Source organism: Hevea brasiliensis, chromosome 14, assembly GCF_030052815.1.
Source record: "Hevea brasiliensis isolate MT/VB/25A 57/8 chromosome 14, ASM3005281v1, whole genome shotgun sequence".
NCBI classification, from domain to species: domain Eukaryota; kingdom Viridiplantae; phylum Streptophyta; class Magnoliopsida; order Malpighiales; family Euphorbiaceae; genus Hevea; species Hevea brasiliensis.
This window is the reverse complement of record NC_079506.1, coordinates 58280113-58352201: the sequence shown is the minus strand read 5'-3', so window position 1 is coordinate 58352201 and position 72089 is coordinate 58280113. Positions and strand designations below refer to the sequence as shown.

At 30.1% G+C, this 72089-nt stretch overlaps 1 pseudogene; it reads left to right on the top strand.

The window, feature by feature from the left end:
* The first annotated feature begins 17882 nt into the window (after positions 1-17882).
* Positions 17883-25795, top strand: LOC131172960 (uncharacterized; annotated as a pseudogene).
* The last annotated feature ends 46294 nt before the right edge of the window (positions 25796-72089 follow it).

Genomic DNA, 72089 nt, shown 5'->3' with positions numbered 1-72089 from the left:
ACGGATTTGAAACCGAAATTTGAAACAGAAAAACATCGGTTTCAAAATTCTAAATTAGCAACAGTTTAGAAACCGATTAGAAACCGAAATCTAAAACTGACATATTTTTGTTTCTAATTTGAAGGCTCAAAATTAGTTCTATTGTATTAGGTCATATTAGAAACCAAATAACGTCGGTTTCTAATTCATTGAATTTAATTTAGAAACCGATTGAATTCGGTTTCCACAATGAATGTATTTTCTATTTATTTATTGTATATTTTATTTAATAAATTTTAAAGTTAATTTAGAAACCGATTTATTTCGGTTTCTATTTCTATTAGGTATATTTAGAAACCGATTTTGTCGGTTTCAAAATTAATATTATTTCTACTTTTTTATGAATTTTAATGTCAAAATAGAAACCGATTTTAATGTTGAGCATTTAAAATTAATATTATATTATATGCTTCAATACAGGAAATAATATATTAAATAAAAAAATAAAAATTTTCTACTAGTAATTTGAAACGGATTAAAAACGAATTTTTCCGTTTCTAATCAAATAACACAAGGATCGGTTTCAGAATTTAGAAACCGATTTGAAACGGAATTTCTGTTTCAAAAAAATTGAAACCAAAATATCCGTTTTTAAATTAAAACGGAATTTGAAACCGAATATATGTGGTTTCTAAATTTGAAACGGAATAGTGGTTTGAAAATAGCTTCAGAATTTGAAACGGACGCCATTTTCCGTTTCAAATTTATTTAGAAACTTGTGGATTTAAAACTGAATATTTCGGTTTCAAATCGGTTTCTAAATGTATTTAGAAACCGATTTTCACTGATTTGAAACCGAATATTCGGTTTCAAATCTCCTTTTTTCTTGTAGTTACAGCTCTCTTAAATCCAACCTGTGCCAGCGAAGAACTCAGCTCGGACTTCCACTTAATAACCAAATCGGGGTCTCAGCGAAGAACTCAAGCCGTGTCTACCCCGAAGGACCGGGTCCCAGTGAAGGTCTCAAGCCGTGTCTACCCGTCCTATCCATAGCCAACACCACATCACACGCACGCCAACGCACGCACACTGCTCCAAATTACCACAACAACATCCATGGCACTTTAACAGTTATGAATGCAACATAAATCGTGCCTAGAGTTTAACTACATAGATACATATTTATAAGTGATGTATGGGCATGCTTGAACATATAATAATATCGAAATTACAATTAAAATTAATATTTTACTCACAGACTTGACAGCGGTCACTGTGGCGGCTGGGCGGAGGAAGAAGGCTGTCCCGGCTCACCTGATAATTTATTACAATCATTTAATAAATTTGACTCAATACAAACTAAGAAAAGACCAAATACGTCCTAAGTCGTGTTGAAAATCCGGCAGAGTCTCCCTAATATCTAGGACTTACCCAACCTGCAAAAGGGCTCAAAACGCACTTCTATATTCACAAATCATACAATCACAACTCAATCACATCACACAGTCCCTCCTGGGCCCATCCAAACAGTCCTCAATCACAATATGTAAATTTACAGTTTAGTCCTTATAATTGATCATTTTTGCAAAAACTGCCCAAATAAGCTCTAAAAATTCTAAAACTTTTCCCCGCGGTCCTTAGCAATATTACTAGGCTATTGCAAAAAGAATCATAATTTTCTGAGTTACCACGAATATTTTATGGATTTTTAATCCCATTTAAGTACTAGAAAATTACGAAAAAGTAAGGTTCGGATTTACCTATGCCGATTCCAACTTCGGGGACGGGACGTTTGACAATGGTGGGGTAGCCAAAACCTCGATATAATTCGGAGACTTTTTCGGTAGCCGGTCTGTCTGGCCGGAAATTCACAAACCCGAACAACTGTCGAATTTCCGCGAATTGAAGATACCTACACGAAGCCCACAACACGGGGGTTAGTATATAAATTTTACAAAATTTTCTAAGCTCATTTAATGCTCGGAAAAACAGTGCGAAGTTCCGTGGGACCACCGAAAAATGGTATCGAAAAATTTTGAAGTTTATATTCCCGCGAAGCTCTCGACGAGTGGAGCGCTCTGGTACTCTCGGTTTTCTCATGGGGTTCACGATTTGCGAGAAATTTAGCCCAAAAGTCAAAATAGGCTAAAACTTCCAGGACAAAAATTGGACAAACCGCTTGATGGATTTTAGTGTTCTTTGTGTCTATGGAAAGCTCTCGAGATGTAGATGGGTTTAGACACAAGACCCAGCCCAATTGGTGGCCGGATCGGCCGAATTTCGGCCTGGAAGTCGAAGGGTTGTGTGCGCGCGTCGCGTCGCTTTGTCACGGCTGCCGCTCAGGTATCCAGCGGCCGCGAGTGGTGGGCTGGGAGGTGCGGCAGCCGGGTGGCGGGAGGCAGGTGGCCGGGTGGGAGGAGAGAGAAAATGGGAGAGAGAGAGAGAGAGAGGAAGGAGAACGCGCGCGGGAGAGGAGAAGAAGAAGAAAAGGAGCTGGCCCGATTCGGCCGGTCCGATCCGGTCCGGTTCGAGTCGGTCAGTTTGATTCAGGATACAAAATTTTGAATTTTTACTCTGCCTTGGGAACGAAAATGAGGCCCAAAAATTTCAAAAAAAATTCTAGAAAACTCAAAAAAATTTTTAGACTCCAAATATATTTTTAGTTTTGACACGTGGTCTTTAAATTAATTTTTAAAAATCATCAAAGTTTATATTTTCGAAAAATCGAACCCGATTTCTAAAATACGAAAAATTTCAAATAATTTCCTAAAATTCAAATAAAATAAAATATCAATATTTACCCAACAATAATAAATTTAAAAATTAAGGGTGTTACATTCTTCCCCCCTTACAGAAAATTCGTTCTCGAATTTTTACACAAGGCAGAATAAAGTACAGGATTACACATTGAATAGATAAGGGTACTTGCTGCGCATGTCCCGTTCTGACTCCCAGGTGCACTCTTCCACTGACTGGCTTCTCCACAAAACCTTAACCATAGGGATCTGTTTTGATCTTAGCTGTCTCACTTGGTAGTCCACTATGGCTACAGGTTATTCCTCAAATGTCAAGTTCTCTTTTAGCTCTATTACATCCGGTTGTAGCACATGGGAAGGATCAGGAATGTATTTCCTGAGCATGGAGATGTGAAACACAGGATGAACATGAGAAAGGTTGGGTGGTAGCTCCAACCGGTAGGCAACTGCTCTATCAGCAACCTCAAAAGGTCCAATATACCGAGGTGCCAACTTGCCCTTCTTTCCAAATCTCATGACTCCCTTCATCGGAGAAACCTTCAGGAATACGTAGTCACCTACTGCAAACTCCACATCCCTTCGTCTGGGGTCTACATAACTCTTCTGCCTACTGAAAGCTGTTTTCAATCGTTCCCTGATTAAAGGAACCATCTCTAAAGTGTACTGCACTAGGTCTACATCATGCACCTTCGCTTTTCCCATTTCAGTCCAACACAGAGGAGACCTACACTTTCTTCCATATAATGCCTCATAGGGTGCCATCCCTATGCTGGAGTGATAACTGTTGTTGTAGGCAAACTCCACCAAAGCTAGCTGATCATCCCATTGACCTCCAAAATCCAAAACACTCATGCGAAGCATGTTTTTCAGTGTTTGGATTGTCCTTTCGGACTGTCCGTCTGTCTGAGGGTGGAAAGCAGTACTAAAGTTCAACTGTGTGCCAAGTGCCTCCTGCAACTTCCTCCAAAACCGACAAGTGAACTGGGGCCCTCTGCCAGATATTATGGAAGCAGGAACTCCATGCAATCTGACTATTTCTCGAATGTAGAGTCGGGCGTACTGTGCCACAGAATATATAGTCTTCACAGGCAAGAAGTGAGCTGATTTAGTTAGGCAGTCTACAATTACCCATATCGAATCATATCCTCGCTTGGTACGAGGCAACCCAGTCACAAAATCCATAGTAATCATTTCCCACTTCCATTCTGGGATAAGGAGTTCTTGCAGCTTCCCTGACTGTCTCTGGTGTTCAAACTTCACCTTCTGACAAGTCAAGCACTTGGACACGAAGTCTGCTATGTCTCTCTTCATGCCATTCCACCAATAGCTATATTTCACATCATGGTACATCTTGGTGGAGCTTGGGTGGATATTGTACAGTGTATAGTGTGCCTCTTGCATGATTTCATTTCTGAGATTGTTCACATCGGGCACACATATCCTAGAACCTTGCATAAGGGCGCCATCATTGGCGAATCCAAACTCTCCACCTTCACCCTGCTGTACTCTTTCTATGATCTTCATCAATTGTTGGTCTCTGTGCTGGGAAACTCTAACTCTGTCTCGCAAGTCCGGCCTCACTGAAAAATGAGCCAACAATACCCCCTCATCTGAAAGATCTAGGATTAAACCTTGATCCATCAACTCATGTACTTCCTGAATCAACAGTCTCTTTTCCGCTGATATGCGTGCCAAGCTACCAGAAGATTTTCTACTCAAAGCATCTGCTACTACATTGGCCTTCCCAGGGTGGTACTGGATGGTGCAATCATAGTCCTTCAGAAGCTCCATCCATCTCCTCTATCTCAAGTTTAAATCTCTATGTTGGAAGATGTACTTCAAACTCTTGTGGTCAGTGTATATCTCGCACACTTCACCATACAGGTAGTGTCTCCAGATCTTTAGTGCAAAGACTACAGCCGCCATTTCTAAATCATGAGTGGGGTAGTTCTGCTCATGCCTCTTCAGCAGCATAAGCCACTACTTTTCCATTCTGCATCAAAACACACCCTAAGCCAACTCTGGAGGCGTCACAATACACGGTATATCCTTCACCGCTCATCGATAGTGTCAAAACAGGGGCGGTGGTTAGACACTCCTTAAGTGTCTGGAAACTCTTCTCACAGTCATCTGTCCAAATGAATGGAACATTCTTCCAAGTTAGCTTAGTTAGGGGAGCCGCTATCCTGGAAAAATCCTGCACAAAATGCCTATAGTAGCCAGCTAGACCCAGAAAACTTCGCACCTCAGTGACTGTTGTAGGCCTAAGCCAATCAGTTACAGCCTCAATTTTCTTAGGATCTACTTGAATGCCTTCACTAGAAACCACGTGTCCCAAGAATGAGATGCTTTCTAGCCAAAATTCACATTTTGAAAATTTGGCATATAGCTGGTGCTCCCTCAAAGTCTGCAACACCATCCTCAAGTGCCACACGTGTTCTTCCTCGGTCCGAGAGTATACCAAAATGTCATCTATGAATACGATGACAAAATGGTCCAGGAATGGCCTGAACACCCTGTTCATCAGGTCCATGAAGGCTGCTGGTGCATTAGTGAGTCCAAAAGACATCACCAAGAACTCATAATGACCATATCTTGTCCTGAATGCTGTTTTGGACACATCCTCATTCCTGATTCTCAACTGATGGTAGCCTGATCGCAAGTCTATCTTGGAAAAGAGTCTAGCCCCTTGGAGCTGATCAAACAGATCATCGATCCGAGGAAGTGGATACTTATTCTTCACAGTCACCTTGTTCAGCTGTCTGTAGTCAATACACAACCTCAATGACCCATCCTTCTTTCTCACAAATAGAACAGGAGCACCCCAGGGTGAAGTGCTCGGACGTATGAAACCCTTGTCCAAAAGCTCCTTTAGTTGCTCCTTTAACTCTTTCAATTCTGCTGGTGCCATCCTGTAAGGCGGCATTGATATGGGGTTTGTACCCAGCACAACATCAATGTAGAACTCTATTTCCCTTCCTGGTGGCAACCCTGGAAGCTCCTCAGGGAAGACATCCATGAATTCTCTGACAACAGGAACATTTTCCATGTTGACACCTTCTACAGATGTATCTCTCACCAATGCCAAATACCCTTGACATCCTTGCCTCAACATTTTTCTAGCACTAATTGCTGACACCAAATTATATGGAGCCACGCTCCTGTCACCATCAAAGCTAAACTCTTCCACACCAGGTATGTGGTAATACACCTTTTTGTTCCTGCAGTTTAAAGTGGCATAATGAGTTGCCAACCAATCCATTCCCAAGATTACATCGAAATCTATTACTGGTAGAGGAACCAAGTCTACTGGGAGGATCTTTCCATCCACTACTACTGGGCTACCTGGAAAAACTATGTCTACATCTATGTTGTCACTAAGCGGGGTAGCTACAGACAAAGGGCATTCTAAAGTTGTAGGGTTCCTACCCGATCTCATGGAAAAAACAGGGGAGACAAATGAGTGCGTAGGGGGATCTATTAAAACACGAGCCTCATAGGAACAGACCAGAAGAATATCTGCCACAACTGCATTGGAAGCCTGAGCATCCTGATGGGTCAGGGTAAAAACCTGAGCTTGACCCCTACCCTGGGTGGCAGAACCCTGATACTGACTTCTACCTCTTGATCTGCCTCCAAATCCACGTCCCCCTTGTCCTCGGCCCTGTTGGCCACTGAACTGACTGCCTACCATGCTGGAAGCACTAGGATACAACTGACGAGGAACATTTGTAATAGAACCCTGTGACCCCATCTGTGGCTCACTGAACACAGGGCATTCCCTAGCAAAGTGACCTGGTTTGCCACACTTGAAGCATACTCCTGAACCCATCATACAAGGTCCTGAATGTTCTCTTCCACACTGTGCACAAGGTGCCAAGGAGGATCCTGAACTGCACCAGGCTGCACTCAGAGCTATGACCCTTCTTTGGATTCGTACCACAGTGCAATCCTCGAGATTTGTGTCTAAAACCACTCCTCTTATTCCTGCTTCTTCCTCTGTAATTTGTTTGGCCACCACTATCCGTAGTACCCATGTGGGGAACACCTGAAGAACTCTCTGCTCTATTTTTCTTTGCCCTTCCGCTGTCATCCATAGCATAGCTAATCTCAATTTGTCTAGCTCGATCAACCACTACATCAAAAGACTGATCAGACATCATGGACAGGTTTGCATACCTCCTGTCCAGCCCCTTTAGGAATCTCTTCACCTTCATAGTTTCTACGAGCTCTGCTAGGGGCATACCGCTCAGTTCGAAGTGCAGAGCATATTCATCTACAGACCTGCCATTCTGTCTTAAGGCCTCAAAGGCCCACTGCTTTTGATCTCTGAAGCTCTCTGGTACAAACCGGTTGATGAACAGTTCCACAAACTGAGTCCACGACAAACCTTCCATTCGAGGTAATATGTAATCATTCATCCATTGTCTAGGCATAGGCCCCATGACATGCTGCATACACTCTATAAGTCTTCTATCAGTCAACTGCAATTCTGTTCCTGCCTGTATGTAGGAATCCAAAAACCGATATGCATCGTCTGACACATCATAAGTACCAGGCACCAACTTCTTGAAATTGATTATCTGTTTGTAAGGTTCCCCTCTTGGTGTGGTGGACTGCTGCTGCTGTGGAGGGTGGACCATATACTATGCTATTATATCGATGGTTCTCTGCAACCTAGCTAGAGTAGCTGCCATTGGGTCCATGGGACCCTGTGCCATAAATGACTAATCATGAACTGGTGGCAGCTGCTCTTCTACTTGAGCAGCTCTAGGCCTCCTACCCCTCCTCCTCGAGGCAGGTGCCTCATCCTGTGCTGACACCTCGTCAGGCACATCTGGTTCTGGTGCAGTGGCAGCTCTCCTGCTTCTATGCATTTTCCTGAAATTCAGCAGCATTAGCCCACAAAATTCAAAACAGCATGTTACACAGCTCTGTAGACTCATGTTTATACATAATTATATGAAGCAGAAACTAGAAGCAAAGATGACAATGCAAGACGAATGTGGACCCTATTTTTCGTATGTGACTTCTAGTAGACTCTTCCCAACACTTTTAGACAATTTTTCCCTATGAATCTGGAGCCTAAGCTCTGATACCACATTTGTCACGACCCAACCTATGGGCCGGACCGGCACTAGGACCTGGGCCAGCCTAAAGCCTCCGAGGCCCGTAGTAAGCCTAACTATTCCTTAACCCAAATCTAAGGCCCATTTGGGCCCAGTTTCAAGAATTCAACCGGATAGAGTCCGGCCATAAAATGGACCTTTCAACGGGGAGTTTTTGACTCACCCGACCTATAAACACAATATATAATCATTTGGGGAGCTCAGCTCACCCTCCACATACTCATAACAACATAAAATAAATGGGAGCTCTGCTCCCTCATTCAGTCCATCAACATGCATAGAATAATAAGTTTACAGGCCCAAAATAACAATTTATATTACAAACCCAAATCAAATAAATATTTTTAACACATGCGAAAATTCTAAGAGTTAACAGGTTTACACAAAAATAAATAAACGACTTGCGAGGGAGAAAAACAGGTTAACCTCAAAAATATCCTCCTGTGGCCTGGAAAAATATTGAACAGGAGTGAGCGTTCGACTCAGAGAGTAAAATATCAATTTTAACCATAATCTCTATAACTATCTAGAAATAATGCACCCTGTAGAGTGAAATGCAATATCAGCAATATTTTTCACATCATAACAACAAAAAGGTAATTTGGAGCACTGACACACCCAGTAATAGCAATCATAATATATGGGAGCTGATCCCCTATACAGCTCTCTTAAATCCAACCTGTGCCAGCGAAGAACTCAGCTCGGACTTCCACTTAATAACCAAATAGGGGTCCCAGCGAAGAACTCAAGCCGTGTCTACCCCGAAGGACCGGGTCCCAGCGAAGATCTCAAGCCGTGTTTACCCGTCCTATCCATAGCCAACACCACATCACACGCACGCCAACGCACGCACACTGCTCCAAATTACTACAACAACATCCATGGCACTTTAAAAGTTATGAATGCAACATAAATCGTGCCTAGAGTTTAACTACATAGATACATATTTATAAGTGATGCATGGGCATGCTTGAACATATAATAATATCGAAATTACAATTAAAATTAATATTTTACTTACAGACTTGACAGCGGTCACTGTGGCGGCTGGGCAGAGGAAGAAGGCTGTCCCGGCTCACCTGATAATTTTATTACAATCATTTAATAAATTTGACTCAATACAAACTAAAAAAAGACCAAATACGTCCTAAGTCGTGCCGAAAATCCGGCAGAGTCTCCCCTATACCTAGGACCTACCCAACCTGTAAAAGGGCTCAAAACGCACTTTTATATTCACAAATTATACACTCATAACTCAATCACATCACACAGCCCCTCCTGGGCCCATCCAAATAGTCCTCAATCACAATATGTAAATTTACAGTTTAATCCTTATAATTGATCATTTTTGCAAAAACTACCCAAATAAGCTCTAAAAATTCTAAAACTTTGCCCCGCGGTCCTTAGTAATATTACTAGGCTATTGCAAAAAGAATCATAATTTTCTGAGCTACCACGAATATTTTATGGATTTTTAATCCCATTTAAGTACTAGAAAATTACGAAAAAGTAAGGTTCGGGTTTACCTATGCCGATTCCGACTTAGGGGACGTGCTCGGGATGTCTGACAATGGTGGGGTAGCCAAAACCTCGATCCAATTCGGAGACTTTTTCGGTAGCCGGTCTATCTGGCAGGAAACAACTGTCGAATTTCCGCGAATTGAAGATACCTACACGAAGCCCACAACACGGGGGTTAGTACATAAATTTTACGGAATTTTCTAAGCTCATTTAATGCTCGGAAAAACACTGCGAAGTTTCGTGGGACCCACCGAAAAATAGTGTCGAAAAATTTTGAAGTTTATATTCCCGCAAAGCTCTCGACGAGTGGAGCATTTTGGTACTCTCGGTTTTCTCCTGGGGTTCACGGTTTGCTAGAAATCTGGCCCAAAAGTCAAAATGGGCTAAAACTTTCTGGACAAAAATTGGACAAACCACTGGATGGATTTTGGTGTTCTTGGTGTCTATGGAAAGCTCTCGAGATGTAGATAGGTTTAGACATAAGACCCGACCCAATCAGTAGTCGGATAGGCCGAATTTTGGCCAGGAAGTCGAAGGGTCGCGCGAGTCGGTTGGGAGGTGCGCCCAGGGTGGTGGGAGACGGCGAGGCGGTGGGAGGAGAGAGAAAACGAGAGAGAGAGAGAGAGAGAGAGAGAGAGAGAGAGAGAGAGAGAGGAAGGAGAACGCGCGCGGGAGAGGAGAAGAAGAAGAAAAGGAGCCGGCCCGATTCGGCTAGTCCGATCCGGTCCGGTTCGAGTCGGCCGGTTCAATTGAGGATATAAAATTTTGAATTTTTACTCTGCCTTGGGACCGAAAACGAGGCCCAAAAATTCCGAAAAAAATTCTAGAAAACTCAAAAAAATTTGTAGACTCCAAATATATTTTTAGTTTTGCCACGTGGTCTTTAAATTAATTTTTAAAAATCATCAAAGTTTATATTTTCGGAAAATCGAACATGATTTCTAAAATCCGAAAAATTTCAAATAATTTCCTAAAATTCAAATAAAATAAAATATCAATATTTACCCAAAAATAATAAATTTAAAAATTAGGGGTGTTACAAAGTACATTAAACAACTTAATGAATTTAATTACATACTATATTTAAATTAAGTTAAAAATGTTTTCTTAGAACATACCTGTAACACCCTAAATTTTTAAATTATTATTTTATATGTAAATTATAATATTTTATTTTATTAAATATTATGGAAATTAAATTGGAATTATTTGGATTTTTAAAATCGAGTTTGATTTTCTTGAGATAATAAATTTCATCGATTTTTAAAAATTAATTTAAAGACCATGTGGTAAAATTAAAAATATATTTGGACTCTACAAAATTTTCTGAATTTTTGATAATTTTTTTAGAATTTTTGGGCCTCGTTTTGGGTCTCAAGGTAGAGTAAAAATTTAATTTTGGATATCTTGAATTGAACTGGACTAAATTGGATCGATCGAATTGAACCGGCCTCCTTCTTTTTTTTCTTCCCCTCCCTTGTGCGTTTCGGCCGCCTCTCTTTCCCTCTCATTTTCTCTCTCCTCTCCCCTCCCCACCGCAGGCCACCATCTCCCCTCCCTTCCCTAGTCACCGGCGCCTCACTTGGAAGCCTCCCCATAGCTGACTGCCTTCTGGATCGCCAAAAAAATGTGCCCAAATCTCCCTTCACATGCAGTGCGATGCTTCATCTTTGTGGCCAAAATCCGTCCGATTCGGCCACCAATTGGACCGGGTCCAGTCTCAATCACCTTCTACACTTCAAGAGCTTTCCAAAGACACCAAGAACATGAATTTTCGTCGAACAGTTTGTCCGAATAGAGCTCGGGAAGTTTTAACCCATTTCAGCTTTTGGTTAAATTTCTCTCAAACCGGAAACCCCACAAAGATTCTGAGAATATCAGCGTGCTCTACTCAACGAGAGCTTTGCGATTATATAAATTTTAAAATTTTGACACTATGAATCTGGTGGGTCCCATGAACTTCGCAATATTTTTTTCAGCCTTTAATGAGCATATTTAATTAAATAAAAATTATATGCTAACTTCTGGTGTTGTGGGCTTTGCGTTGGTACTTTTGTTTCTTGAAAATTCTATCGATACCTTGGTTTATATTTTCAGATCGGACAAGCAGGCTGCCAGAATTATCTGAGAAGCAGACCAATATTACAGTCATCACCACAATTTTCAGATGCCCGGATGCGTTCGAAGTATTAGAATTGGTGTAAGTAAACTCATACTTTAAATTCTCTTATTTACCTAGAATCGGGTTTAAAATAAAAATCTATAAAATATTCGTAAGTGACTAAAAAATTTTAATACTTTTTGCAATAGCCTTATAGCATTGTTAAGGACCTCATAGCAAAATTTTAGAATTTTTAGAGCTAGTTTGAATGATTTCTGTAGAATATCAGTTTTAAGAACTATAATTGAATTTTTTGAGTATGTGAGTTTTGCCTGGTTTGGAGCGCCCAGGAGGGGCCATGTGATGTTGTTGAGGTGTGGGTTTGGGACTTGTGATTTTAGAAGTGTGATTTGAACCACTTTGCTGGTTAGGTAGGTCCTAGATACAGGAAAAACTCTGTCAGATTTTCGATATAAATTAGGACATCTTTTGTCTCTTTTAAAGTCTTATTTTAAAGTTAGTATTGATAAATTTATAATATAATTATTTAAGTGATCAGGGTCAGCCATTTCCTTTACTCAGCTACCACAGTAGCTTCTGGTTAATCTGTGAGTAGATATTGATTTTATTTATGATTTCAATATTATTTCAATATTATTCAAGGCATGCCCATGCATCACTTATAAGTATATGTATATAGCTATTAATAGGCATGCCTTGTGTTGCATTCTTACATTGATGAAATCGATGTGGGTGTTACCTTAAGATAATTTAGAGCTGTATGTGTGTGTCGGCATACGTATAGTGTGGTACTGGATATGAGTAGGATGTGCAGATTGGCTAGAGCTAGTCTTGCTGGGCCCAATCCTTTTTCTAATAAGTCGGGGTGAGTATGGCTTTAAGTTGATCTTGTTGACCCCCGCATTTGGATTATTAAGAGAAAGTCCGGCTCAAGTTGATCTCGCTGGCTAGCATTAGATTAAGAGAGCTGTATAGGGGATCAGCTCCCATATAGATACGTATATTGATGTGATAGATGGGTATGTAAGTGTTTTAAATTATTCTTTAAGCAAATATTGTTTGAATTTGTTTAGATGGGTTGGTATATATTGCATTTCTTCCTCAGGAATGCATTAGCCCTAGATAGTTATAGAAATTGTAATTAAAATCAGTATCTTACTCTATAAGTCGAACGCTCACTCCTATTCACCTTATTTTTTCCAGGTTACAGGAGGATCTCTTTCTTGTGATTAACCTGTTTCCTTTATGTAGATCTTTTAGTAATAAAATCAGAATTTCATAGTATTAATTCAAAATCTAGAACTTCGAATGTGTTAGAAGTAGTTTATTTGGCTTGGGATTGTAATAGTTTATTTATTTTGAAATTTTAAACCTATTATCTATGTATGTGTGGATATATAGGATGGGTATTTATCTTGGATAATGGAGCTGAACTCCCATTTGATTAAATTGCTATGTTTATGATTATGAGGGTGAGCTAAGCTCCCCAAATTGATATATTTTGTGATTACAGATCAGGTGCGCTAAAAACTCCCCTTTGGATAGTCTAATTTATAGTCGGACTTTATCTGTTTGTCTTCTTAAAATTGGACTACAGTAATGGACCTTAGGTTTGGGCTTGGAATAGTTAGGCTTACTATGGGCTTTTGGGATCTTATGCCAACCCAAGTCCTAATGCCAGTCCAGCCTATAATTTGGGTCATAACATAGTTGGCATCAGAGCTTAGGCTCCAAATTCTTGGAAAAGAGTATATTTGGGAATGTAAAATGTCACACCTTACCCCTCTGTAAGGTATAACATGTTTCTGTAAAATACCTAATGAACTACCGAACTTCACCTACCGATAACTCATTAAGTGCCCTACAAGGGATTTTAAAACAATTTTCTTATTTTTGATAAGTGGTGAGCATTTCTAATAAGTATTTTAAACATGTAATTAAGTTGAAAGCTAGTTGGAAATTTTGGCCCATTTTATTTTTCCGTAAATTTTATAAAAATTTTGACAGAGTTCTATCTGCATTTTGAGAAAATAGTTCTTCAAATACCTGTAAAAAGCACTTCTAAAAATTTTTCTCAACCACTACTTCAATTTCATACTCAATCTCAATCAATTTCTCAATACATTTATCAACTTTCAAATTTCAAATCCACTATCCAATGATCATCAAAATACTAGCAATCCATTTCATTCAGATTAAATAAAATAGTTCCATTCATATTTCATTAGAAACAAAACAATTTAGATATATCATTACAAAATTTACATTAATAGAATTTCAAACTACAATATATATTACAACTTTATATAAATTTTATACAAACTGCTCAAGACCCATTTTTACATGTCCATACATTTATGTGCAATATATACATCAAAAGAAATATTTACTGTTAGGGTATAAATTATACCCAAAGACTTCAAGCTGAATGATCCTCAATCTTCAGCAGCTCAGTCTGCTGCTCCTCTAGTCTCTAAATCTGCGATAGCAATAAAAGCTATCGCTGAGGACTAGGACTCAGTGGTGCACAACATACTAAAATAATCTTTATGCAAAACTTAAATCACATTTATTCAAAAATTTGGCTGAACATGAGAATTAAGTACAAATCATGCATTATGAGATGTTAAATGCAAACCAAATTCATTTCAAAGTATCAAAACACATTTCATAAAACCCACAATTAGATCATGCCATTCGAAACAAATAGAATCTCAATAGCCAGAGGCTGAAGAGAAATCACATCACAAGGCTAGCTAGCTCAAATATATGGATATCCATTCACATCCTCTTCTACTGGCACACCTCAACACTTCTCCAGAGAAGGAATCAAAATTCGAAACGAATTACCCCCACTAGTCGTGCTAGTGAGGTGTTCAAATATATGGTCATGACACTGTGGTTTCAAAACTTATCTTAACAATTTGCTAAACATTGTCATTTCAAATATACACAATAATTTTCACAATTTAAATCAAAACATCATAAATAAGGTCACAATAAACTTTCAACAATTCAAAGCAAAAAATAAAATGCATAATTCATTCACTTTATCAATGAATTTTAAAGCATAGTGATGTTGTACACAAACCTCAAACGAGTTACCTGTTGGCCTTGACTCGACTCATCGGGTTCTGTCCCGGTATTTTTTTCCACTGAAACACACAATTTCACAGTGTTTCAGTACCATAACTTGGCATAAATCCAAAAATAAATTTAGCCTTATTTTTACCTAGCTCTAACGTGCTAAACTCGACGTTCTCGAAATTTTGTGTTTCGGGTTACTATTCACTATACTATTCAAGTCAAATTATTGACTTTCTAAGGCTTAATAGGTATGGGAACTCCAACTTCACCCACATACCACATTTTGATCACCAAACTTGTTGGTTTTGGTCATTTTCTCACAACTTTGATCTTTTAGGCAAAATTGCCAAATTTTCAGTTTTGGTGTCCTTAGTTGTACTGTTTCATTGGTCAGTTTACTGTTGGAATTTGGCAAAACTTTCTTCATAGAAAATGTTTCCTATTGTCTTAAGTTTATTCTCCTTTTTGAATCACTCTAATTGGAGTTTTGTAGCTCAAGTTATAAGCAAATTATGTTTACTATTCATGCTGCAGAATTTGGTTCTGCAGATTTGTTGCTCCAACTTTGTTTAACAATTTGATCAAGTTAAGTCCATAATTTGCTCTAATTTTCTTCATATGAAATGTTCTACTATGTCTTAGGTTTCCATCGGTTCAAGAATCACCTAAATCGGAGTTTTCTAGAGAGAGTTATAGCCATTGAAACTTTACTGTTCAAATGGCAAATCTGCAGTCTGCAGATTTAGTGACCCAACTTGGCTCAGTAATTTGATTAGGTTAATAGTATAATTTGGGTTGGTGTTCTTCATGAAAGTTTTAGGTCTATATCTCATCTAACCACTGGTAAAATTTCAGGTCATTTTGACCTGCCTAGCTCAAGTTATGACCAAATGAACAAACACTGTTCATTTGGTCAGTTTATGCAGGGCAGCCTGTGATTTTTCAACTTTGGTCACTTTGTTCACTAGGTTTTAGTCACTTTTTGGGCAGACTTCCTAAATGAAAATTGTGTCATTTAGTGCCTATTTTCATCCCCAATTGGTCCCATATCCATTAGTGATGAGGAACCGGTTGCACCAATTCCACACCAAGGGCCAATAACTAGAGCAATGGCTAAGAAGCTTCAAGGCTTGGTGCATAAGCACATCACCAAGTCCAACCTCTTGCAAGTATTCGGTTTGGACTTGGAAGAGGGAAGCCAACCTTGCTGTACACTCCTTTGCATATTTGAGGAGCCAAGAGACCAACTGGCATCCGTCCAAGTTGGCATACATGTGGCAGCCACCTCAGCAAATCCATCCTAGTTGGCATCCAATATGGCGTCCATGTGGAGTGCCTAGGTGGCAGCACAATTGGAAGCCCATCTCCACCAACTTTTTGAAGATGCTTTTGTCCATTTTGCAAAGATTGAAAGCCATAACTTTGTCCAAGAGCTCCAGCCATGCTTCAACTATTTATAGGAAAAGCAAAGTTACTACTTTCAACTTCAAGACAAAACATCTCTTTTCAGATTGTCTCTCATTTGTACGCTGCCAAATCTGACTTTTCTATTAATGTTTGAACTTTGTATCTATTTTTTGAGAGATTGGTGTATTAACCAAGACTTGCACATGTCCCATGGTTGTTGAAATGTCTTGGCAGAATACACCAACCCATATTAGCCTTCTTTTGTTTCATTTAGAGAACAGATTTCATATGGTATTTTTTTGAGCAAAATTGCTGGAGCTTTGCTTCAAAGTTCTTCTTAGAACTGTCTCTATTTTTCTTAGCAAATTCTTGCCTTGATTTGTTAAGTTTTATTATATGTTCAAGGTTGTTCATCAACATAGGTGAATTGGTCTTGTTCTTGGCTGTCTTTCTTGGGAATTATATTTTCAGTTCTCCATCTTCAAGGTGAAGGGTTAAAGGTTCAAGGGAGTTTCTTGGCTTGTTTTGAAGACGGTCCTTTGGTCTTTCTTCTTAGTGGAATCAGCTACTAAGGGTAGAGACCGTATCATTTGGTATCAGAGCTTAGGCTCTCTTCAAAACAGGTTGGTCATCCATTTTGTTGTGTTCTTGTTTTCTCCTTCTCCTTTTTATCTTCCTTGTGTTTCAGCCTTGAAGGTTCTTCAAGTCCTTGTGTTTTCTGGTGTTTGTAAGAAAATCTGAACATATTCAGGGCTTAGTAGTGAGTTTACACTCAATACTACTAATCTTAGGGTATATTAGAGGCTTTCTTGCATCTGTCTTTGTTTCCCTAGTTTTGTCACATTTGTGTTGTTTTCTACCTTAAACCTTTTTCTTCACAACCTGGTTATTTGCATCTTTGTTGCTTGTGAAGTGTGTTGTTGAAGTGTTTAGTGCTGGATGTGTTGAGTGTATCTGTTGTGTGGTTACATGATATAAAAAAAAAAAAAGAAAAGAACAAAAAGAAAGAAGAAAAAAAAAGGGGTTAAAGAAAAAAAAAAAAAAGGGTGCTAAAGTGCATGTTTGAGAGCTGGAATATTATAAGTTCAACATTTCTATTTGGTGGCTGTTTTGGGGGAGGTAAAACCAAACAAACCCAGAAAATTCTAAAACTTCATAGGGGTGCTTTGTAGACGAAATTAAGCTTAGAAATCAAATTTGGTGTAAAAATTCTACCGTTTACTTGGTGAACCAAATTTAGCACCTATTAGGCCAATTTGGAGTCCAAAACTTCAAGGTGCTTTCTGGAACCTCTAGACTTGATTTTCCCTACTAAAACTATGTCTTGTTGCTGCTCTTAAAACAGTTTTACAAAGATAGCAAGCTAATTCGACTCCTATTTCACTTGATTGCTCTAGAGCTTGGTGTCTTCATTTCTTGCTTCAAGTGTCATAACAAACCCTTATTCCACACGTTTTACTTGAGTTTGTGCTTGAACATATATTAAAACTTGATTTAAACTTGCTGGAATTGCATTAGTTCTGACAAGAACTTGGTAAGCAAGCTTGAGTGGAAAAAGGCATTGAGTGGCTAGAACTCCAGGAGGGTAAAAGCCTATAAACTGAGTACAAACACTTGAGTGACCAAAAATTGAGTGAATTTGTGAGGTTGTTTTCTGTTTTACTAACTTTTTGTGCAGTGTTAAAAATGTCACAAGAACAAACTAGTGGACTTAATATGGATAATCCTTTTTACCAACAAGCACTTGTTCAACATTTGGAAAGAATTGGTAGACAATTGAGCAACCTAGTGACGAATTGAAAGAATTGAGCGAGAATAGTGGGAATGGTAGACAAAACATAAATGAAGGGCAGAATAGGGCTAGGGGATCTAGAGTGAACAATGCACCACCTACAGATGATTGGGGATGAAAATGATGATGATTCGATGAAGAGGATGACCAGACTCACTGCACATGATGACCACTATAGACCGAGAGGGATGAGAGGTAATAGGGGTGGAAGAGATGGAGGCAGAAACTTGAGAAGAGGTAATATGGATGAAGCAAGAGGGAGAGGGAGAGTGGATGGTAACATTAGTGGGATCAAAATGAAAATTCCACCATTCCAAGGCAAAGCCAATCCGGATGCATATTTGGAGTGGGAGAGGAAGGTGGATCTCATTTTTGATTGTCACAATTATAGTGAGGAAAAGAAGGTGAAACTTGCAGTAGTTGAGTTTACAGATTATGCCATAGTTTGGTGGGATCAATTGCTCACTAAAAGAAGGAGAAATGGGATGAGGGGTGTTGAAACTTGGGATGAGATGAAGCAAATCATGAGGGACAGATTTGTACCTCAACATTACTATAGGGAGTTGCACCAAAGGTTGCAAGGGCTGGTGCAAGGAAATAAAAGTGTGGAAGAATATTTCAAGGAGATGGAGATGGCTATGATAAGAGCCAATGTAGAGGAGGATAGGGAAGCCACTATGGCTAGGTTCCTAAAGGGACTGAATCTTGATATTGCCAACATAGAGGAGCTACAACACTATGTAGAGCTTGATGACATGTTAAATATGGCAATCAAGATAGAAAAACAACTAAAGAAGAAGAAAGCATTCAAGATGGGTACGTATGAATTCGAGCAACAATGCTCCATGGAAACCGAATTGGAAGAAGGGCGAAACTTATGATTCCAAGGCTGTTTCTAAGGAAAAGAAAGAGGAGAGTAGGGGTGGAGAAAAACCTAGTGTGACTGAGAAAGGCAAGGGACAGAATACCTCTAATGGAAGAACTAGGGATATCCAATGTTTTAGGTGCCTAGGGAAGGGACATTATGCATCTCAATGTCCTAACAAGAGGGTGATGGTGATGAGGCAGAATGGGGAGATCGAATCAGAAGATGATGATGTTGATGATGATGATGCTAGTGAGAGTATGCCTCCTTTGGAGGAAGCTAGTGATGTAGAGCATGCCGTCGAAGGTAATATTATGGTGGTTAGGCGTGCACTAAGTGCACAAGCAAAGGAAGAAGAGGGAGATGCACTACAAAGGGAAAGTATTTTCCACACTAGATGCTTGGTGAATGGTAAAACTTGTAGCATGATTGTAGATAGTGGTAGTTGTGTGAATGTTACCAGCACACTCATGGTTGCGAAGCTTGGCATGCGCACCGTGAAGCATCCTAGACCATACAAGTTGCAATGGCTGAATGAATGTGGGGAAATTAAGGTGTACAAGCAAGTGATGTTGGCTTTTTCTATTGGAAGGTATAAGGATGAGGTGTTGTGTGATGTGGTGCCAATGCATACTGGACATATTTTGCTAGGGAGACCATGGCAATATGATAGGAAGGTAGTGCATGATGGATTTAGGAATAGGTACTCCTTTGATCATGATGGACGAAGGGTTACCTTGGCAGCATTATCACCCGCACAAGCTTTTGAAGATCAATTAAGGATAAAACAGACCATGAATGAGCAACAACAAAGAGAGGCCGAGCTAAGAGTGCAAAAAGAGAAAGAAAGAAAAGAAAGAGAGGAAAAAGTAAGAGGGAAAAATGAGGAAGAGAAAGAGAAGAGAGAAAATTCCAAAAGAGCGAAACCAAAAGGAAAGGGCTTCGGGCAAAAGGAGAGTTGTGAGAAGAGTGGAGAGAATAAAGTCAGTTTGCTAGCAAAAGCCAAGGATGTGAGGACTGCATATTTTTCTAGTATGCCAATGGCTTTGTTAATTTGTAAGGGAGCTTACACCAATGTTTCTAACCTTAACCAATCCATTCCTAGTTGTGCTTTGCCCTTGTTGCAGGAGTTTGAGGATGTCTTCCCTGAAGAAATACCTAATGGGCTACCACCCATTAGAGGCATAGAGCACCAAATAGATTTTGTGCTGAGTGTAATCCCAAATAGGCAAGACTATAGGACCAAACAGGAAAAGCATAAGGAACTTCAAAGACAAGTGGAGGAGCTTCTAGCAAAAGGCCATGTTAGGGAGAGCATGAGCCCATGTGCCGTACCTGTTCTTTGGGTGCCAAAAAAAGATGGGAGCATGCACATGTGTGTGGATTGTAGAGCAATCAACAAAATCACTGTAAAGTATAGACATCCCATACCTAGACTTGATGATATGCTTGATGAGTTGCATGGTGCATGCATATTTTCTAAAATTGACTTAAAAAGTGGTTATCACTAAATTCGCATGAAATTTGGGGATGAATGGAAAACTGCCTTTAAGACTCAATATGGACTATATGAATGGTTAGTCATGCCATTTGGTTTGACCAATGCACCTAGTACATTTATGAGGCTTATGAACCATGTGTTGCGTGCTTTCCTAGGAAAATTTGTTGTAGTGTATTTTGATGATATCCTAGTATATAGCCAAAATATGCATGATCATTTGCTGCACTTGAGACAAGTCTTTGAGGTGTTGAGAAAAGAGCACTTGTATGCCAATTTTAAGAAATGCACTTTTTGTATGGACAAAGTTATTTTCTTAGGATTTGTGGTGAGTGGCAAGGGAATTGAGGTTGATGAGGACAAGGTAAGAGCCATTAGAGAGTGGCCTACACCTAAGTCCGTGAGTGATGTGAGGAGCTTCCATGGGTTGGCTAGTTTTTATAGGAGATTTGTAAAGGACTTCAATACCATAGCCTCACCCTTGAATGAAGTTGTAAAAAAGAATGTGGGATTCAAGTGGGGGGAAGAACAAGAGAATGCATTTAATTCACTCAAGGAGAAATTGTGTTCTGCACCTTTACTTGCTTTACCTGATTTTTCTAAAACTTTTGAGATTGAATGTGATGCCTCTGGAGTGGGCATTGGAGCTGTTTTGAAGCAGGAAAGGAGACCAATTGCCTACTTCAGTGAGAAGCTACGTGGGGCTACATTGAACTACTCCACTTATGACAAAGAGATGTATGCTCTGGTGCGTGCACTTGAGACTTAGCAACACTACTTGTGGCCGAAGGAGTTTGTCATTCATAGTGACCATGAGTCACTCAAGTACTTAAAGGGGCAGAACAAGCTCAACAAGCGCCATGCCAAGTGGAGTGAATTCATTGAAGGTTTCCCATATGTGATTCAATACAAGCAAGGCAAAGAGAATGTGGTGGCTGATGCACTTTCAAGGAGGTACACTTTACTTTCCATGCTTGATGCTAGACTTTTAGGCTTCGAACATGTGAAAGAAATGTATGCTAATGATGATGACTTTGGGAAAGTGTTTGCCTTTTGTGAACATGCTGCATATGATAAATTCTATAGGCATAATGGTTTCTTGTTTAGGGAAAATAAATTATGTGTGCCTAAATGCTCAATTAGAGAGTTGCTTGTTAAAGAATCACATCTTTGGTGGTTTAATGGGACATTTTGGGGTTGCAAAGACCTTAGAAATTTTAAAGGAACATTTTTATTGGCCACACATGAAGAGGGATGTAGAGAGATTGTGTGCTAGATGTGTGACTTGCATGAAGGCAAAGTCCAAAGTAAGGCCGCATGGTCTATACATGCCATTGAGTGTTCCTAGTGAACCTTGGGTAGATTTATCCATGGATTTCATTTTGGGTTTACCTAGGACAAAGAAAGGCCATAATAGTATTTTTGTTGTTGTTGATCGTTTTTCCAAGATGGCTCATTTCATACCATGTCACAAGACTGATGATGCATCTTACATTGCTTCTTTGTTCTTTAGGGAGATAGTTAGATTGCATGGCATTCCTAGAACAATTGTTAGTGATAGGGATGTGAAATTTCTAAGCCATTTTTGGAAAGTCCTGTGGGGAAAATTAGGAACCAAACTTTGTTTCTCCACCACTTGCCATCCACAAACAGATGGGCAAACAGAAGTTGTAAATAGGACCGTGGGCACTCTTCTACGTGCAATGATTAAACAAAACTTGAAAGCTTGGGAGGAGTGCATACCATTCATAGAATTTGCATACAACAGGTCTATGCATTCATCTACTGGTTATTCACCATTTGAACTTGTATATGGTTTTAACCCACTAACTCCTTTAGATTTGTTGCCTTTGCCTACTAATGAGCTTGCTAGTTTAGATGGCAAAAGGAAAGCTGAAATGGTGAAACAAATGCATCAAAAAGCAAAGCAACAAATGGAGAAAGTGAATGAGAGAAGGGCAGCCCAAGCTAACAAGGGGAGAAAGAAGATGGTGTTCCAACCTGGTGATCTTGTATGGGTTCACTTGAGAAAGGAGAGGTTTCCTACACAAAGGAAATCAAAACTTCAGCCTAGGAGTGATGGACCTTTTGAAGTGCTAGAGAGAATTAATGACAATGCATACAAGATAAACCTTCCAGGTGACTATGGTGTAAGTGCTACATTTAATGTGACTGATCTTGCTCCTTTCTATGCAGATGATGACAATTCGAGGACGAATTCTTTCAAAGAGGGAGAGGATGATGAGGAACCGGTTGCACCAATTCCACACCAAGGGCCAATAACTAGAGCAATGGCTAAAAAGCTTCAAGGCTTGGTGCATAAGCACATTACCAAGTCCAACCTCTTGCAAGTATTCGGTTTGGACTTGGAAGAGGGAAGCCAACCTTGCTGTACATTCCTTTGCATATTTGAGGAGCCAAGAGACCAAGTGGCATCCGTCCAAGTTGGCATACATGTGGCAGCCACCTCAGCAAATCCATCCTAGTTGGCATCCAATGTGGCGTCCATGTGGAGTGCCTAGGTGGCAGCACAATTGGCAGCCCATCTCCACCAACTTTTTGAAGATGCTTTTGTCCATTTTGCAAAGATTGAAAGCCATAACTTTGTCCAAGAGCTCCAGCCATGCTTCAACTATTTATAGGAAAAGCAAAGTTACTACTTTCAACTTCAAGACAAAACATCTCTTTTCAGATTGTCTCTCATTTGTAGGCTGCCAAATCAGACATTTCTATTAATGTTTGAACTTTGTATCTATTTTTGGAGAGATTGGTGTATTAACCAAGACTTGCACATGTCCCATGGTTGTTGAAATGTCTTGGCAGAATACACCAACCCATATTAGCCTTCTTTTGTTTCATTTAGAGAACAGATTTCATATGGTATTTTTTTGAGCAAAATTGCTGGAGCTTTGCTTCAAAGTTCTTCTTAGAACTGTCTCTATTTTTCTTAGCAAATTCTTGCCTTGATTTGTTAAGTTTTATTATATGTTCAAGGTTGTTCATCAGCATAGGTGAATTGGTCTTGTTCTTGGCTGTCTTTCTTGGGAATTATATTTTCAGTTCTCCATCTTCAAGGTGAAGGGTTGAAGGTTCAAGGGAGTTTCTTGGCTTGTTTTGAAGACGGTCCTTTGGTCTTTCTTCTTAGTGGAATCAGCTACTAAGGGTAGAGACCGTATCAATTAGACTTATAAAATTTCATTTTTGGTCCCTCAAAGGAAATTTTGGTCATGCTGCCAGCACATGACCTTATCCAATCCGAATTGGCTTTTAATTCCAACACTTCTAACACACCTCATTTGGTCAAAAATGACCATTTTTCACTTTACATTAGGTCAAAGACACCATTTACAAGTTTTTCACATTTTTTGTCTCTAAACCCTAATTCACTAACCTCATGCATTTACTTGATTCCATGCCTCTAAGCATAGTCATTGAACTAACTAAGGTTTATATACCCAATTAAATCCATCAAACCATGCAAATATACTCCCACATACATGCTGGCTGAAAATCATTCATGGTCCCTCAACAAATTTTTATTTCATTTTAAGCATATTTCTAAGTTATTCAAGCTAAAAACACAACAATTAATCTCAAACTTTCAATTTGATGTGCTTACCTCAACTTTGATATCCAATCTTCAATTTTTCTCCTCTTTTCTTCTTTCTTTCTTGTTAAATTTCTTTCTCAAGGGAAGGGAATAAGGTTTTATGGAGTGATTATGGAAGAAGTTGGGATTTGGTAAGCGTTTCAAAGCTTGAAGACAAGCTTTAATGGAGGTTTAACTATGGAAATGTGAGGGAGAGGGAAAGTGACGTTTTGAAGAAGAAGACTTTGTGTTTTATTTTTTTTTTTCTTTTCTTTCTTTATGTCTTTTGTCTTATGGAAGACCCAAAAATCCATTTAATCAAATTATTAATTATGGGATTTATGGCATCATGCATGATGTCATTTCCCTACACCTTTTTCATTTTCCTTCTTTTTTCTTTTTTTTTTTTCTATTAGTTCTTTAATTTAATTTTTGATTCCGAAATTTTCTTTTCTCTGATTTTATTTGACAGTTAGGTCACGAGTCAGCTCTCGAGGTGAATTGACCAAATTGCCCCTCGCCGGTTCATCCCGGTTTGCAATTAATTCCATATTTCTTCCGGCTCCCTGACCTAATTATTTGACTGGCTTAACAGTTATTTTTCGTGATTTTCTCTTTTCCACTGTGTTTATAAGGGTCCTAAGGACTGCGGCGTTTCATTTTACGGTTCGAAATTTGAGTTTAAAATGACTTCGCAGTCGTTCCCGAGAAGGTCATCCATCGCTGTGACTCTCGGCTCGTTTAACTTCTTATGTTCTGTTTTTCTTGTTTATACTTAACTAATTGGACATTACTAATTATTTGTGTTTATAGCTTCTCTAGTTGTCTTAAGTGTGGTTCTAATCTCCTTAATTGTCCGGACCGACACCGGTCACTGGAATAGTGAAATCTACCAGGCTATGCAAATGGGGGTGTTACATAAAAGGAGTTTTATTAGGAGTCCCATGTGGAGTATAAGATCCATATTCGTCCTTGCACTGTCATCCCTGCATCTAGTTTTTTCTTTATGTACTTGTATGTGATTATGAGTTGTAGAGATGCTTAGTCTACTATTTTGGATTTTTATGAGCTAATGCTGCTAAATTTCAGAAAAAAAATGCATAGAGGTAGGAGAGCTACCACAGCGCCAGAACAGGAAGTGGCAAACAAAGTATCGATACAAGATGAGGCACCTACCCCAAGGAGACGGGGTATGAGATCTAGAGCTTCTCAAGTGGAAGAATAGCAGCCACCAGTACAGGAATAGTCATTTATGGCCAAGGGTCCTATGAATCCAATGACAGCCACCCTAGCTAGTCTACAGAGGACCATTGACATGATGGCATAGTATATAGTCCACCCTCCACAATAGCAGTAGCCCCCAGTACAGAGAGTAGAACCTTATAAACAAATAATAAATTTTAAGAAGTTGGTGCCCAGTACTTATGGATACTACAGATGATGCATATCAATTTCTAGACTCTTACAAACAAGCAGGGGTGGAGCTATACTTGACAAACATGAAACTAATAGAGTATGTGCAGCATGTGATGGGACCTGTGCCTAGACAGTGCATGATGGATTATGTGCTCCCTCATATTGAAGGATTATCCTAGACACAGTTTGTTGAACTGCTCATAAATAGGTTTATGCCAAAGAGTTTTAGAGATCAGAAATAGTGGGCCTTTGAGGCCTTAAGATAGAATGGCAAATTAGTGAATAAGTATGCTTCAAAGTTTTTGAAGTTGAGCAGGTATGTCCCTACTGCAATGGCCATAGAAAGTATGAAGGTAAAGAAATTTTTAAAGGGGCTGGACAGGAGGTATGTGAACTTGACCATTTTGTCAAACTTGATGTGGTAGTTGATCAGGCTTGGCAGATTGAAATTAGTTATATAGGAGATGATGGAAGCAAAGCAAAGAAGAATAAAGCGGAAGGCTCATTTGGAACACCATACATGGGAGGTGGCAGCCAGAGTCACCAAAGTGGAAAAAGTAGAGGAAATAAGAAAGCAGGCCTTAGACACATAGCCAGAGGGTTCAGGTTGAGCTATGGTTCTAGCAGTGGATAGAGTTCAGGCTACAGCAGTTCTGGATCTGGTTCAGGATATTCTTTGGCACTATGCACACAGTGTGGGAGAGTACACTTGGGGGGCCTTACTTGGTGAGCTACAGTGGGTGTTTTAGATGTGGCCAGTAGGGTAACTTTGCCAGGGAATGTCCCATATTCAGTAAGCACTTAATGGGGTCACAAGGTTCAGTTGCTAATGTACCTCATTAGTTACACACTGGTACTTCTAGCATGGCGAACAGCTAGTTCAGGGGCCAACGGAGCCATGGTCAGGGAGGACATGGTTTTAGAGGCTGATCTGGAGGTAGGAGTCAACTTCAAGGTTCGCAACTCAAGGCAAAGGTCAAGCTTGGGTTTTTACCCTGACGCTCTAGGATGCTCAGGCTTCAAATGCAGTGGTGACAGGCATTCTTCTAGTATATTTTTTTGAGACATGCGTTTTAATAGAGCAGGGTGCTATGCACTTGTTTGTTTCCCTTGTGTTTACCTTATGATTGGGTGAGAATCTTACAGCTCTAGAGTGTCCCTTATCTGTAGCTACCCCTCTTAGTGACAACATAGATGTAAGTATGATTTTTTTGGGTAGCTTAGTGGTAGTTGATGGAAATATCCTCCCAATAGACTTGGTTCCTTTACACTGGATTTTGATGTGATCTTGGGGATAGATTGGCTATCAACTCATTATGCCACCTTAAATTGCAGAAATAAAAATGTGTATTTCCATACACCTGGAGTAAAAGAGCTTAGTTTTGATGGTGATAGAAGTGTGGCTCTGTACAACCTAGTGTCAGCCATTAGTGCCAGGAAGATATTGAGGCATGGATAGGGTTATTTCACACTAGTAAGGGATACATCTATTGAAGGTGTCAATGTGAAAGATGTTTCTGTTGTCAAGGAATTTGTGGATGTATTTCCTGAGGAGCTTCCTGGGTTGCCACCAAATAAGGAGATAGAGTTTCGTATAGACATTGTGCTGGGTACAAATCCCATTTCTATGCCACCTTATAGGATAACACTAGAGAGTTAAAGGAACTGAAGAAGCAGCTGTAAGAGCTTCTGGACAAGGGTTTCATCTAATCAAGTACTTCACCTTGGGGTGCTCCTATTATATTTGTGAGGAAGAAGGATGGATCTTTAAGGTTGTGTATTGATTATAGACAGCTAAATAAAGTGAATGTTAAGAATAAATATCCACTTCCTTTGATTGATGACCTGTTTGATCAGCTGCGAGGGGCTAGATTTTTCTAAAAAATAGACCTATAATCGGGCTATCACCAATTGAGCAAGAGTGAGGATGTGCCAAAGACAGCTTTTAGGACTAGGTATGGTCATTATGAGTTATTGGTAATGTCTTTTGGACTCACTAATGCACCAGTGGCCTTTATGGACTTAATGAATAGGGTGTTTAGGCCATTCCTGGATCGCTTTATCATTGTATTCATAGATGACATTTTGGTGTATTCTGCAACCGAGGAAGAGCATGTATGGCATCTGAGGATGGTGTTACAGACATTAAGGGAACATCAGCTGTATGCTAAGTTTTCAAAATATGAGTTATGGCTGGAGAGCATTTCATTCTTGGGACATATAATCTTTAGTGAAGAAATTTAAGTGGATCATAAGAAAATTAAAGCAGTAACTGATTGGTTTAGGCCTACTACAGTCACAGAGGTGAGGAGTTTTTTAGGCCTAGTAGGCTATTACAGGCGCTTTGTGTAAAATTTCTCCAGGATAGTAGCTCCTTTGACCAAGTTGACTCGAAAGAATATCCCATTCTTCTGGTCAAATGAGTGTGAGAAAGTTTTCAGAAGCTTAAAGAATGCCTAACCACAGCCCTTGTGTTAACATTGCCTGTAAATAGAGAAGGATATACGGTGTACTTTGATGCTTCTAGAGTTGAGTTAAGGTGTGTCTTAATGCAGAACGGTAAAGTAGTGGCTTATGCTTCAAGACAGTTAAAGAAGCATGAGCAGAACTATCCCACTCATGATCTAGAGATGGCGGCTGTAGTTTTTGCATTAAAGATTTGAAGGCACTATCTGTATGGTGAGGCGTACTATACTGACTATAAGAGTTTAAAGTACATCTTTCAGTAGAGAGATTTAAATCTAAGGCAAAGGAGATAGATAGAGCTTCTGAAGGACTATGACTGTACTACCAGTATCACCCAGGTAAGGCGAATGTGGTGGCAGATGCCTTGAGCAGGAAATCTTTTGGCAGCCTGGCGCATATATCAGTGGAAAGGAGATCATTAATTCGAGAGATATATGAGTTGATGGATCAGGGTCTAATCTTGGATATGACAGATGCGAATGCACTTTTGGTGCATTTTATAGTAAGGTCAGACCTGCAGGACAGGATTAGAGTTTTCCATCACAGAGACCCATAATTAATGAGGATTTTAGAAAGGGTATAGTAGGGAGAAAATTGGAATTTGGGTTTGGTGTAGATGGTGCTCTTATGCAATGCTCCAGGATATGAGTGCCAGATGTGGACAACCTCAGAAATGAGATTATGCAAGAGGCACATCATGCACCCTACAATGTCCACCCAGGCTCTACCAAGATGTACCATGATGTGAAAGAGAGACATAGTAAATTTTGTGTCCTAGTGCTTAACATATCAGAAGGTGAAGTTTGAACATCGTAGGCCATCATGAAAGCTGGAGGAGATTCCCATTCCAGAATAGAGTGGGAAATGATTACTATGGACTTCGTAACTAGGTTACCTCATACCACACGGGGATATGATTCTATATGAGTGATTGTGGATCATCTGACTAAGTCCACTCACTTCTTGCCTATGCGAACCACCTATTCTGTTGCTTAATATACTATGCTGAATATTTGTAAAACAGTCAGATTGTATGGAGTCTTTGCTCCCATAATATCTAACAGGGGCCCCAGTTCACTTTTTGATTTTAGAAAAAGCTGTAGGAGGCACTTGGGACACAGTTGAACTTTAGTACAGCCTTCCACCCTCAGATAGATGGTCGGTCTAAAAGAATAATTCAGATATTATAGGATATACTTGGTATGTGTGTTCTAGATTTTGGAGGTCAATGGGATGATTAGCTACTATTGGTGGAGTTTGCCTACAATAATAGCTATCATTCTAGTATCGAAATGGAACCTTATGAGACACTATATGGTAGGAAGTGTAGGCCCCCTTTATATTGGACAGAAGTTAGAGAGGCAAAGGTACATGATGTGGACCTAGTGCAGTACACTTCAAAGATGATCCCTTTAATTAGAGAACGTTTGAAAACAGCCTTTAGCAGGTAGAAGAGCAATGAAAATCCTAGGCAAAAGGATGCAGAGTTTGCAATGGGTGACTATGTGTTTCTGAAGGTCTCCCCTATGAAGAGAGTCATGAGGTTTGGGAAGAAGGGTAAGCTGGCACCCCGATATATAGGGCCTTTTGAGATCACGGACAGAACAAGAGCACTTGCCTACCGGCTGGAGTTACCACCAAGCCTTTCTCATGTCCACCCAGCCTTTCTCATGTCCACTCAGTGTTTCACATCTCCATACTTAGAAAGTACAATCATAATCCTTCTCATGTGTTACAGCCAAATACAGTGGAGTTAAATGAGGATTTGACCTTCAAGAAGCAGCTTGTTGCCATAGTGGACTATCATATAAGACAGCTTCAGTCAAAGCAGATCCCTATAGTTAAAGTTTTGTGGAGGAGCCAATCAGTGAAGGAATACACTTGGGAGTTAGAACAGGGTGTGCGCAGTAAGTATCTTTATTTGTTTAATATGTAATCCTGTACCTTATTTTGCCTTGCATAAAATTCGAGGATAAATTTTCTATAAGGGGGAAGAATGTAACACTCCAAAATTTTAAATAATTATTTTATGTGTAAATTATAATATTTTATTTTATTAAATATTATGGAAATTAAATTGAAATTTTCTGGATTTTTAAAATCGGATTTGATTTTCTTGAGATAATAAATTTTATTGATTTTTAAAAATTAATTTAAAGATCATGTGACAAAATTAAAAATATATTTGGACTCCGCAAAATTTTTTGAGTTTTTGATAATTTTTTCAGAACTTTTGGGTCTCATTTTGGGTCCTAAAGCAGAGTAAAAATTCAATTTCAGGTACCCTGAATCGAACCAATCTAATTGAACTAGATTGAATTGGACGGTGGAATTGAACTGGTCCATTTCTTCTTTTTCTTCCCCTCCCTCGCACGTTTCGGCTGCTACTCTTCCCCTCTCATTTTCTCTATCCTCTTCCCTCCCTTCCCTAGTTGCCTGCGCCTCACCTGGAAGCCTCCTCGCTAGGGGTAAGCATTCGGTTCAAACTGAACTGAACCAAATCAAACCGAATTAAATCATGAAAACTGAATTATAAATTTTAGAAATTGAATGGAACCGAAATGGATGAAAAATCGAATCGAACCGAACTGCTCTATTTTGGTTCGATTCGGTTCAAACTGATCAGTTTTATTGTTGATTATTTTTTAATTTAGACTTGATTTTCAAGTTATTTGGATTGATTTTGACCTTTGTTTGAATCTAATAACTATTAATCAATAAAAATTAAACAATTTATATATATATATATATATATATATATATATATATATATATATACATATAATTCATAAATTTCCCATAAAAATAAATCAAATAAAAAATTAATAAAATTATTCGATTCGGTTCGGTTTAACCAATTTTATTCTCTTCAAAACTGAACCGAACCGAAATAACCGAAATTTTAATAGTACAAAATCGAACCAAATCGAATTATTTTAAAAATCGAACTGAATTACTAAATTAAGGCAGATCGATTTGGTTTATTCAGTTTGAACCGAATAATGCTCACCCCAACTCCTCGTCGCTAGCGGCCACCTGGATCGTAGGAAAAATGCTCCCAAACCTCCCTTCACGCATAGCGCTATGCTTCATCTTCCCAGCCAAAATCCGGTCGATTTGGCCACCAATTGGATTGAGTCTAATCCCAATCACCTTCTACACTTCAATGAGCTTATTTAATTAAATAAAAAACATATTCTAACTCCTAGTGTTGTGGACTTCGTATAGGTACTTTTATTTCATAGAAATTTCACTAGCGCTCGGGTCTACATTTTCAAACCAGACAGGCAGGCTGCCAGAATTATCTCAGAAGCAGACCAATATTATAGTCCTTGCCACCATTTTCAGATGCCTCGGATGCGTTTGAAGTATTAGAATTGGCATAAGCAAACCAAACTCTAAATTTCCTTATTTACCTAGTACTGGGTTTAGAATGAAAATCTATAAAATATTCATAGGTGACTAGAAAATTTTAAATCCTTTTGCAATAGCCTTATAGTATTGTTAAGGACCTCGGGGCAAAATTTTAAAATTTTTGGAGCTAATTTGAATGATTTTTGTAAAATATCAGTTTTAAAGACTATAACTGAATTTTCTGAGTATGTGAGTTTTGCCTAGTTTGGAGGGCCTAGGAGGGGCCATGTGATGTTGTTGAGATGTGGGTCTAGGACTTGTGATTTTAAAAGTGTGATTTGAATCACTTTACAGGTTGAGTAGGTCCTAGGTATGGGAAAAACTCTATCGGATTTCTGACATAAAATAAGACGTCTTTTGTCTCTTTAAAGTTTTATTTTAAAGTTAGTACTGATAAATTTATATTATAATTGTTTAGGTGATCAAGGTCAGTCATCCTCCTCCACTCAGCCACCACAGTAGTTTCTGATTAATTTGTGAGTAGATATTAATTTTATTTATAATTTCAATATTATTATATATTTAAGGCATGCCCATGCATCACTTATAACTATATGTATATAGCTATTAATAGGCACGCCTTGTGTTGCATTCTTACTTGATGAAATCGATGTGGGTGTCACCTTAGGGTAATTTGGAGCTGTGTGTGTGTATTAGAGTGCGTGTGGTGTGGTATTGGATATGGGTAGGATGGGCAGATCAGCTGGGGCCAGTCTTGCTGGGGCCCAATCCTTTTTGTAATAAGTCGGGGTGAGTATGTCTTTGAGTTGATCTCATTGACCCTCGCATTTGGATTATTAAGAGAAAGTTTAGCTCGAGTTAATATGGCTGGCAGGCATTAGATTAAGAGAGCTGTATAAGGGATTAGCTCCCATATAGATACATATATTAATGTGATAGACGGATGTATGAGTGCTCCAAATTATTATTTGTGCGAATATTATTTGAATTTATTTGGATGTATTAGTATATGTTGTATTTCATCCTTAGGGATGTATTAACCTTAGATAGTTATAGAAATTGTACTTCAAATGATGTGAACCTTCAAGTAATTGGTAACTTGAAAACCCACATTCAAGAATTAAATGAACAATATGGAAAGCACCAAATCAAGATGTATGAATTTGAATCTTTGAACCAGCACAATCAGATTGTTGTGTAATTCAAAGAAAATATCAGAAATGGGATTCTTGACCTAATTCATATGGAGAATGAATAAACCAAGAATATTATGCACATTAAACCTTGCAAGATAGAATCTCAGCAAGTTAATGAGCTTCACAAGAACAAAGGCAACAGCCAATTTACTCACTAGAGGAGCAGAAACAATCTCTCATTAATATTCAAGTGTGTCCTCCACTCTCTCATTACACTTGTATTTATAGCCTCTTGGCTTCAAAGCTAAAGACAAAAATATCCCTACTTTAGTAACAGCTGTAAGGAGCTTTAAGTCCAAACAAAAATTAATCTATCAAAAGACTAAAAACTCCTTATAAAAAGTAAATTTAATACAGCAGCAAATAAGGGCATTTAAGTCCAAAAGAGAGGTGGTTATAACAGATGGAATATTCCTTGAAAAAAAAGGTGCCAGCAGATACATGTACATGGGTTGGATCTGGTACATGCATGTCCACAGGTTATTCCATGTAATCTAATGCTCCACATGACACTTGGTCACTTCTAAGCATAATTTTCACCAAATTTAATCTTTTACATTTTTCTTCATGCCATTCCAGCTTATAATCCTTGCTCCTTATGATTTCACAAATTAAATTCTGAAGTGATTTAGCTCTAGCTCTAGTAATTGGACCTTGGATGAAATCTTTTGTCGTGGATGTAGCTTGATTCTCATCATTCCCCTCCGCTTCAAAAGGATTCGTCCTCGAATTTGTTCCTGCATCAACACAAGGAGATAAATCAGCAACATTGAAGGTGGCACTGACATTATACTCACCGGGCAGGTTTATTTTGTAAGCGTTATCATTAATTTTGGTCAGCACTTGGAAAGGTCCATCACATCTTGGTTGTAATTTTGATTTCCTTCGAGAGGGAAACCTCTCTTTGCGCAAGTGAACCCATACCCAATCTCCAGGTTGAAATGTGACTTTCTTCCTTCCTTTGTTGGCTTGACTAGCATATTTTTCATTGTTCTTTTCAATTTGAAGCTTGGCTTGTTCATGGATTTTCTTCACCATTCGCTTTTCTTTTCCATCTAAACTAGCAAGCTCTGCTCACGTGCAAAGGTAAAAGATCCAAAGGAGTTGAAGGATTGAAACCATACACAATTTCAAATGGAGAATAGCCAGTAGAAGAATGCACATTTCTATTGTATGCAAATTCAACAAGTGGAATGCAATCTTCCCATGACTTCAAATTTTGCTTAACCACAACACGCAAAAGAGTAGTTAGTGTCCTATTTACTACTTCAGTTTGACCATCGGTTTGTGGGTGACAAGTGGTGGAAAATAACAACTTGGTGCCCAATTTTCCCCACAAAACCTTCCAAAAGTGACTAAGGAATTTAACATCCCTATCACTAACTAAACTCTTAGGTATGCCATGCAACCTAACAATATCTCTAAAAAATAAATTTGCAACATTTGTAGCATCATCGGTTTATGGCATGGAATAAAATGTGCCATTTTTGAAAACTCATCAACAACAACAAAAATTGAATCATGGCCTTGTTTAGACCTAGGTAATCCCAACACAAAATCCATAGACAAATGAACCTAAGGATCACTAGGGGTAGGCAAAGGTGTATACAAACCTTGTGGCAAAACTCTAGATTTAGCCTTAGCACACACAATGCACCTAGCACATACTCTTTCAACATCTCTTTTCATATTCGGCCAATAAAAATGTTCCTTCAATACATCTAAAGTTTTGGCAACACCAAAATGACCCATTAATCCACCAAAGATGAGACTCATTCACAAGTAATTCACGCATGGAACTCTTAGGCACACACAATCTATTTTCTCTAAACAAATATCCATCATGCCTATAAAACTTCTCAAAAGCATTCTTTTCACAAGCTGCATACATTCTAGCAAAGTCATCATCTTCAGCATATAATTCTTTCACATATTCGAATCCTAATAACTTTGCATCAAGAAGGGCAAGAAGGTTATACCTTCGAGATAAGGCATCAGCCACGACATTTTCTTTCCTATGTTTGTATTGAATCACATATGGGAAGGTCTCAAGGAACTCAACCCATTTTGCATGACGCCTACTTAACTTATTTTGCCCTTTGATATGCTTCAATGACTCATGATCTGTGTGGATGACAAATTGCTTTGGCCAAAGGTAATGTTGCCATGTTTCCAAGGCACGTACCAATGCATACAACTTCTTGTCATATGTAGAATAGTTTAAAGCTGCTCCATTAAGCTTCTCACTAAAGTATGCTATTGGTCTCTTTTCCTGCATTAAAACGGCTCCAATACCTATTCCTGATGCGTCACACTCAATCTCAAAAGTTTTAGAAAAATCAGGTAAAGCCAACACAGGAGCGGAACATAACATCTCTTTAATTTTGTGAAAAGCATCATCTTGTTTCTGTTCCCAAACAAAATTAACATTCTTTTTGACAAGATCATTCAATGGTGCTACAATGGTACTGAAATTCTTAATAAATGTTCTATAGAAACTAGCTAGTCCATGAAAACTACGTGACTTGAGATGCATCTTTGGAATGGGCCACTCTAATAGCTCTAATTTTTTCATCATCAACTTCAACACCATTAGCACTAATGACAAATCCTAAAAAGACAACCTTTTCCATGCAAAATGAACATTTATTCAAGTTAGCATATAATTTTTCCTTTCTTATCACATCGAATACATTTCTTAAATGATGCATATGTTCATTCATGCCTCTCAGTAAACCAATATATCATCAAAATAAACAACAAATTTTCCAATAAAAGCACGCAACACATGATTCATCAATCTCATAAAAGTGCTAGGAGCATTAGTTAGCCCAAAAGGCATCACTAACTACTCATATAGTCCATGTTTTGTTTTAAATGCAGTCTTCCATTCATCACCTACTTTCATGCGAATTTGATGTTATCCGCTTTTCAAGTCAATTTTGGTAAAAACACAAGCACCACAAAGTTCATCCAACATATCATCCAATCTAGGTATAGGATGGCGATACTTTCTGATGATTTTGTTGACCGCCCTACAATCCACACACATGCGCCATGTGCCATCTTTCTTTGGTACCAAAAGGACGGGCACAAAGACAAGGGCTCATACTTTCTCTCACATATCCCTTAGCTAGCAATTCCTCAACTTGCCTTTGTAATTCTTTGGTTTCTTCAGGTTACTTCTATAGTGGACGGTTGGGAATAAGCGCTCCAGTACAAAATCAATCTGTGCTTAATCCCTCAAATAGGTGGTAGTCCAAATTGGCATCTCCTCAGGTAGTACATCCTCATATTCCTATGAAAAGGAGACAACAACACTAGGCAAATTGGGGTCAAGGTCAGATGTGGATAAACAAGAGTCCTTAAACACAATTAATAACATTTGCTTGTTGGCAAACATGGCATTCCTCACATCTCTTCCTTTAGCATACAAGCTTAATTTTCTCTCCCCTCTTTCCGCACAACTCTCCTTTTGCGCCGAAGATTCACCTTTTTCAAGCACTCTTGGAATGTTTTCTTTACTCTCTTTTCTTTCCTCACAACCACCCTTGTCTTGCTCACTCACAACATTTTCACTCAATTTCTTTTCACTCCTTCTTTTCTTCTCTGCTCTCTTTTCGGCCACTCTTGATTTTTCCTCACCCATTGCTTGCTTAAGCCTTGTTTGGTCTTCATAAATCTGTTTTGGTGTCATAGGTGCCAAAATGATTTTCCTTCCATTCATTTCAAAAGAATACCTATTTTTATACCCATCATGGATCACCTTTCTATCAAATTGCCATGGTCGGCCAAGTAATAAATGGCCAGCTTGCATTGGAACCACGTCACACATAACCTCATCTTGATACTTTCCTATTGCAAAGGAAATCAGTACTCGTTTTGTTACTTTCACCTCACCACATTCATTCAACCACTGCAATTTATAGGGTCTAGGGTGTTTCGACGTCCTCAACCTTAGTCTCTGCACCAAAATAGTACTAGCAACATTGGCACAACTTCCCCCATCAATGATGACACTACAAGCTTTGTCTTGGATAAGACACCTTGTATGAAAAATTGTTTCTCTTTGCAATTCATCACCAACATCCTCCTTTACTTGAGTATTTAATGCTCTCATAATTACTAGAGCACTTCCTTCAAATGCATATTCTACTGCATCCTCTTCCTCAAGATGTGGAGTCACTCACAATTTCCTCCTCTGTTTCTATCTCACCATTTTCTCTCATGACCATGACTCTCTTGTTAGGGCATTGAGAAGCTATGTGTCCACCGCCCAAACACCTAAAACACTTCACATCTCTATTTCTGTAGTCGTTGCACCCTCCATTCCTTTACGTTCTACAAATTGCGTCTCCACCTTCTTTTACATATCCTTATCCACATTTTTCTTATAGTTGCTAAAAGCGTTTACCCTATCCTCCATCTTCAAGTTAGACTTCCACCATGACGAAGTACTGCATTTCATCCAAATTTTGACTTGCTTTTAAGTTGCCTTTCTACCTTCATAGCCATGTGGACCATATCCTCCAACTCAACATAGTGATGTAACTCAACAATATGAGCAATCTCCTTGTTTAGCCCATTCAAGAATCTAGCCATGGTGGCTTCTCTATCCTCCTCCACATTTGCTCTAATCATAGCAATTTCCATTTCTTTATGATAATCTTCAACACTTTTAGAACCTTGAGTCAATCTTTGTAACCTCTGATGTAGCTCTCTATAGTAATGACTAGGAACAAATCTCTTCCTCATTATAGTTTTCATCTCACTCCAGGTTGCAATTGATTGCTCATAATTTCTCCTTCTACTAATCAACACTTGATCCCACCATACCAAAGCATAATCAGTAAATTCTACTGCTAACTTTACTTTCTTTTCCTCTGAATAGTGATGACAATCAAACACAGCTTCTACCTTCCTTTCCCATTCAAGATACACATCCGGATCATTTTTCCCTTGGAAAAAAGGGATGCTCATTTTAATACTTTTGATATTGTCATCTACCCTATTCCTCTCTCTTTCCTCTCTTCTTATCCTCCTATCCCCATTCCTCCTATCTTCAGCTCTTCTCTCATATCTACCCCTCCTAGGTCTTTCAACCTCAAAATCATAGTTATCAACCTCAACTCCATCAGATTCAACTACTGGAGGTACAAGATCCCTCCTATTTGGCCTTCTCTCATTTTGCCTATCTCTTTGCTCCAATCTTTCCAACCTATCTATGATTTCATTGCACACAACATTCATTCTTTCAAATTGTTGTCCGACACTGCATGTAGAATGGATTTTCACCTTCCCCTCACTACCATCACCCCTTCTAGACATGTTTTCGCACTGCAAGAAAATGGTTAGTGTAAAGAAAACACCTCACTCACTCCCTTACGTGTTTACACTCAACAGAGGACACTCCACTCGTGTTTAACTCAACAAGGCTTTTTCCCTCTTATGAACTCACCACTCTGTGCCTTTTACCTCTCTTGGCTATGTCCACAAGTTCTTATCAAACTCAAGTAACTCAAACCAAGACTGTACCCACAAAAATTTAACACAATAAAATTCTTGAACGTGACGGATCAAAACGAGTAATCAAGAAAACAATAATGTGATTCAAGAAGTCAAGAAAAGAAAAGCTCAAGCATGGAAATGTAATGCAATAGGAATCAAGAAAGAAGACACCAAAATAAAAGAGTAGCAAGCTAGAAAAGAGACAACCTAAGGTAGAGATATCAAGCTTAAATATCCAAGTTTGCCACCAACTTATCACAATTACCAGCAGTTCACACAATACACCAAGAATTGCATAAATTTAGGATCACCAAGCAAATGAGTGTATTTTGATCTGAAATTGAGTAGGCAAATGCAACCCAATACTGACTAATTGTCAAGAATTTCAAACTTTTCTTGACAGACTTACTATGTAAATCAAATATAATCGTGTCTGCCGCAAAATTTTGGTTCCCCACACAAACGATTAAATTTTTAGCTGAAATTTAATTTGAGAATAGCTCAAATGTGGCACAAATGGCCTGTAAATTTTCAGGAATTTCGGGGCTGATTTGCTATGTGAACTTAATTTGATCGAATCTGCCGCAAAATTTTGGTTCCCCACACAAACGGATGAATTTTAAGCTGAAATTTAATTTGGGAACTACTGATATGGGGTATAAACACCCGGTAAATTTTCAGAAATTTCTGGGTATATTTGCTATGTGAACTTATTTTGATCGATTCTGCCGCAAAATTTTGGTTCCCTATACAAATGGTTGAATTTTAAGCTGAAATTTAATATGGGAACTACTGATATGGGGTATAAATACCTTGTAAATTTTCAAGAATTTCTGGGTCTATTTGCTATGTGAACATAATTTGATCGGGTCTGCCGCAAAATTTTGGTTCAGAGTAAACGATATCAAACAACCCCAAAATTTACACCCAACGTCTTAAACACACCCGGATATTGCTGGTACAGCTTTGAGCCATATTGGTAAGTCGAACTCAATGAGCCAGATAATCTCTCATGCTTAATATCAAAATGAAGGAAGCAAAATGGATGGCTAGAATAATCGCTTTGGCTTGATTAACCCAAAACCCTAAGACAAACCCAACAAAACAAATTTTTAAACAAACAGGTCCAACTAAACCCCAAGAGCCAAACAAAGAAATATGAAGAAGGTAAGAAACACAAAGAATAAAAAGCAAATAGAGAATCTACCTTGTTTGGACATCCCTTTGCTCGATACTAAAATCGATGTGAACCTTCAAGTAATTGGTAACTTCAAAACCCACATTCAAGAATTAAATGAACAATATGGAAAGCACCAAATCAAGATGTATGAATTTGAATCTTTGAACCAAAGACAATCAGTTGTTGTGTAATTCAAAGAAAATATCGAAATGGGATTCTTGACCTAATTCATATGGAGAATGAATAAACTAAGAAAATTATGCACATTAAACCTTGCAAGATAGAATCTCAGCAAGTTAATGAGCTTCACAAGAACAAAGGCAACACCCAATTTACTCACTAGAGGATAAGAAACAATCTCTCATTAAAATTCAAGTGTGTCCTCCACTCTCTCATTACACTTGTATTTATAGCCTCTTGGCTTCAAAGCTAAAGACAAAAATATCCCTACTTTAGTAACAGCTGTAAGGAGCTTTAAGTCCAAACAAAAATTAATCTATCAAAAGACTAAAAACTCCTTACAAAAAGTAAATTTAATACAGCAGCAAATAAGAGCATTTAAGTCCAAAAGAGAGGTGGTTATAACAGATGGAATATTCCTTGAAAAAAAAGGTGCCAGCAGATACATGTACATGGGTTGGATCTGGTACATGCATGTCCACAGGTTATTCCATGTAATCTAATGCTCCACATGACACCTGGTCACTTCTAAGCATAATTTTCACCAAATTTAATCCTTTACATTTTTCTTCATGCCATTCCAGCTTATAATCCTTGCTCCTTATGATTTCACAAATTAAATTCTGAAGTGATTTAGCTCTAGCTCTAGTAATTGGACCTTGGATGAAATCTTTTGTCGTGGATGTAGCTTGATTCTCATCATCAAATCAATATCTTACTCTATGAATCGAACGCTCACTCCTGTTCACCTTATTTTTTCCAGGTTATAGGAGGATCTCTTTCTTGTGATTAACCTGTTTCCTTCCTGGCAAGTCTTTTAGCAGTAAAATTAGAATTTAATAGTATTAATTCAAAATCTAAAACTGCGCATGTGCTAGAAGTAGTTTATTTGGCATAGGATTGTAATAGTTTATTTATTTTTAAATTGTAAACCTATTATCTATGTATGTGTGGATATATGGGATAGGTATTTATCTTGGATGAGGGAGCTGAACTCCTGTTTGATTAAATTGCTTGTTAATGATTGTGAGGGTGAGCTGAGCCCCCCAAATTGATATATTTTGTGATTATAGGTTGGGTGAACTAAAACTCCTCATTGAATGGTCCAATTTATGTCCAGACTCTATTCATTTGTCTTCTTGAAATTGGACTATAGTAATGGATCTTAGGTTTAGGCTTGAAATAGTTAGGCTTACCAAGGGTTTTGGGGGCCTTATACCGACCCAAGTCCTAGTACCGATCCGGCCCATAATTTGTGTCGTGACAATACCTTGTGGATCAATTTTTAAAATTTGTTAGCCCATTTAAATGTACCACAACAATGTTTAAGGCAATTACTCTAAACTTTAATACCTTAATTGTTATATAAGTTTTTTAAAAATGTAGGCCACTAATTTAAAAATTATTTTTATGGACTACTATATTTAATAAAATTTTTGAACCCATTTATATTTAAAGTTATGGGTTCAAACTTTAGATAAGCTAGTTGATAACCTAAAATGAGGTAATATGAATTACTCATTAATTTAACACATAGATCTAAGTAAATAATACTCAATAAAAACTAATTTTTAAAAATTATATATCCAAATAATTTTATGTGTACAGGTATTTAAATTAATATTAATACTAATATAACAAAACTAAGCTGTTTTACGTACCTAAATTATTAAAAGGAGCTAAGGACTAATGAAACAATGCCATTAAAACATTCTAAATACTTAGATGGGCTAATTATATTAAAAAGTTATTAATAAAAATTATTAGAATATTGACCTATAATAAAAAAAGGTTAATTTAGAATATGACCTTATTTATGAACTATATCATCTTTTTAAAACTTTGTTAATATTTAAAAGATATTTATAGTTGTTATAATTTTAAAAGTTTGTGTATTTAAATTATTTAATCTAGAAAATGGCCTCATTAAAATATTTATTTCTTAACTTTTTATAGACTAGCCAATTATTGATCATCCCTATACTAGTAAAAAAATTGAAAAAATAAAATTAACTTATTTAACATATATCTATTAATCCATTTAATTGGCCCAATTAAGGATATTTTTAAGTAATCGTCTAACTCTAAATATTTTAAAAATATTTTTGTAACATTGGATACTTAATATATCTGTGGCCCCAAATATGTGATGTTATAATTATCATTAATTAATATTTTTTTTATAAGTTGGGCCACAATTTCAATTAAATTGGCCAATAAAAAAATAAATTTTAAATTATTAGAATATTAACATTTTTTTATTATACCTTTTATATTGTGACTATTTTATGTACCTCACTCAATTAATTCTTTTTCATTACTTAAAAATAAATTAAAAAAATATCGATAATTAATTTTTCAATTAAGTTGGCCAATAAAAAAATAAATTTTAAATTATTAGAATATAGATCAAAGACTAAATGTAATAAAATACGTGATTTGTCACAATTAATATGACTTAGACCTTGTCAGCTTAGGTTTAGTTGAATTTAATATTTTAATTTAATTAAAATATGCTCATTTTTAATATAACAATTTCTAAGTGATATACACACAAAACACCAATTAGATATAGCTCAATATATGCCATTTAAATAAAAAGAATTAAATTGTGAGTGAGGTATATAAAACAATTAATTCTAATTATTATAACATTTAGATATATGGGGTTAATTTAATTTAAATTACTTAAAAATAGATATATCAATTTTAAATTAAAAATAAATTTAATTGTTATTAATAAACTAGTAATTGCCAATATTAGTTTAACCCATTTGATTGATATAAACTAACTAGGATATTCGCCAGTAAAATATTTTTAATTTGTATTAAATTTTAAAAATGGGCCACATTCACAATGAGTTAAACTAATCTTGTAATAAGTTAATATATTTATTGGCCAACATACAACAATTAGATAGTTAAAAACATTTGAATAAGCTAATAATCCTTATAAATGATAATTATTTTTTACATTAATTCCTATCAACTTTATTTTTATTAATGTAATTTATTATCCAATATGATAGGCACAACTTGGCCATATGTAATTTATTATGCAATATGATAGGCACAACTTGGCCATATTCTCATCGTCAATTATTATTACTTTTTAACTAGAAAAATAAGTTTTAAATTATTAAAATATAGTTTCATTAAAAAATTTAATTGATCAATATTCTAATAATTTAAAATTTTTTTATTAATCTAATAAAATAAAATTTTAATACTAATTTTTAAGTAAACAAAATATTAGAATAATTTGGTAAAGAAATTTATTTACTTTAACTCAAATTAATTATTTTGACAAAATTGTGCTTGAATAATTTTAAATGTGTACTTTAAAAAATTATAAAGCTTCAAATAATTACCAACAATTTTGGGTACATCATTTAAATTAATGACCAACTAGTTGGTCAGTAATATTATTAAACTTTTCAATTGATAGAATATAAATATGGGCTAGTAATTACAATTACATATTAATAGGCCATTAAATATTGGCCTAATATTTTAGTTGAAAATTTATTATTAATTCATTATAATTAATTATTGTCCACAATTAAACTAATTTAAAATTGATGTTATATTATGTATTATAACATTTTTAATTTGGATACTTTAAATATAGGCATGTACATCTAAATTTTAATAGCAATTTAGTGGTAGAATATGTTAGAATTTAAATAATAATGGTTTGGGCCATTAAATTAGAGATCGATGAACATTCTTTATATAAAAATTATTAGAATATTTTAAAAATATTGGCCACTAATTTTAATTTTGTTAGATCAATAAAAATTAATTTTTAAAAATTAAAATATAAACTCATTAATTTCTTTACTTAATTGGGCTAAATGAGATACAATTTGAAACAGAGCCTATTCACTTTTATTAATTATGACAAAATTATCATGGCCATATATACTTATCAATTTATTAATTTGAATCTTTAAAATTGGTTAATGGGGCTATTGGTTTATTTAATTGGTAAAATAGCTAATCTATCTATCTATATATACAAAGTAGTAAGAGTTTTTCTTAGTGTTACTATATATAAAGTTTCCTTTTGATTTTGTCACGTGACACTTGAAAAGGTTATTATACTTTATGATTATAGTAATTATTATTATTTTTTTATGTTAGGTATTTAATTATATTTTCATTTAATTATCTTTTTATTCTCCTTTTAAGCATTTTTATTATTGTCAATATTACCTCAATTTTCATGATTCAATGATTGAAAATATTATGTATATTTAATTAATGTTTATTTAATTATAAAATCTATATAAATTTCTTATTTAGTTGCATAAATTTTTAAATATTTTATTTCATTATAAAAATTTTATAATTAATAAAATAATTTAAAATTATACTATAAAAGTACTATTTATTATGACCATTATTAATATATTGATACTATTTATTAATGTTTAATTATTTTGCCCCTTATTTTTTTTAGTCAATTGTTATCGATTGATCTGGAGAAGAGTAGTATAACATGATCTAGAAGCATTATACATTTCTGAGGATTTAACCCAAAATCGTTTAGAATGGAGAAAGAGAATCCATATAGCCGGCCCTAAATTCTTAGAATAAATGTTTAATTGAGTTGAGTTGAGTTATCGATTAAAACAGTTAAAATTTTAAAATGTACATGTAATTCTAAAAATAGCCACCATGGAAAAAAGATAACTCCTTAAAAAAAATAGTTAAAAGAAAATTTAATTACAATTTTTTATCAAACTTTTTTAATTTTTTGAAAAAAATATTTTTGCCAAAAAGTTTTAAAAAAAATTTCTGAAAAATACTTCGAAGAAATAATTTTTAAAAAAATACTAACAAAATACAATTTTCAAAAATCTCCTAAAAATCATTATTTTAATAATTTTTTTAACAAAAAATAACAGAAATTTTTTTAATGAAGAAAAAATTTAAGTAGTAATTATAAATATCTTATTAAATTTAGAATGACGAAATGGATTTCAAAATAGACTAGATTTATTATATTAGCAGATTAGGAAGTAATTCGATGCAACCCAATTTATTTGATCAATATGATTAATAAAGTTTAAATTATTTTTTCATTAAATTTATTCTGTAATATTTTAAAAAAAAGTAATTATAGAAACTACTATTAATTTATGTGTAAAATGAATTAAATAAGGTATTTTTAATTAATTAAGCCACAAATTAATTTGAAAATTCTACTAACAGAAGTTAAATTTTTAAATTAAATTAATTACAAGAAAATTTTGAATAAATATAATTTAATTACAAGAATTTATCATTATTAAAAAGGTTAAGTATATATATAAATATACACACTAACGTGCATAGCATGAGGATTCCATTAGTTTTTAATAAAATATGCATCTTCAAATTATTAGAATATGGGTTATAGTTAATTAATAAATTTAACAAAATTAATATTAATACAAAAAAAATCTTTTTTTTAAAATACTTTGTATATTTTATTAAAAATTAGCTATTTTACCCATTAAATAAACAATAGCCCCATTGACCAATTAACCTATTAAAATTAGTTGAAATATTAGTCACCAATTTTTTTTAAATTTACTTTTAAATAATAAAAAAAATTTTAAAAATTTAAATTATGGTGAGTATATAAAATAGTTAGGTTTACCCATATATCTACATGTAGACATAACTAGTTCATAATATTAAAAGTAAAGTTATTGAATATTAGAATATAAAGTAATATTAATAAAGCATATAATATTAGGCTAATAAAATGGTCCCATATATTTTAATAATATCAATATTTAAATATCTTTTAAAAAAAAAGTAAAATCTATACTTTAAGTAATAAGTTATTAATTGATTATTATTATATCAATATTGATCCATATGGACCAATAAAAACTTTAAATTCTAATATACGTCATATTAGGCCCCAAGTTCAGTGTAATTATTTTTTAAAAAAGAAACAACTAGTGTGATAAAATTTTCAACATTTTTAAAAGTTGACCTATACTCACAATTTATTAGAATAAAGCTATATATCTAATAAAATATCAATTATCAAATAAATGTGGAAATAACTATAATTAAAATTTTGGGTAATTTAAAATGGCCACTTTAAAATAAGTTTTAAAATGACCTAGGTTGATTTAGCCTAAAAAAATGTTATAATCCAAATTAAAGAATGTTTGTAATACTTATAACATATATGGTTTAAAAATATTTGAATCAACCTATTGAAGATTGATATTTTTTGGGCGAATAAAATTTTTATTATTGAAGACCTAATTAAACATACTAGGTCATTAATATATGAATACAATATTACTTAAAAATATTGTTAAATAAAATATTATGTACTCATTAATTTTTATTTAATTGGATTAATAAAAATTTTAATTAATTTATTTAAATAATTTTATTATTAGCCAACTAAATTAATCAACTCACAGTTTTATGGCGGAATTAGAAAAAAAAAATTATAGAGTAATATAAAAACTTAATTTTATATTAAAATTTTAATAGATTGTACTAAACTTATTAAGGCCCATATAAACTATGTTTGTAATGTATAATTAATTACATGATATTTTAAATTATTTTTAGACACACAAATTAATTCTTTTTGTTGCCTAATAAAATTGACCAATAGTTTAATTACAATAGTTATATATATATATAATTACTATTCTTTTAATTGTTTTAATATTCGCTAATAATATGGTCAATAGAAAAAATTAATTAGTGACGATTATAACATTTCGATATATAGGGTTAATAAAAATTTATTTTAATTGTTTCAAAGGCTACTCATGAATATAAAAATTAAATCTAATTGTTTTACGTACGTCTAAATTAATATAAGTTCACCTAAGTCTAAATGTTAATTGTGTACATTTAAATTTGGACTATAATATCCAATGTTCTTTTTAAAAATTTATTAAACAATTATTTTTTTATCATATTCTAATTAGCCTCACATATTGACCCAATTAAATAAAAATATTGTGGCCATTTATACATAAAGTGTTTTTTTTTTAAATTAGATAATTTAATAATAATAATAATAATAATAATAATAATAATAATAATAATAATAATAATAATAATAATATCAACTAACATTAAAATATCTAAAATTCTTTGCGGCTTAAATAATTTTTATTTCCAAAATATTATATAGCCCATAAAAAATGAAGCTTCAAGTTTAGTAATTTTTTTACCAATTAATATGGACCCAAAATATGCAACATTATAAGCTTAAAAGTAAGGTTAAATTATATTAACTACTATGGAATTGTCTGTGCTTTGCACAATATTAATAACTTTAATATATAAATAATATATTAATAATTTTTAATTTAATATATGAAAATAAAATAATATTTTAAATTTATTTTTAATTATTTCGTATTTTAGTTTTAATGAAGATTTCATAATATTATGAAAATGCAAAAATACTTTTAAAAAATAATAAAAATAAATACAAATTAAAAATAAAAATGTAGATTAAAAATATAAAATAATTTGATATTGATTAAATCATATGATATTTCATCATTTAAAAAATCATAAAATTTTTATATCTTCTTAATATATTAACAAATATTTAAACATTATCTTTAATATTCCTAAAAAAAATCTAATAATATCAATATGGAAATATATGGCAATCTATATAAATATATAAAAGCAGAAGACAAGAGTAATTTTTTCTTTTTTATTTGGCAGCTTTTATATATTTTAAATATATTTGTCATTTCTTATAAATATATTTGTCATTTTTATAAATTAAATTAAATTAAATTTATTTATTATTAACAGTTACCTCAAATTTATTATATATATTTTTATACATTACTTTTAAACAGATGACACTTCATATTCTCCATGTGACCTCCTTCCCTTCCATCCTCAACTCCCATCTACAAATATTTTTACACAGCAGCCGGTGATTTTGTTTGGTGAGATTGAATTTAGGTATGTTTAAGGAAAAAATTTGCTTATTTTTGTTCTTTCATTATTTTCTTCTAACTTTCAAAAATTCTATTTGATTTATTTTTTTTTCCTTTCCTCATTACTTTTCACTATTTAATCTCCAAGCTCTCGCCGATGAAAAAGTTTACTATTTATTTTTTTTTTCTTATTTTTGTTTTTCCATTATTTTCCTCTAACTTGTAAATAAGAAAAATTCTATTTTATCTATTATTTTTTCTTTTCTTATTACTTTTCACTGTTTAATACCTGAACTCCCGCCAATGAAAAAGCTTACTATTTATAATTTTTTCTTCAATTTATATATGTTTAAAGAAAAAATTTCATCTTTTCATTATTTTTTTTCCGAATAAGTAAATCCTATTCGAACTATTATTTTTTTCTTTCCTTATCACTTTTTACTGTTTAATCCCTACACTTCTGCCCTACAAATCCTTTTACATAGCAAAAAGCTTACCATTTATATATATATATATATATATATATATATATATATATATTCCATCAAACTAGCATAATACTTGTGCTATGCATGATAGTGTGTTTATATAAATATATATATATATATATATATATATATATATATATATATATATATATATATATATATATATATATAAATAAGAGAGAGAAAAAAAATTTATAGCAGATTTAATTAGGTCTTTAATTCATTACTAATTAAAAAAAGTGTTATTTTTTAATTAAAAGAATTTTCACATTGTTATTTAAATTATTAAAACTCTAAAACATTAGCAATAAATTTTAACCAAATAAGTTGGCAATCACTCTCAAATCAGTGGCCTTAATGGCCACAAGTAATTCTTTGTTTATAATAATAATAATAATAATAATATTTTAAAATAATAAAAATAAAAAATATTAAAGTAAATTAAAATTTATTAAATATATAAAAGGCAGAGAAAAATCTTTTAAGTATTGATTTTCATTCAATAAACATAGATCTTTATTTTATTGTAAAAATTAGGGAACATGATAATGTGTGATAACTATATTTAGTAATTATATAAAGACAGGAAAAATTTAATGTTGTCTTTTCTTTTTAAAAAAATTTAAAAAATGAATGCATTGGCATTACCTTTAATAATTAAATATGTTTAAAAAAAATCTATCATTAATTTCTCATAAAAATTTAAATATCTACTTGGTTCTAATTTGGAGTAGATATTTTAAAGAAAATTAAACTTTTAGTTGTGGTAATAATTGGATAGTTATGATAATATTTATTAAATTTTGAAACTAAATGTCGTTGATTGACAAATTATCAGCAATTAAATACTAAATTTAATTGCAGTAAATATATTTAAAATATTTCATTAAATGATTTTAATTTTCCTTTAAAGTAATCCAAAGTCTTGATTTTATTGCCATTTACGTTTTCAAATTAAAAATTAGGAAATCTCATCATGAATGACAATTATATTTGGTAATTAATACTTTTTCATTATTTAAATTTGAAAGACCAAATTAATAAAGGATTGTATTTAGAAAATTAAATTTTATAATAATTGCATATTTTATCTGTTTAGGAAATACAAAAAAAATTGCCAGTAATAAATTCAATTAAAAATTGTCACTTGACTTAAATGTGATATATTTAAAATTCTATCTTCTCTTCAATTTTTTTTACAAAAATCTGGATCACCTTTTCATTAGAAAGTGAAAATGAAATATATAAAAAATTAGCATACGTATTTGTTGGGTATAATTAATAAATTAATCTAATTAGCTCTTAATTTTTCCTATCTCTACTTAAATTGAGCTTTTCAGGTGTTTGAAATAATTAAATAATAAGTAATTAATACTTTTCCATTATTTAAATTTGAAAGATTAAAAAAATTAAATTATATAATAATTATATATTATAACTATTTAGAAAATAAACAAAAAAAATTTAATGTTGACCTTTCCTTTTTTAAAAAAAATTAAAAAAATTAGTGGATAGGCATTACCTTTAATAATTAACCATCTTTTAAAAAAAATTCAATCATAAATTTTTTACAAAAATTCAAATATCTCCTGATTTTTTGTTCTAATTTAAAGCATATATTATAAAGGAATTAAACCTAATTAATATTCGTTGAATTTGAAATTAAACATTTTGAGTTGGCAAATCATCATCAATTAAATATTAAATATAATTAAAGTAAATGTGTTTAAAATTAAAAGTAAATATTTTTTAATTAAAAAAAAGTAACTTTTCTCCAATGCTTTTCTTAAGAAAAGTACACATTAAAATTATTATGAAAATAAATTATTTAACTATAATAAATAGAATTTCACTTAATTTAGGATTATAAATTATTAAATTAAAATTAAAATAAATTTTTGTTAATTAAAATGTATTCCTTTCACACTTTTAAATTAAATCACCTCAACGAAAAAAAAGGTTTATGAATTTTTTTTTTCCTTTTTACGAAATTAGGATTCCACTCATCAAAATTTATTTTCTTTTTAGTTAGGAAATTTTCTTATAAGGTAAATTTTTTTCTTCATATAAAAAATATCTTTATTTAAAAATTAAAATTTTATAAAAATTTAATTCAATTAATTTCTTTTTTTATCAATTCTCATATTTAATCGAATCTCTCATTTATCAGGCATAATTTCTTCTTATTTTCTCATCAAGAGCTAGTAGCTGATGGTCCCTCTTACGAGTTTCTCTGCTAGACAACTTTCACAGATTTCTTAGCTAAATATTAGTTCGATTTTAATACCTACATACATGAAGGTACTACTTTTTTTTCTCTCCAAAATTGACAAATGAGAGTGGCAAAATACATTCTTTTGAGGGAATTTACAGTCTTAGTTAATCTCAGGAGTGTCTTATTTATCTAGAGGGCAGGAACATGAAGCATTAAGAAGCTTAAACTTGCAATATGAAGAAAATAGGGTTATTATATAATGTGAATGAAGTTAGAGGCATGCCATTGGCTGATATAATCGATGTTCTTTTCAGTGAAAGAATGAAGAATAGATTGCATGAATGGCTTGATGGGTTATTGAGGAATGAAAATGGGAGGTCTCAGTTATAGGAGACTTCAAATCACCGTAGACAATAGTTCCAAACTATTTTCTACAAGATGTGGCGGCTCTTTGTCTAAATGGTTTCACTTCTTTTCAGCTCAAGTTAATTCATTTGGCAATATGCTGCTTTGACTTATTTTGTTTCAGCTAAGAAAAATGTTTGATATTTTTTTTACATCGTTTCTTGTAGTCAAGGAATTGAACTCTAATATTGATGAAAATGAAAATATACAGGTCACTAAGAAGCATTTTGAAGATCTTTCCTATGTTTGTTTGGGCGGTGAAAAGTTAAATTTGGATTATAATTTAAAAATTAAATTAAAATTAAATAGCAATTATATATTACAACCATATAGGATATTATAAAAAATTTAGCAGTGTATGCATTTAACAGGTCAAAAATTGATTAAAGTATGGAAAATTAATATTCTATAAATACTATATAAATTTAATAAATATCAATAAATTCAATTTGGCTGACTTTTTTTTTTTAAATTGGTATCAATAAAATTGCCATTTAGCATAAATATAATTCAGTTGAAATTTTGTGTGATAGTAGGAACAATTCCCATCAATAAATTCAATAAATACCACATAAAATTTAATAAATATCAAAAAATTTAATTCAATTGACTTTTTCTAAAAAATTACAATCAATAAAATTGTTATTTGGTATAAATGTAATTCATTTAAAATCCTATGTGGTAGAGAGAAAAATTGCCATCAATAAATTCAATTAAATATTACCATTTGGAATAAATATAATAGTTTTAGAATTCTATGTAGCAGCACCAGGATAAACCTACCTGTTTTAAATATTGCTACTTGACATAAATATAACAGTTTTAAAATTCTATGTGGCAGTACCAGGGGTAAAACTTGTCTGCTTTATGTAGATAGATAGAATAGTGAGATTCAATTGAGGTATGTTTAAGGGAAAAACATCATCCTTTTATTATTTTTTTGTAATTTCATAATAAGTCATTTTCATAAAAAAAAAAGAATAATAGCAATTTTCTCACTCTGCTTGTTAACTTTTAATTAGGAAAATAAGTGAATTTTTAATTAAAATTGATTTATTTATTACTTGACAACTCCTCAAATTACTTTTTCATTTCCTGAAAATGCATTTCAGGTAAATTATTGATTTGTTTATTACTTGACCACTCCGCAAATTACTCCTCCATTGCAATCTCCAAATATGCATTTAACATAAATTCTCTTTATTTTAGTGATAATTCAATGTTTGTAAAGTTTTTTTTTTTTTCCCTTTTTAATTCCCAAAGTATTTAAGAGAGCAGTTAAAATACTTTATTAGTATTAAAAATAGACTCAACTCTACTTATTTAAAGGTAACCTATCCTTCTTTTGAAGTACCAAACAAAGATCAAGATAACCAAAACAAGAGATGTTGGGTGTGATAGAGAAGGCAAAGTTTGGAAAGAGAAGGGTCACGCTAAAATTTCCCAAAATTTCCTTTGTTGTGATGGAAATGTATTGAAGTGTATCCAATTTCAATACATAGAGGGTTGAAAAGTTTTGTTTTCTTTTTGCAACGCTTGCAGCACCAGCACCTTCAAAGCCGGAGAAGGTCATCCCAATGAAAGCTCCTACAACTTGTTCTGATGATACCCTAACTAATGCTTCAGCTGCAACAACTACAATGTTATCTTTTAGTGTTGCACTTTCAACAATTTCTTTGAAGCTATGAGTTTTGTTTTTGGTCAATGATACATTAACTCTCTAATGAATTGAACTGAGTTGAATCATTTTTTGTTAAGTACTCTTCTTTTCCCTATCTTCTATATACCATTATTATTTGAGATACTCTTCTCATACTCAATTTTGTGATTTTGCTTGGTAGTTTTTTTAGGATTAATCTACCTGATAGATACATTCTATAGTTTATTCTTTTCTGGGTGCACCTCAGTATGTAATCTAAAAAAATGCAAATAAAATTCATTGTATTTTATTTCACTACAATTAACAAATGATTTGATGCTTCAATTGGAACCACCACCACCAAGAATTTTAAGTTTAGAAATAAAAATCCTTTGTTTTTTAGGAATTATAGAGTTTTTCTCTATTGTTATGTTTTGATTGAACCAATTAATATATATTTTTATAACATAAAGAAATTTACTATTTCTGGAGTCATAAATTTTGGTTTAGGTTTCATTGATTAATGCGTGGTTAATTTTAAATTTAATTTAAATAATTAAGGAAATGAACAATTAAAATTTTATTTATTTCAACATACAATGACTTAATTACATTTAATTAAATATAAGCATTATTAATTGCTCAAATTAAATTAAAATTTATAAGATTTCGAAAATTGGAAATAATTATAAACATGCACAAAAGTATGATTTAAAAAAAAAGATTCTAAAAGTTAAATACTTTATTCTTTAAATCGAGAAATCAGAAATAATTCGGATGAAAATAGTTTTATTTTAATGAATTTGTTAATATTTGAACAGTTAATCTAAATCATGTTACAAATGAATTCAAAATAGTCAAATTCAAATTAAACAATACTCTTAAAATTATTTATTCAAAGAAAAATATGTAAGTAATTAACTTAATACACAATAGAAGCTGCGATTGCTTACTGCTTTCCAAGCCAATATGGGAAGGATGAAGCACCAGAAGGGAAGAGAGGAAATTATTCAGTAACAAACATGTGACTTTTCATTTTTCATTTATATATAGTTACATGTTTCTATAATATTACTTTAGAAATGCAAATAATACTTACATATAAAATTTCACAACACATTTGAAATGTGTATATATACATATACATGCGAGCAATGTAATATAATTTACAATTCAATATAATAAAAATAATAAATATTTAATCATAATCTAAATATTATTATCACTCATTTAACAATATTCAAATTTTTTTTGTTCAACATAATACTTAAATAATACCTAAAAAGGTAAAAATATATATATACGTGAATATAATTATTTTTATATTTAAAAAATAAAATAAATTAAATTATTAATAATGTAAACTCGCGAAACGTGTGGGCATTCTACTAGTATGTATTAATAGTATTAAGGTTAAAAGCTAAGTTAATCATGATAATTAGGATTTATAAAATAAATGCAACTCAAATAATAAAATAAATAAAATAACTTTTTCATTTCAAATACATAATTAATTATATATAACTCCTATATTATTATTTTTATTCTAAATCGTAAGCAGTAAAGAAGAAATTTATAAAAAATTTTATGATATAATAATAATAATAATAATCATCATCATCTTCATCATCATCAAAATTTTACTCCCAGAAATAGTTTTTTTTCCTTAAGTATAGTTTTGGTAGAAATTACTAGCTTCCAATATTCAACAGACTCTTTTTAATATTATAGAGAATAAAAAATCAACAAAAATACAAATAAGTTTTGAGATTGAAACTAATAAATTTTTAATAAAAATAATAAAAATTATAGTAAATAAAAGAAAAAAAAAATGAGAACAAAATATGAGAAAAGAATGATTGATATGTCAGATGTCTCACTATATATAAGCAAAGAAATGAGAGCCATTTAAATAAAAAGTTAATTTTAACATTAAGAAAAAAAAAAGTTTCCATTTTAATGGCCAAAGTTGGCCGTTTGAAGTTAATGATCATAACATACATTTGGCCATTCAACGCCATAACATACTAATGGCTAATTATTATTTTAAAATTATTTTAAATAACTTCTACAATAATTACTTATAATTATTGCTCATAACTATAAAAAAAATTGTTAAATACATTATAATTCTTTATGGCACAAATAAATTATATATTTTTAAATAAATTAAAATATTATGGAAAACACCTGCATTATAGATAGAATAAATATTGAAACAATAATTGCTTATAATTATTGCTCATAACTATATAAAAAAAAATGTTAAATGCATCGTAATTCTTTATGGCACAAATAAATTATATAATTCTAAATAAATTACAATATTATGGAAAGCACCTATATTATATGATAGAATAAATATCAAACATTTAAAAAATTTAAAAAAAGAAATTTAAAAAAACTAAAATTAAAATAATCATTTAAATTATGAAAATTAAAGTAATAATGAAAATAATAAAAATACTTAAAATAAAAATAAAAAGAAAATTAAATGCCTAGCATAAATAATTATTAGTTACAAAAAAATTAATCTATATATGGTAAACACCACGTGGTAGCACCAAGAATATAAGTGCCATATGGCAACTCTAATGGAAATCTTACCTACCTTATATGTATAGCATAAGTAATTATTGTCACAGTTATATGGACCTTACTAAAAATATTTTAATTTTTAGTTTTTAACAACTAGGTCCATTAACTAATTTAAGTTTTTTTTAATTCTTTTATTTTTTAATATTAGGTGTATATAAATATTTTCTTTTATTAGTAATTCTAAATCAAATTATTAGAGTATGGCTTTATTAAATGAAACTTAAAATTTAATGACTAATATGGGCCAACTTAAAATAAATTATGAGTGTGTTATGTTAAATTTAATTGATTTTTATTGGGCTAAACCCTGAAAAAATTAACCTTTCAAATTTTAGAATGAGCCACAACCCCTCTAAAATATCAATTTTTTTTTTAGAGTACTTTTAATGAGTGAAAGAATTAAATTATGAGTGAGGTACATAAAAAATTAATTATACTTATTATAACATTTTTAAAATTAGTGTCTATATTAATAAATCCAGCTAAATGATAAAAAAGTATTAGAATATAAGCTAATTTAATTGATATATTATTTAGTAAAATTCTAAATGTTATATTATAAAAAATAATTTAATTGAATATTTTTTGGCCTATTTTTTTGCTATTAAATTATGATTTGTTTATTAGTCCAATTAAATAAAAAATTTAATGATAATTATAATATTTAAATATATGGAGCTAATAAAATTTCAATTTTGTTAGTTACCAATTAAGGTTTCCATTAGCATATGTTAACCCATATTAAATCATAGGCTAAACAAAAAATTAATGAGTCCACATTAATATAATAACTAGATCTATTTGTTTTGTGACTCACTCACAGTTTAATTCTTTTAAATTTTTTTATTACTTAAAAAGAAATTTAAAAAATAGTGATAATCAAATTTTCAACTAATTTTAATGGGCTAATTGGTCAATGGGGCTATTGGTTTATTTAATGGGTAAAATAGCTAATTTTTAATAAAATACACAAAGCATCTTAACAAAACTTTTTTCATATTAAGTTAATTTTATTAAATTTATTAATTAATTATGGCCTATATTCTAATAATTTGAAGATTCTTTATGCAATCTAATCTTTCGTGTGATTAATGATATCGCTCATTTTAAAACGATTTAGTTTAATTTATTTGCCGCATTAAATTAATCTTATTTTTTACTTAAAAATAGATTGAAAAATCTAAATTATAATTAGCATTTTAAATTTTATTGACCTAATCTTATTAGCCAATTTTTGTGATACTAGGTCAATAAAATTTGGAGTACTAATTTTTTTTATTGGCAATACACTAATATTTAAAATACTCTAAATTTATAATTATACTATATATAAATGTGGGAAGGGAGGAGAACATTTGCTTTGCCAAAAATGCCCTCCATTCTTCAAATTAATTACAAGTATATTTTTATTAGTTAAATTAATTTTAATATTTGAATAAATTTAAAATTTTTAGTCATACTTATATTATAACTTTAATTAAATATAAAATTTTATAAGAAGTAATTTTAAACAAAGAAATTAATAAATGAAAAAAAATACGATTGTATATATATATATATATATTTCCAAAAATATCCTTTATATAAATGTATGAAAGGGGAAGACATTGGGATTTCCCAAGATACCCTTCACGATTTCTATTATTTACAATTATCTTTTTTTTATTATTTAAATTATTTTTAGAAATTATCTTATTAATAAGTATAATAGTATTTGAATAAGACTTATAAATTCAATTTTAATTAGGAATAACTGATCTCGATAATTTAATTGGTTATTACATTTTTTTTGGGCTTATTAAGGATGGATGATGAATTATTAAAAAATTAATGGATTTTGAGTAAAATATAAATAGAAAATTATTAGTTCTAAATATTTATTGCATTAGGATTCTAAATAGACTATAATAATTTTTATTAAAAATAATTAATGAAACTGAAAAAATAAGTATGAAATGTAGGCGGAGGACATACAAAATGATTAAAAAAAATTTTACAAATTAAATATACTTATAAAATTTGAAATTATAATAAAATATAGTTAAGTTATACATTTTAATTATATAAATGTCACCATTAAGAAGTAAAGAAATCCTATCATAAGTTTATATATATAGAGAGAGATAGTTAGTTGAATATGTAAATAGAAAAATATCTTTAATTATATATGCTGATTATGATAAATACAAAATTCATTGTCAAAATATATTACTGAACTCAAAAGCTTTTTTAAAAATCAACCATTATAATTTTAATTTACCTTTATATTAATTTATTTATTTTAATTTAACTTTTACAATTATTAAGGTAACTTATTTAATAAAATTCAATAACTATTATTAGACTTCTAAAATAATATGAGTGGTCTTATGGAGGAAGAAGAATAACATGGGTAATATTATGGCAAGAAAAATATCTCTATAATGTGAACCTAAGGATACTTATAAAAAGAAAAATTCAAACCAAAAAAATGAAATAAAATATCTAATTATTATTGACTTCTAATAAAGCAATATACTAAGATTCTTTTAATTTCTTTTTATCATGTATTTGGAGCATATTTAATTTTAAAATACGTTATGAACTAAAAATTTTTTTTTAAAAAATGATTATAAAAATTTGTTAAAAATATTATATTTTTAATTTATTTTATATTTATTTTTTTAATTTCAATTTTTATAATTATTAAATTAATTTATTTAACAAAATTCAATAAAAATTATTAGACTTCTAAAATAACATGAGTAATATTATTATCGCAATTTTGGTTAAAGAAGAATATTTTTATAAAAAAGAAAAATTCAAAAAAAAAGAAAGAAATATCTAATAATTAGTTTGGGAGTCTAATTGTTATTGACTTCTATAAAGCAATTAACCTAACTAAAAAAAGTCAAGATCCTTAGTATTATATAATTCAGTTTTAGAGAATAGAAATGGAAGAATGCTTCTATTAAGATTCCATTAAAAACATGGTTTGTATTAATATTTATAATTTTTTTTTTAATTTAAATTGGTTTTATATATTTTTTTTCAATTGTAGTGCAAATTAGAAGTAGTTTTCTTTAAAATAAATAAATAAATAAAAGAAATTTTATATTTAATTGAAGTTAAGTATAAGTCAAACTAAAAATTTAAAATTTATATAAATTTTAAACATTTTTAAATAATAAAAATATAATTATAATTAATTGAAAGAATGAATGGAATTTTTAGCAAAATTAATATTCTCTCTACTTAATTATAAATATACTATTATACTATATATATATGTTAATTTGTAATTATATTTGTATCTTATAGTTAAATATTATATTATTAATAAATAGTTAAAAGGTGTATTATATGATATGCTATTATATTATATAATATACTTAATTCTAAGTTATAAGTGCACATTAAAATTAAAGATTATATAATTTGGACATAGCTATAAGATATATTATATATAATGCTAATTCAAGTATGATTTTTTAAAGAAATAATTACATAAAATTATTTCAAAAATTGAGAATTGAACCAGAATTACTGAATTGGAATCGAAAAAATAAAGAACTGAACAGGAACCACACAACCCTAATATATATATATATATATTCACTTATTAATTTCTTATTTTAGCTAATTACTTTTTATAAAATTTTTTATTTAATTGAAGTTATAGTATAAGTAGAATTAAGAATTTTAAACTTATATAAGCTCTAAAATTAAGAATTTTAAATTTATTCAAATATTAAAATTAATTTAAATAATAAAAATATAATTATAATTAATTTAAAGAATGAAGGATATTTTTGGCAAAGTTAATATTCTCCCTTCCCAATTTATATATATAGTATGGATAAATAAATATAATATTAATTATTATAGTAACCTATTAATGACAGTTGAAAGATACATCAATCTTAAGGATGGTAGTAAAGCAATTTGAGTAATTAAGTTCAATTATAAATAATTTTCTTTTAATTATCATTAAGTTTTAGAAATTTCATCCCAAGACTAATTGATTAATTTGAAATTTTATGTCTATTTAATTTATAGATTTTTTGTTTGATTTACAAACTCTAAATTTACTATACCAACTTTTTTTAATTATGGTTTTAAGGTTGAATATTCTTAAAGGTGATTATCTCCAATGCGTGTATTACAAATACTATTTATGAAAACAACATAATATGTGCATTGCTAATAATAGTATAAGAGGATGGTATAACTGCAACTATGTAAATATATATAAATAATAAAACCAAAGAAATTATAAATTATATAAATAGTAAAAATAAAGAGGATTGATTTATATTAATGTTTGTAAATTTTTAATTTAAATTAATTTTATATATTATTTTCAATTGTAGTGCAAATTAGACTTTTTTTTTTAAATAAAAGTAAATATAATAAATTTTATATTTAATTGAAGTTAAGTATAAGTAGAATTAAGAATTTTAAATCTATTTGAATTCTAAAATTAAGATTTTAAAATTTATATAAACTTTAAAATTAATTTAAATATTAAAAATATAATTGTAATTAATTGGAAAAATGAAGGTATTTTTTGCAAAATCAATGTTCCTCCTCTTCCCACACTCACATACACACATATATTAACTGTAGTTTTTTATTTTTCACTTATTAATTTCTCATTTTAGTTAATTACTTCTTATAAAATTTTATATTTAATTGAAGTTATAGTATAAATAGGACTAACAATTTTAAACTTATATAAGCTCTTAAATTAAGAATTTTAAATTTATTCGAACATTAAAATTAATTTAAATAACAAAAATATAATTATAATTAATTTGAATGGTGAAGGACATTTTTTACAAAGCTAATATTTCCCCTTCCTACATATTGTATAGATAAATAAATGTAATATTAATTACTATGGCAAACAATTAACAAAAGTTCAAAGATATAATCTTAAGGATGTTAGCAAAACAATTTGAGTAATTAAATTGAAGTATAAATAATTTTCTTTTTGTTATCATTAAATTTTACGAATTTCATTTCAAGACTAATTGATTAATGCAAAATTTTATGTCTATTTAATTTATAGATTTTCTTTTTTGGTTTGATTTAAAAACGTTAAATTTACTATATCAACTCTCTTTTCTTAATTATGGTTTTAAGTAGGACTGAGCAGTTTGTGATCTGAATAGAAAAATCAAATCGAACTGAGTCATTTTAGTTCAATCTGTTCAATTTTTTTAATTTAATCAATTTAGTTAGTTATTATTTTCTAATATTTTTATTTTTCGGTTCAGTTCGATTAATTAATCAAAATTTATGAAAAAAACTAAACCGACTGATTTATTACTTTCATATATATGCTGCCATTTTTACCATAAGGGATGTTGTTTTATGAACCCTTTAAAAGAAGCTTGAAGCTTCTAGATGCACACCCACCTGACCTCACGTCCAATCTCTCCTCACAGCACAACACCTACCTCTCGTCCAGTCTCTCCCTCTCATCTTTCGTTCCTCTCACCTCTCATCTCTCTCAAATCTCAATCTATCTCTATTATCATTCTATCTCCATGGTGATTCCACGGCTCCACCTTGTGTTGAATCAATGGAGATGCTGCTATGTTGAATCAATGGATGAAGATTAGAGATGTTGAGTTTGTTGAATCGAAGATGGTTCTCAAATCTAAACCCATATTAGAAAGCGAAGATGGTAGAGAAGCAAGGGTTAGAGACATGCATGTATCTAAATCTGACGAAAATGGCACTACAAAACGAAATTGATTGGTGCTTCTTGACCCTTTCAATTGCAATATGGGTTTAGTGTTGGTTTGTTTATTTTTAATTGCAATTATTCCTTCTAAATTTTTTAGACATTCTCTTCTCTGTGAATATTTGATTTGGAAATTTTTAATATGTGATAGTGAAATTTTGAAACTGGTTAATAAATATTGATACTTGAAATATGTGATTTGTGAAGTGTTAATGTTGAAAATCAAGAGATTGTTGAAGATTGATTTTTTTTTTTATATGTAGAATTAAGTTTAATTTCCAAGTATGAATACCTAATTTTTATAGTTACTTGACAACCACAGTTTTTTCCTTAGCTCATATTGGCTTACAAGTGCCAGCTAAGATGAATAGAAGCATTGAGGATTTGCATGTGCATTCAAGATGGTTGCTTCTTGGTAAAATGATTACTTTGGAACAATGTATCCCCAAGGGAGTAAGGAATTGAAACACAAAACAAATAAGATGAAAATTTCACTTCCATTAACAACATTTCATTCCTTCAATGTGCATGTACAAAGTCTATAAATTGTGAATGCTTGTAATATAGAAATCTGGGTGTGTTCATAAATTCAATTCTTTATAAACCAAACTGCAAAGACATTGATCAGTTTGGTTTGGTTATTCCTTGAATGTCAGTTTGATTCGGTCTGAATTTTAGGATCATTTGGTTTTGTAGTTTTTTTTTTTTATTTGGTTCGGTTCAAAATTGAACCGACTGAATGCTATTCCCTAATTCCCTAATTTTAAGGATGGATATTCTTAAATTTTATTATATTCTTAAAAGTGATAATTTCTAGCATTACCATTATCAATACTATTTATAAAAACCCCATATTATGTGAGGATGGTATAACCCTAAACTATTAAATATATATAAATAATAAAACCAAAGAAAGCATATATTATATAAATAGTAAAAATAAATAGGATGGTTTTCAAAACGATTTCCAAATTAAAAGTATAAAAAAATTTAAAAATATAAACCAACTTTAAATAGAAGTAAAATAAGTCATATTAATTTGGTATTATATTGAAAGATTATATTTAATTGGTTAATAAAATTTAATATATTATTAATATTATATCATAAAATCACGAATATAAATAATGAATATAAATAACGTGTAACGTATGTTGAAAAAAAAAAAACTAGTTAAAAATTAAAATTTTCAATAGATTGTTGCTCTATCTCAATGTGGGCTAATAAAAATTTAATGGGAAAAGTGCTCATTAATTTAAAAGAATATTGTAAATATTTAATTGGTTTAATAAAAAAATATAACATTATGAAATTAAATATTAGCCAAAAATAATTTGGTCAATTAATTATTACTAATAATTTAATTGGGCACGCTAAATTATAAAAATGGGCTAATTGTTTAAATTAAAATATAGACTCATTAATAAAAAATTTAAAATATTTTAATATTATAAAATACTCACAATTTAATTAATGAGCTCATATTCTAATGTTACTCCCATTTAATTGACTATTACTAGAAAATGTTATAATTAATTTACTTTAAACCAAAAATCAACAATTAAAATTTATTTTTAATTGGGACATTAATTTGGTGAGAGTATGGAAGTTTTTAAAGTACTTTTTAACTCAATAATTTTTTAAAAAATTTAAATATTAAAATAAAAAATAAAATATGTTAAGTTACTCAACTATTTTAAAAGTTGGGCCACATACCCCTTAGTTTATGTTAGCAAAATTATTGTTATAATCTTCAACTAACATATTTAGAACACTAAAATATTGAACATGGGCTGTCAACATACTCAAATTCTTTTTTAAATATCATGAGATAAAATTAACTCAATATTGGTTAATAATTAATACAATATTTTAGAATCTAATCACAGCCCATTGAATTGTGTGTTGATAATTATTCTAATTGTGAGTGTTTTTTTTTTTCCCCAACATAATGGGCGTTTAAAAATATGCCTATGTTTAAATACTTGCCTAAAAAATTAAAATATCAATTAAAATAATTATTGGGCCAGTATTTAAAATATTTAATAAAATATTTTAGATTTAGTTGTTAACTTTCAATAAAAATTGAACAGTTAGAATAGCACAATTTAATTTCTTCACATCAATAAAAGTTAATTTTTCAATATTAAATAGGCCCATAAAAAATTTTACTAGTAATTTAAAAGATTAGCTTTTATTGTGCATTTAATTCACAATTTGAACCTTTTTAAAATATATTTTTTTATTACTTGAAGGATAATTTATAATATATAGGGATTTTATAATTTATGCCCAATTTTTTATTTTTAAAGAATTAGTGATATCTAAATTTAATGGAAAATATGAATTTCTTTAGAAATTTAATTTATAAAAATGAGCTCATATTTTTTTATTGGGTTAATATTAGCCTTTTAAAATTTTGTTAAAATCAAATTTTTAGAATATATTTAATATAAAGCAACTTAAAAATAAAATTTTGTTTATAAAATATTTTAATCACGATCTATTAAATTGTCTCACCTAATTTCTAAATGTTAATTAGATAGATGGCCCAATTATTTAGTAATTTAAAGGGAAAAAAAATTAAATAAGTATTGTCTGTTTGAAAATGTATTACTCACTCACAATATTAGATATTAAATCAAAATGAAAATGAGTTACTCACTCACAATATTAAATATTAAATCAAAATATGGAATAAATAAAATACTATATGTACCATTATTAAATCAATAATTTGAAGCTTATTAAATTTAAATATTCTAATCAATTATTAGAATTAGTGAACAACAAGTTATTGAATCTAAGGCCATGTTGCGAAATTATTTTTTATATTTATTACATTAATATGATTATTAAATAAAAAATATTTATATTGAAAGCATATCTAATTCTGTTTTATAACAATGTAAAATAGTATGCTTACATCTTATGAAAAATTATCATCTAGATCAATATTTATTAAAATCATTTTATAAATTCAATTGAAATAAAATTTTAATAATCTACTTTAGTTGTGTCTTTAAGATCAATTAATATTAATAATATATTCAATATTCAATATAATTTTATAATAAAAAATGTTTAATTTTAGAATCTAATTATAACAGAAGAAAATAATAATTAATGCTAGCTAAAAAATAAATTAATTAATCCATCTAAAAAAACTAACACTGTATGCAAATTTTTTAAAATATTTTTAGTTATTAAAAATAAATTAAATATATTGAACTTATATAAAAATTTAAGAGTGAAATAAATTTAATTATTTGTTACATATATATCAAATTTATACATTTTAGTAGACTAACAACTCTAATTATTTTTAAAATTTTATAATTAAATATATTAAATTTAATTTAAAATTATTTTAAATTAATATATTTAAAATTACATATTTTTCTCATTGTTTAAGTAATAATGTCAAATGAGAGATATTATTTAATATTCTTTCATTATGTGTTTATTCAATATTTGATATATACTGAAAATATGTGATAATTCTTGTGAGACGACGGAACTGTAAACCAAAAACTGCCTTATCGGATCTTTTCCAAAGCAAAACAAAATTTTGAAACTTACACAGCACCACATGGGCCTATCACTTTCTAAGCCACGCGTGTAGGGGCGCGTGGTTCCAGTTCAATTCAGGGTCTATCTAGGCATTAAAATTAAATTAAAATTTTAGTATAATTTCAGTTAGATTTTTTGTTGTATTGATTCTGACTCGGTGTAGTTCTCAATTCTTCAATTTCGATTTGATATGATATGCTGATTCGGTTCTTAGTTCTTGAAATAATTTTATATAATTATTTCTTTAAAAAAATTATATTTAAATTAGCATTTAAGGTTTGAATTGGATTATTAGTAAATTATATACCATATAATATATCTTTTAGCTATTTCTAAATTATATAATCCTTAATTATAAATACATATATAATTTAGGATTAAGTATATTTTATAATATCATAATATAAGTATATCATATAATATAAATTTTAACTATTTATTAATTATGTAATATTTAACTATAATATACTAATATAATTATAAATTAACATATATATAATATAATAGTACATTTATAATTAAAAATTATAAGGTAATTTTATGTATTTATAACTAAAATTATTAAAAAAATATAAACAAATGAAATATAATAGTAGGTTATATTTAGTTCATAGTTAAATATATATAGATAAATATATATAATTATATTAAAAGTATATAATATATCTAAAAAAAAAGAAAAACACATGTATAAATTCGATTCTTAATGAATGACTATAACTAAATCAGAATATTAAAATAACTTTTATTTTGTATAATTTATGTCAATTCGGTACATTTCACGTACAGCCTTACCACACACATATAGCCTCAAACAAAGAAGTGAATAAGTATAAAAAAGAGGGCAAGATGGTATTTTTATTGTTCCTTAGGAACAGGATGTTTCTTGTTTTAGTATATAGTAATAATATTTTAGGTATTAATTTGAAATATTCTAAATAATTAAACAGAGCCAATAAAATTGCTCAACCTAATTAGTCCTTTATATTAAAATTAGTGGCCCATTAATAATTTTCTTAAAATTAGTGAATCTTTTGGTAACTAATTCCATTTTATTGGCCTATTAGTCCAGACGGCTAAAAAAAATTTATTGGCCAAAGTAAGACTTAATTTTAATATGAATATTAGCCCATATCCTATTCGTTCTATATTGAATTTAAATATATTTAATTTTAGTTACATTAAGTTGTAGAAAAGAATTAAATTGTGAGCCCATATATTCTAGTGCTCACAATTTTCCATATTCTCTGTTTCAAATTATAAATTATTAAGTATAATTATTTTTTAAAGTAATTTAAAATTTTTTTTATTAGTTTAACTAAAAAAAATAATGAGTTTATATTTTAATTTTAAAATATTAATTTTTAAATTTAAAGTGATATTTGATTGGTCAATTTGTACCACATCATTAATGTGATATAATATTAAGATTAAAATATTTAAAAGCAACCTTAATTGTTGGAATTGAATTTAAACCTTAGTTGTGAATTTTTTTAAACTATAATTTCAATTTATATTTTTTATTTTAATATACATCTCAAATTGTATTTTTATTTGGGTTAGAATACTTATGAGTCAATATTTTAATAATTTAAAAATTTTTTATTAGCCAAATTAAACAAACTCTTTAAATGTGGCCCACAGCATATTTTAAAGAAGTCAATAAAAATTAAGTGTTATTCTTTTGTTTGTTAAGCTTAACAGTTTATTTTAATTAATATATTTTTACACAAAATCAAACACCCACTAAAAAATAAACTTCAGATTATTCTATTATGTAAAAAATTCTTTGAATTGAGCTAGGCCAAATATTAAATTGAAATTTTTTATATCCATAAGAATGTGGAGTTTATTTAACTAATAAAATTAGTGGGTCAATAATTAAAACTTTTTTATTAGCTAAATTAAATAAAAAATTAATTTATATTTAATAAAAAAAATTGGTCACAATAATAGATATAATAACTGACCTACGTGTTTTGTGACCTATTAAGTTTTTTACTTTATTAAAAAAACTATAACAATAAAATTGTTTAACGTATTATTTGACCTAATAATTTATTTATTTTTATATTAGTTACATAAAAATCCCAATTTAATAACTTGGTCATATTCTCACGTTTTGCCATATTCTTATTACTTAAAATATCAAACAAATTTTTATTAGTTAAAGGAAAATATTTAAAAACTAGTAGAGGGATGGACACAATTCCAACCTAGCTTTATTTACTCACTCATTATTTTTTTAAATTCTAGTAATATTTAATTAAATTTAAATGGCACTTTAAGATTATTTTTATTAATTTTATGGCCAATAAATGTCCATTAATTTTTCAATTTTATTAGGTCAATAAAAATTAATCTTTTAAAAATTAAAATATAAACTCATTATTTAAAAAATTAATGAGCTCATATTCTAATAATTTGAAACTCATTTTCTTATTAATTTACTATTAAAATATAGCCCAATTAAATTGAAGCTTATTATTGGTTACTGAACATCCTAGTGTATCTAATTATACACAAATTCTTATTAGAAAATATGGACCCATATTAGATATATAGTCAATATTCTAGTAATTTAAAATATTTTTTATTAGCTCAATTAAAAAAATATTTAAATTATCTAAGTGTTTAAATATATCTAATAAAAATTAGGGCTAATAATTGATATTCTAGATTATATCATCGTCATACATTAAAATGAATTAATCCTTTAATTTAAAAGATTATCCATATTTTTAGTTTTCATCGATTGATATTTTAATATGTTAATAAACTAACGACCATTTAATATCTAAATGTTAGGCTAATCAAAAAATTTTAAATTACTAAAATATTGGCCATATATCTAATATGGGTTCATATTTTCTAAACAAAAAGATATTTTTTATTGATCCAATTTAATTAAAAAATTGTTGTCAAAATAATTTTTTAGGCCATTAATTCTTTTTTACATAAAAAGTAATTAATTTGTTGAACTTTCAAAATATGGGCTAATCAATAAAAGTTTAGATTAGTGGTCCATATATTTACTTAATATGAACTTTTATCTAAATGAGTGAGTAATAAAGTATGATCCGAATTTTTCACTTGAATATTTTTAATTGGATTAAATTCTAAATTAATGATATATTAAAATATTTGGACTAATTAAAGTATTTGAAGTATGGCCATATTTTATGGGCCAATTCTTTTTAATTATTTAAAAATAAATTTAAAAAATATCAACGATCAATTAAAATTTAAAAAATATGGGTCAATAAAAAATGTGAATTAAGTAAGTTTATTAGATTAAAAATATCAATTAATAACAATGATATCAAATTGTTATATCCACATAAGATATAATTTCATTTCTAAATATTAAAAACCACAATTAGAATATTGGCCCAAATGTTATAAATTCAAGGTCGATATCCAATTAAAACTAGTATATTTTAATAAAAAAAATATTAATTGACGTTTGGTGGTCATAAAACTAATCTAATGACGAATGTAGCTGAATTTGGGCCATATTTAAATTTTAACCATATTCTTTTTTTTTAATAGGGATATCAATATTTTTATATGCTTATTAAATTCCTTCTATGGAGTTAACTGTTAATTTTTTAGTACCAATGAATATTAAGTTTTTATTAAATTTAATTTAAAAACAGCTAGGTCATTGTTATATTTAAATAAGAAAATTAAGCAATTTTTATATAAATTAATATAAATTTATTTCAGTTAAAAGATGATTGGCCCATAAAATTTTCAATTAATATCAACTTAATTTAAATTAATTAATCATATACCAAATAAGTTGGCCACATTAACTTAAAGTTAATGAGTTCAAATTTTATAATTTTCCGTCTAACACCAAGGTCAATATTTTGGATCAATATTGATGGATATTTAAACAACATTCAAGTAATAAAATATTGACCCAATATCTTCCTATTATATTAGTTGATAATTAACTAATAACTTTTTTTAAGGTTAATATCAATTAAAAATTAGGGCTATTAAATGTTCTTATATGACCATTTATTCAACTATTAATTTTACTAGGTTAAATTAAAAACCAATGTTAAATAGCTACCCCACATTTAAAGTTATTTGAATGGGTTAAATTTTAAAATATTAAAATTAAAATAAAATTTTAAAAAATAGTGAGTTAAATAAAATTTTGGCCCATTTAATTTGTAAAACTAAGCGTGAGGTACATTCTGATGTTCATTTTTATCACTCACAATTTTTAACTCAATGTGTAATAGAAAAATTATTAAAATATTTTTAGTAAATTAGCCTAAAATTAACCTAAAAATTTTGATTAGCTTAGTAATAAGGGCTAATGTTTATAAAAAAAAATGATATATCAATTATAACATTTAATTTAAATAACGATAGCCAATAAAATATGACTAATTTTTAAACACATTAATAGGTTGTGAAATTATTATATTAAGAATAATTTAGAGTAGTAAATTAACACTATCGTTTTTATTCAAATAAGAATTATCTATTAACTAATTTAATATTTTTTAATAAATGTTAAGTATCTATTAACTCATTTAATATTATTAATAAATTTTAAGTAATAATCTATACAAAATATTCTAAATAATTGAATATGGACTAGGTATAGTTGAAAAAATGTGGCTATTAAAAATTAGTTAGGTCAATGAAAATTATTTGGTATTAACAATATTCAATCCATCATTTGATGGACTAATCGTTATTTTATCATGTCATTTAAGGCCCAGCTCAGGAATGGAAATGATTCCCTTTGTGGGTGCTTGAAAAGTCTTTTTTTTTTTTTTTTTTTTCATTCTCACAAATTAGGAAATCCAATTCCAAGAATCACCATTCTCCTTTTCAATTTGGGAATCAGAATATAAGAATGGGAATGATTAGCTTGTTAAAGGCTAAGTTCCCCTTTTATTGAAACTAGTTTTTTTTTTTTTTTTTGATATACATTACATGTTTTTGTACTTATAATTTAATATTTTCACATATTATTTTTTATTTTTTAATATGATATAATATTATTATAATATATTAATTTTTATTATTATTATAGTAATATACTAATTTTTCATTTTTCATGTATATGCACTTATCATTTATAAATTAAGTTGATAAAAATAAAAATATATTAATGGAAATAAAAAATTATAGAGGTGAAATTTATAATGAAAAAATTATTATTGTAATATAATTTTATAATTGTAAGTATTTTATAAATATATACCTTTAACTATTTGTTATTTTGTTAGTTCATAAGTATTGAGTTTATAAAGACTAATTAGTTTTTACCATTTTATAATTTTTATAAAATATATATAATTAACATGAAAAATTTAAACTTTTTCAACCCTATTTAAGAATTTATACACATAATAGTAAAATAAATTCAATTTGGTATAATTTCATATAATATTGATTTTTTTTTATTTCTAGTTATTTTCAATTTTATTTTTTAATTTTGTTTGAAAAATTTAATTGTGCACATTTATATCAATAAGTATTAATATTATTAAATTTTATTTGATATATAATATTTTACATAATTTTACATTTTTTTTACGATATGGAGAAAAGTTTAAGAATAAGATTGATAAATATATTAATACTAATAAATTATTTATAAATAATAAATTAATAACTAAAATGTTCTTTTCGTATAGAAAAAAAAAATGATAGTAATAGAATAAAAAAATTGACGTTAATATATTATTATTTTTAATTGAAATGATTATAGTAAAAAACGTATAGATAATTATTCGGTTTCAATAAAATATTTTGTTAAATCAACTTATAATGTATTTTTAAATTAAATTTTTTTATAATTTTTTTTATAGGAGTAAACATCAATTTCAATAAAAAGAAGTTGTTGAATCTATATAAATAAAAATTCTATTAAATGATGTAATGCTTGTATTTATATGAAAATTATGACTTTTTTAAAATTATATTATCAATTTATGTTTACATTTAAATATAAATTTATTAAATTGAAATAACAATTCTATATTCAAAGTATGATATCTAATTCTTTTTATACATATTTATTATTTACTAAGTTAGGATAACATTATAGTATTAAAAAATTAAAAAATATTTATATATATATATATTCATTAACATTTTTGAATTTTAATAATGTATCATTTGAAAAAAAAATCAGTATTATAAATTATAATCATTCTATTAATTATATTAATTTTATAATTAAATTAAAACTTAACATATTTTGTTAATAATTAATTTTTTAAATAATATATATTTATCCATTTAAATATTTTTTTCTCATATATATAATTTATTTTTTTTTTATGCTTTGTACGTAATTATATATTATTTAAAACTTTTAGATTCATATAATTTTAATATGGATTACATACTAATTAAATATTTTTTTATAAATTAACGAATGTCAATTTTTTTGTCCATTGTTTTATATATATATATATATATATATCAATTAGTAGTATTTACATAAGATTTATAAGTTCAATTTTAATTAGAACAAATTTATATATTAATTTAATCATTAAAAATTTTAGAAATATATCTATAATTAAAAAAATATAAATTTATTTTATATGAATTTTTTTAATAAACTTATAAGAAATTAAATTCAATGAAAATTTTAAAAACATTAATAAAAGAATTCATATGTTTTTTTTTTCTTATTTTTCTATGTAAATTCAAATATAATTGTATTAAAATAAATTTGCATAATAATAATATTGCGCAATATATATATATATATATATTAACATTTTTAAACTTTTAATAATATATTATTTAAAATAAAAAATAAGTATTATAAATTATAATCATCCTATTATATTAATTTTATAATTAAATTCAAAATTAATATATTCTGTTAATTATTAATTTTTTAAATGATATATATATATATATATATATCAAATAGTAATATTTACATAAGATTTATAAATTTAAAACTAATTTATATATTAATTTAATAATTAAGAATTTTAGAAATAGAATTATAATTAAGAAAAATATAAATTTATTTTACACGAAAATTTTTTTTTAATAAACTTATAAGAAATTAAATTCAATGGAAATTTTAAAAATATTAATAAAAGAATTCATATGTTTCTTTTCTAATTTTCTTGTTTTTCTATGTAAATTCAAATATAATTATATTAAAATAATTTTACATAATAATAATAATAATAATATATAATTTTTTATATATATACAGACATTAATATTTTTAAACTTTTAATAATATATTATTTTAAAATAAAAAAAATCAATATTATAAATTATAATCATCCTATTAATTATATTAATTTTATAATTGAATTCAAATTTAATATATTCTATTAATTATTATTTTTTTAAATAATATATGTTTATCTATTTAAATGTTTTTTTTCTCATATATATAATTTGTTTTTTATGCTTTGTACGCAATTATATACTATTTAAAACTTTTAGATTCATATAATTTTAGTATATATTACATATTGTTTAATTTTTTTTTATAAATCAATGAATATAAATTTTTTTGTCCATTGTTGAATATATATATATATATATCAAGTAGTAGTAATTACATAAGATTTATAAAATCAATTTTAATTAGAACTAATTTATACATTAATGTAATAATTAATAATTTTAGAAATATATCTATAATTGAGAAATATATAAATTTATTTTATATGAAATATTTTTTAATGAACTTATAAGAAATTAAATTAAATGAAAATTTCAAAAATACTAATAAAAGAATTCATATGTTTCGATTCATTAAAAAAGTTATTTATATAAATAAAATACCTTTCTATTTTTATAAATAATATAAATCATGATGGTATTTTTAAAAAATTTTATTTAAAATTATATTATAATAAAAATTTAATTAAGTAGACTTTAAATACAAGTAGAACTAAGAATTTTACATTTCTATAAACTCTAAAATTATATAGACAATTAAATTTTAAGTCCTAAGAATTTAAAATTTATATAAACTCTAAAATTAAATTAAATATGAAAAAATATAATTGTAAATACTATAACTAATGAAGGGTAATTTGGTCAAAGCTAATATCCCCTTTTTACGCATTTATATATTATATAGAACTATAGATGTTTCAATTTATATTTTCATATTATTGATTAAAATAAAAATAAAAATAAAAATAAAAATAATTCAAATAATTAATTAGAAATAAAAATAAAAATTATAATAATTAAAATAATTATAGTAATTAAAATATTTGTATATTTCAAATAATTAATTAAAACTTATAATTATAATTATAAAAATTATATAATTAAAATAATTATAATAATTAAAATAATTATAATTATTATAATTAAAATGATCTTAATAATTAAAATAAAAAATTATAATAATTAAAATATAAAACATTTATTTGTATATTTTCATATAAAT